Raw genomic sequence first — 72089 nt, 5'->3', positions numbered from 1 at the left:
TATCAACACCTCTTATATATGTACAATTGACCTGCAAAAGAACAACTTCCTATCTTGAAAACTGTAGGAGGAGTTATACATACAATGAGGGTACCCTATATGCAATATTTTGCCAAAAAATGACTAAGTTCAAAAGCTGGTATTTTTTCGATATATTATTAGAAATCAAAATCCTAACAATATGAACATCTCTGATATATGTACAATTAATCTGCAAAAGAACAACTTCCTATCTTGAAAACTGTAGGAGAAGTTATCCGTACAATGAAGGTACCCTATATGCAATATTTTGCCAAAAAATGACTAAGTTCAAAAGCTGGTATTTTTTCGATAAATTATTAGAAATCAAAATCCTAGCAATATGCACACCTCTAATATATGTACAATTGATCTGCAAAAGAACAACTTCCTATCTTGAAAACTGTAGGAGGAGTTATCCATACAATGAAGGTACCCTATATGCAATATTTTGCCAAAAAATGACTAAGTTCAAAAGCTGGTATTTTTTCGATAAATTATCAGAAATCCAAATCCTAGCAATATGCACACCTCTTATATATGTACAATTGATCTGCAAAAGAACAACTTCCTATCTTGAAAACTGTAGGTGGCAGCCGCCCGCCCGCCATTTTCACCATTTTAATAACCGGATTTTTCCGTTGGAAAACCCGGTTAAAAAGTAGTCTAATGTCATCGTTATTTATAGAAACAAGATTCATTATGCAAAGTTCCCGACAATACGGCTCAGTAAAGATGACTTTTGTCATCGATGTTAATAGTAATGGGGCATGCTTTTAAAATAAAGTCATGGTATTGAAGTCTCATATCGTTATTTATTGAAACTTGATCCATGTAGAGGTGCTGACTATACTAAATAGTGGGTTTTCGTAAAACACAAAAGACTCTTAATTTATTATTTATAAATAAAACACAGAAATTATTTCATTATGGATTGTCAAAAGGAACATTTAATTATGGACTGCATAAAAAAAATGATTAAAAATATACGAAAAACGTGGACATTGAATGAATGTCGTTGTTTTGACAATTAGAAATCCTGCATAAAATATTTTTAAAAAGTAACCCGAAACCGCTACGATTTCTCCGACAGCGGGGGAATTACTGAGGACTTAAAACGTCCCACTGATTGCCTGCTATGAAACAAGGTGAATGTAAAACAAACATAGATAATGTTAACACTATGGTTGTTCCATGCGAAGATAGGAAAGATGAATGGATACAATATGCCATTGTTAGTAAGAGCTAATGTTAAGAGGAGCATTCAACAGACGAAAATGATTTGTTACCGATATCAAATGTAAATAAATATATAAAAAACCCATATTTACAAAAGGTCGTAGACGTAAACTACGTAAAAAGTTACAAATGACGATTAAAGTTACAAACATGTGGAATGCTTTTTACATAGCTACTATTAGAAAAAAGTTTCTACGTATTCTTGGATTTCAAAGATGGACTCGAAGAACGAGAGACAGACAAATTTTAGCGAAGGTGGAGGTGTTGGTGAACGCCGTTGCCACAAGCTACAAAATGATAAACTGGAAGTTTTTGCCGTCTCTTACAAATAGTATGAGGACGTTCCATGAAAGTCGATGACACTGAAGTACATGTAGGTCAATTATAAATCATAAAGATAACCATGAAAATATAGATCAGCGATATCATTTTACTGTTTACATTGTTATTTGTTAAAGAGACAGTACGACGCATCTTATCAAAAAACCGACTTGAAAAAAATTTCCGATTGGGTTCGGTATTTCTGTACTACTCATGAATGTATAAACTTTCAGAAAATCATTATAGTTTCGGACACCCTTAACATAGCTGTGTGTGAGGTAATACCTGTGCCCCTTTGCCACTCTCCCCTCTCACCCTACTCCCTTACCCCCACACACGGATTTTTTTTTCTTTTTTCAAATGTAACTAAATTGTAGTTACTAGCACAATACATGAACAATATGTGTTCGATGTTTTAAGCCGGAGAATCTTTGGACGGAAACTTTTCATTTTTCTCTCTATACACACCTCACAGCCTTATTAGCATAATCGGAACCTTTCTGGTTTTTATATTCACGAAAGAATTAAAAAACCCGAGAAAGTCAAAACTTCGTATACCTCGGGATTTTAACGAGACCAGTCTTATACTCGTGAAAATCGAGAGAGGAGTTTAAATGGAAAAAGTAAGTAAAAGTTTTTGTTTCTTATATTGGCAAGCTTTTAAATTATATAGAGTTGCAGAACAATTGTTTATTAATGTGAAGTCAAAGTTTGGGGTGATTAGCCTTATCTCGTTAAATTTTGTTCAGCATGAAACAGTCTGAACAGCAATCCTCGATTTTGTCAACAATCTAAAACGTGCTAAGGAGTAGTCATTCGTCGGTAAGAACATACTTACTTACATTGTTAAACTACTCAAAAACTCTTTTAAAAGCCTACAATGCTTTAAGTCTAGTACACATGTTACAAAAATGTCGATAATTAATGGTCGTTATGAAATGTGACTTGAAAGACATGTTTGAGTTTGAAATGTGTATGCAGGTGTATTATAGTCAGTTTTTACACATATTGTTACGCAGCATACGTTAAAAAAATATTGTATGTTTTTCCTAGAATATTGAGTTTTTGTCAATCATGCTTTCAGTCATTTCCATACAGAATTTCCTCGACACGTACAATGTACACTGTACATGTGGTTTTGATATCTGTATCTCATTCAAACTGTTGACTTTATGTCTTATTTATCTATTAACGATGACAGTGTTTATGAATCAAGGGTCTGCATTTGTTATGTAAATATAACATTATACAATTGAGAGAATGAGAGAGAGAGAGAGAGAGAGAGAGAGTAATTACAATGTGCATGTAATTGTTATTGATTGCCTTGCTTCCATGAACCATATATATATTTCAATAATGCCACATTGCACTAGAAATATTGCTGACAAAGATGTTGAGAGAGATCATGGAGAGAGAGAGAGAGAGAGAGAGAGAGAGAGAGAGAGAGAGAGTGAGAGAGAGAGAGAGAGTATGAAAAGCCATAACAAATTTTATAGTTATAGGTCATTTCCCACTTAATGAGTTGTTATAGCTGTTATCATGGTAATGTTTTGACCATGTCTCAGATACTGCATGTGCCCATAAAAAAGTGTAATCTAGGACACACCCTTTTGTTTTGATAATGACAGCATTTAGCTTTGTAATGATAGCTAGTGTATTTTTTTCTTCTTATCTACAAATTTACATGCGGCTTCCAGATGATCTGAAGATCAGGAATATAGAAAATATTGTCAATTTCATATTGCTAATGACCCAGTCAAGTCTGCTGAAGCCCAGAAGGTACTTCTTTGTCATGTAATAAACTTACAACTTGTCTACCATATGTAGATATATTTGGTTTAAGCTGATTGAAAGCCAAGCAAGTCATCTACATAGCTACAATGTCTTGTGTAAAACGGAAAGGTTTATATGGGCATCTTGTTGCAAATCTGCTTGATTATCTGTATTTTAAGGGGTGGGAACCTCTGAAAGGAATACCAGGAGTTTGAAAATATTATAAACTTTAAGAGATGTGTTTTACACTCTCTGAAAAAATGGGATTTGCAGAAATCCCATGAATTTCTTATGATGTTGATAGTTGAAACTCATACAGACAGTCATATGTTACATAAGTGTTACGTAAGTGTTTATGACTTTGATCTTTGTTCAATACATTTAATATCTTTCTGTCCACTGGATATCTAATTAAAATATCTTGGAAGTTACACCATTGAAGTTACACATTCATTACATTTATCATGTGTGTGCAGAATTGATTGAGCCAGGTTTCCTGATGTTGTCATATTAATAAGTGATACATTGTACTGCTTTAAAAAGTATATATCTCATGTGACTTACTGGTATATTAGTACATATTTCATTTGTAAAATCATTTGACAAATTTAAAGTGTTTTGTAGTGCTGAAATGTTTTTATGGCTTTTAAAATTACTGAAAGTACATGCACATGATGCAACTATCTTTTGACGCTGTATATATAACAAAAAGAAACTGTCAGCTGGGTTTAAAATTAGTGGCAAAATGATGTAATACATGTATGTACAATATTAGAAAAGATTACATTGTTAGTAATTGCACATTCTTGAAATAACTGCATTGAATATATACATGTAAGTATTTGATGAGTGCACAATGTTTGCAAAAATTACATGTAATTCTCTTAACACTTTCTGTTTATTCTATTTTAGTTTCCAGACCATGACATTAATGAATATTTCTTGAATGGAATGCATGAGGATTAAAATGGAACCTTATTCTGCCTTTTTACCAACTCACACCATCTTTTCAAGATTTATGGAGCCAACCACAGAAGAATTTGTTCTATGCACATCATTCATAACATTCTTATTTATGTTGCATAACTTTAAATGTTACTGGATGAATTGTGTTCACATAATGAATACCAGCAAACTTTTTATCGAGTGCACTTATTTTGTATTTTTCCTACCCATCCATCTAACATATGTTTTTATATAACATATTCATATACATGTAACATTTTTGGAAACAGCTATTTTTTTGAAATTGGAATTTAGCCTTACTATTTTATACAAGTTTTATTTAATATACTCTTTTGTATACAAACAGAACAAAAATACTTAGTTACAATGGGAAATGGACATAATATATATAAAAGTGTCTGATAAATGTATAGGTCTTGTTCATGAACAGAAGAAATTGACAGAAAAAATATTCAGTTTTAGCCATGAAATACAAATATTAATATTTTTTAAGAATATTATTTAATCTAAATAAGATATAAAAGTTTTTTCCCCTTTATTCCAATGTTTGGAAACAAATCCAATATATAATTGAAATTGCTGTACAGTATATCCTATTGATTCCTATAATATATCACTTTAGTTTCTTGAACAGCATGTTTATTACTTTTTTTTCTTAAAATGATGTATACAAGGTCATTAATTTATTTTCATTATATTCAACTAGATACAAATAGGCCTTCTGCAACTTTTTCATTGTTTAAATGGTATCGAGTGTTAATTACCTTTCATATGAAAAATGATATCTAAATCTTAAATTGCTGTACATTATATCCTATCCATCTAATGTATCACTTTATTTATGTTGAACTTCGTGTCTATTAGTATTATGATCTTTTTAGAATGATATATGCAATTTCATTAATTTATTTTTCATTTTAAGAAAATTCATTTTAAAAAAGATCTCTTACAACCTGTGTAATTTTTTTTTCAGTTTACATAACACAGTGTATTAATTGAATGTAGCTGTGTAGATTTATACATGTACCTACAAGCAATATACATTTAATATTCACCAGGTACATGTACCAGCCTACTATATTTGATAATTAAATGTACTTCTTTCATGCATTTTACTCATTGTTATATGTATTATTTATAATTAAAATACTTTGAAAACTTTTCTCAATGTATTTATTTTAATAAGATTAAGAAACGGACTATAGTCAATGCACGTTTTCAAGAGTTGTCTCTCTTTGGGACAATAATGAATGCTCCCCAGGGTTCATGACCCTGAATATTGAGTAGGCTGTGAGGTGTGCTATAGCTATAGAGATAAATGGGGATAAAAGCTTCACCAAGAAATTGCAAACTCTAGATTAGTTAGCATCATTTGAAAATAATAACATTTCAAATGTCTTAAATTGAATAATAGTAAGAATATTTTCCTCTGAGAGAACGGATATGGGAAAACAAAATTGAATCAAAGTACTGAAGTACTTTTGGGAGTTGATTTTATTAATTATTATCAATTTTAAAATCAACGAAATGTTATTTTGCCTGGCAAGTAGTTTCTAATATGTATTTGAGGTGGCAGGGGACAGTTTTTTTGATACAATGAAGGGATGCATGTCTTCTGAACTCTGTAACTAGAATTTCCTCATCTTCCATTCAGCACAAATACCTTTAATTCACTCTTTTTAAGGCCAATCACCAATTTCTGAAGAAAATTATAAGTCAAAACCTGTAAAATTCTCTACATACTGGTTTTTATGAGTCTTTGACCCTTTCATATTTTGCTAATTTTTCATGATTTTTCAGCTTTTTAGACCTCTCCCAGCTAATTCCCAGCAGAGGGTTGACCTTCCGTACCGCGTGCATGTTGCACTATCACATCTCAGAAACTTACCGGAGTATAGTTTACAATGTCCCATCCACCTACTTGTCGTGTTATTTTACCTCCCGTCTGTAACTTGCAATTTCACTGTGTAAAGTCAGCACAACAGTCATAGCCGCAGGTTTCGCATTTTACATCTGATTCTCATGTACCTAACATAAGGGGCCTACATATTGCATATCAATTTCAACAACAGACACCCCTCTAACTAATGATAATCAATAAAAATCATTTCATGAATTTTAGCAACACTCATAAGCCTTCAAGTACAGCAACTCTCAATTTTACAAAAATATTGTAAGTACTTTATTCGAAACTGTCCCTTGCTAACTGAATTACGCACAGTTTTATAATATGAATTCTCGAACTTATCGACAAGAATTTCGAGAAAAACCCATATGAATCATGTTGTGTAATGTTTAAAAAATAGAATTAATTCCCTCAAACAGGGTATCAGTAATCGAAATGTTTCTAAAAATTGTACACGTCTGAATCCAAGCAATATTGAACTCTAGTCTCGTTCAACCAGACGCTCGGCTGTCTCCGTTAATCTCCGACTACCAAGAGAGACTCTCTGCTTGTTGGAGATTTACGGAGACAGCCGAGCGTCTGGTTGAACGAGACTATATTGAACTCTGGCGTAGGAATACATACAACTACAAAAAACTATCAAATTGTTCGTACTATATAAAATTTGACTTTTTTCAAGGTATTTATAAATACGTTTCTTTTGAAAAACAATGGTACAGCATACAGTATACCGAATTTATCTACTATTTTCAAGATCTACGTCTTGTCAGCGGTGATGATTTGTCACTTCACTTATTCCTGTTCGCTCGTTGGGGAGCAAAGGGCCGCAGATTTGTCGGTGCACTGGCTTCCTGATGGCTTTCACCTGCACACGTCATGAGCTCATCTTGCAAGCCATTTTCCTGATCTAGGTCTCGCTCTTGACGTGGTATTGTTGCGGTTTCTGTAACACTGTGGGTTTTTTATGAGGTGGAGTTGCTAACCCCACGCCCAACCCCCAGGACCCGGAGGGCTGGTGGTTTTCTGTTAGTGTTTTCCTTCCCTTGATGATTTGTGCTTAGGTCCAAACACTGTTTCACTTTCGGTTTGCCAGAGTCACTGCATAGGAGAATTGATTAAAGTCAACTCCCAAAAATGAACAATATCACACTTTGTTAAGGCCTAGAATATTATCCCTATATTGTAATCACACCAATTACATGTACTTGAAAAGCATTTATTTGATCTTCTTTGTGTTATTACATCAACAAAATACTTTGGTATTTTTTTTTTAGCATTTCTTAGATTTTTGGATCCGATATACTATTATATTATCTAAATTGAAAAACAAAATACTAATAAGAAACTATGGCAATTTATCATTTACTGTTTGTAAAACCTTCAATATTATATGATAAAGAAAGCTAACTCCTGCCGATCAAGCAATATTTATTAAAAACCTACTGTCGAATCATCATTGCTCGTGGGGTCAAGGTTCGTCGCTTTGATGTGTTATCCTTGCCCACAATCTTATATCCCCATGAACGTATTTACTAGCATTCATTGTGTTTAAACTTGTTCAAATAATCCCGAAATTGCTACCAAAGAAATTAATCCCCACGAACCATGAACATTTTGGCAAACCACGAACATTGACCCGGGTCCCGCGAATATGAAATGATTCCACAGTATACAAAAAAGTTCTATTCTGTAAAAAAATAAATGCTGCTACATTAAACAAACATTGACTGGGGTTGAGGGCAACATTGATTATATTAGCCCCCGAGGGACGAAATATTGCCAGCTGCGAAGTGGAGGGCAATATATTCGTCCCAAGGGGGCTAATATAATCAATGTTGCCCGAAAACTCGGTCAACATTTGTTTTGTTATATGAAGGAACAAACCAAAAAAGGAAGAATTTGACAACAGATCGCCGTAATTTTCTGTGCGTCCGTTGTTTACTTGCCTTGACTGATTGCCTATTATGACTATCTATTTATCTAATGTTTTGGAGTCGCGAAGAGTTATTTACGTCACCGTTTACAAATCATCAAAGCAGAAGCTATTGATCGAAACAGAGGAAATATTCTTTAAATACTAGTATTATTCCTAGCCGGTCAATATTATTAGTTAATTTGTTTGTAGTTGACCTAATATGGTTTATACATGGTCAATAAATTCCATATGGAATTTACTGACCATGTAAAGATTATTTCTTACCGACTGTCTTTTTTTAATGATAAAAAATAAATAAAACAATGGAAATCAAGCTTTTATGATAATATTATAAGTTTCATTTTGAGTACGAGTAGGGAATATACATAGTCTCAACGTGACTGCTGTAAGCCAATGATTTTCCTACAATTTAGCAGGAGGTAAGATATTATTACTTATTAGGTTAGTTACTGACTCACTACGGAAATATATTGGGTTGATCAATCTCATAGATGGCGAGGAATATTAAGCGACATATTTATTATTCACAAATAGCGACGATCTACGCAAAGCTCTTTCAAAATCTTTGCTTCACCCAACAATTTACTTACAATGTTTTGTTGCTATTCAATTTTAAATGTTTTCTCCCTTTCCTCTGCAGAGATTTGAGCAAATTTCGACGCTGCCATTTTGTTCTGCTACAGACAAAACAATGTGACGTCAATATTCTAAGGGCAACTACTCTAATTTTAAAGAATTTCAAGGGACAACTACTCCAAATACTTTAAGAACTTACGGCATGCAGTTTATGTATAAAATACTATGAAATGTCGAAATGAGTAAGCGAAGCGTCGAACAATGACGGCCATATTGCCTAATATTATTTCTCACAGAACAAATATAGAGATATGTGAGGCAATCACGTGCTATGTTTAAACCAATGAAAATGTGACATTTCAGTCCAAGGGAAAACAAAAAAAAATATTGACCGATCAATGTTTTTCGGACGAGCTTATATTACAATTATTGACTATTCGTTTATATAGAACTATATAGTGAGAATATACTACTGAATATAAAAATTGATTTTAATATGAATTGACAGTGATTATTTTAATATACATTTCATATTTTTAATTTTATGCTGCAATTATAAAAGTTTGCTTTTACGATTCACGATGTCTAATTTTCCTCATACGAATAAACATATTATAATTCTTTGAAAAATTCTAGCTGTGCTTTGTCACTTCGCTTTTCTTTGATTTGATTCTATTGATATTGACTGATGAAAATCAACATAACGTAATTTTAATAATATTTGGAAAAATTTATGGTATGAGTATATCATTTTTTGCAATGTTCATGTAACACCTCCCCGCATATAAAAATGATTGATACACCCCATGCCTTTTTCACTTCCTTTACTTTATTGATTATTTGTGTTTTTAGGGGGGTTGTAGATTTGTGGATAGCATTTTTGAGATGTTTTCTAATCACAATTGAGAGAATCAGCTGACTATATACCCCGCTCTGCAGGCGCCCTATAGTGATCAGTCTGTCCGTCTTTCCGTCCATCTGTCCGTCCGAGATCTCTTGTCCGGATCATACATGTATCTTCTCTCCCCTTGGCCCAATCTGGCTCATACTTTACCCACAGGGAGCCTTTGGGTAAAGGATGTGCAGTGACCTTGAACCATGCTTCTAGGTTGAAGCTTAAGGCCATAGTAGATTTATATGAAAAATCCACCTTTGGGTAAAGGGTGTGCAGTGAACTTGAACCATGCTTCAAGGTTGAAGCTGAAGGTCATATTAGATTGATGTGAAAAATCCTTGCTCGGAGTATATCTTCTCTCCCATTGGTCCAATCTGGCTTAAACTTCACTCAAAGAGTACCTATGGTCAAAGGGTGTGCAGTGACCTTGAATGAACTTTGTTGGTCAAGGGTCAAGGTTATATTTAATCATGCACAAATTCTATTTTTCAGAGCATATATATTCCTCACTTAACCCTATTTGGCTCATACTTCACATAAAGAGAGCTTTTGAGTAAGGATGTGCAGTCACCTTGAACCAAGTTTCAAGGTCAAATGTGAAGGTCATAGCAGAATTATATGAAAAATCCTTGTCCGGAGCATATTTTTTCTCCCTTTGGTCCAATCTGGCTCATACTTCACTTACAGAAATCATACGATCAGAGGGTATGCAGTGACCTTAGATATTGTTTGTAGGTCAAGTGACAAGGTCGCATTGGATCATGCAATATTCATTTTTTCAGAGCATATATATACTCTTAGTAGATTATTTCCCATTTGCTTAATCTTGCTCAGGTTGAACACAAATGCCTGTAAGTAAGGGGTAAGGAGATTGAATGAAAAGTTTTTTGCCAGCTGGAAAATTTGTTATAGGGCAAGGTCAAAGAAAAATTCTTTGAAATGCTTTTCATTCTATTGTCCCTTATTTAAGCGGGGCCCTTTGACATGGTCACCATCTCAATGTTGTCTAGTTCTTAACTGTTTAGACTGGAGCCCCGGGACAAAATATTGGTCCTAATAAGGGGCCCATGATCAAAGTTTGATATAGGTGTATATGTATATTAACGGTTGTTTAAGATTTTCTTAAGAACTGCAATGTTCAATATGTGATATGACTATAAAATCTTCCTGATACAAGAGAGGCTCAATGTTTTACATAAGAATATCTGGAGAACAATTTGATAATCTGTTTAAATACAAGATACGTACATTGTCCAGATATTTCTTTTATAGAAAACTCCATTAAGTTGATTTCATTATAGCTGTTGTTGCTCAGGTAAGTGACGTGGCCCATGAGCGTCTTGTTTAATATTTTTTTCATAGTGTATGTAAACATTTTTGGATAGCGAGATAAGATTTATCTTCCGTTCATAAGGAAAACGAAAAACTCAATTATTTTGTTAGTACAGCCTATGATCTCAGCGCATAATTGAAATTGGGAAAGAGAAGCTTTCGATCAAAAAGCATTCTAAGGCATCTGGAATGTTCTTCCCATTAAAACTAAAATTGTATATTTACTAGTATTCAATTTTCGTATTTAGCGATTATGTTTGATACAATTTATCTGCATGGTGCATGATGAACTCTTCCTTCACTTTCCGACATTGTGTTTGTCAACCCACGTTCTTGGTTAACCCGTTGTGGAAAAATCTATCCATCAAAACTAAAATCGAGCATTCAAGGAAAGAATTAGCTCATCTTATCAATTCAACATTTGTCAAATCTCTAATTTCCGTGAATATTCTAGTAAATAAGTTCCAAGTAATATATTCACTCTTTACGTTATCATTCAATATTATTTCCCTACAAGTATATAATTTGACGCAAACTTCCTCTAACTTGGATCCGCCAAAGCGTGTCCACCAAGTAGGCTTTTAATTAATTTCACAATAGTTACTTTATAAGGTGAAAATCAATTATAATTTACGGACATTACGGACAAAGATGTAAACAGCTACTCTGATGCAGGCATTTTGAAGTTTATTGACAAAATAACACTATTTATTTTGTTATACTGAATGTCTTAATTTTAAAGAAAACATCACTGCTTTTAGATAGGAATAACGTGAATTCTAAGGCGAACCGTAGGCGCATGATTTTCGCGCATGTAACAATTCGTAATGTTACCCATTGCTTAGTGCGTTGCTAACGCTGAGGGTAATAGAACAGATTATGAACTGTGTCTAATTTTAATAGTTACACTCCCAAACAGGCACTATTTATTTTATTATACTGAATGTCTTAATTTTAAAGAAAAATTTACAGCTTTTATATAGAAATTACGTGAATTCTACGACGAACCGTACACGCATAATTTACGCGCATGTAACAATTCGTCATTTTACCCGTTGCCAAGTGTGTTGCTAACGCTGAGGGTAAAAGAACGGATTATCAATTGCGTCGTAACCAATCAGCTCTCAGTATTTAACATGAAAGTATGATTATACAAAATACTGTATTATGCGAAGTAAAAATATCTCTAGAAAGTTGGCCACTTACAATTTCACAGGTTATGATATGATATTTAAATCCGTTATTTGTAATATCTGGAACGAAACAGATGCCAAAAGAGGAAGCTGTGAAATTGCCATACAATAGTTTCTTTTTAATTAACCAGAGAGTGGGGCCAAAGGAGGAAGTAGTATACTTTTCTGACAGCTTTACCGGGCAACTACGAAACTTACCATTCAGCGCTATTTTACTGTATTTTGTTGCTAATGTAATCTTCCTAAAAAGGTCCTGACCAATTATTATTTCAAACATGGCCACAGTACTCTAAATTGGAAGGAGACAATGTACATAGCACAATAAAATGTTCAGAAAATCAACGCATCTCTGATTGGATGACTGCGATCAAAATGTATAGAGTTAGAGACCAAAATATTAATAGGTAAAAGATTTAGGCAATAACATGCTGTTTAAAGAATGTGCACAGAAGGTAATCAGCAATCATAGAAAGGATATCAATGGGGAAAATGTGCCATGGAACAAAATTCACATTTTTCAATAGAAAAAAGAAAACCCAGACACCATTGACTTCAAGTAAGAGTTCGATTAAGTGTTCATAGCAATGCCCTTACAACAGAGAAAAAGGAAAATTGCATGCTGCATTTGTACCCAAGTGAAACCTCTTTATACCCACCAAATTTCTATTTCTGAGGCAAAATATAATTTCGATTTTCAAACACTGTGTTAAAGAGGTCCACGTGCTCACAAAATTCTTCAAGTTCTTACCACATGAAGGAGATGCTGTTTTGCAAGAACCGCATGGTTCGGATGAATCGGATGTGAAAGTTGACGTGGATATTGTTAAAACTAAAATGGTACAGATCAAGATTTTATTTTCTCGTTAAACAGTATTTTCTTATTTACTTAAAAGTTTGAAAAGCAAAAAAGTCCACATGGGACCTTTTATTACTACGTCGTCGAAGTAATTTATGTACATTGTAATGCTTTACAAGGTACGGGCCTGCCATCAGTGTTTGGATTTACATTTTAGCATTGCATTTTAAGTGGATAAAAAGCTAAAAAACCAAAATATGCATTCTCTATATTTTACCAAAATAGCATGCCATGGTCATATTTAAACTCCACATCTAAAAACACACGTTTTAAATAAAAATTAAAAATAATAAATTTAGTGCAATGTATGTTTGTCTTTATATTTTTGGGATTTGATTTTAATCAACTCTCCTATGCAGTTACTCTGGCAAACCGAAAGTGAAACAGTGTTTGGACCTAAACACAAATCATCACCGCTGACAAGACGTAGATCTTGAAAATAATAGATAAATTCGGTGTACTGTATGCTGTACCATTGTTTTTCAAAAGAAACGTATTTATAAATACCTTGAAAATAGTCAGATTTTATAAAGTACGAACAATTTAATTGTTTTTTGTAGTTGTATGTATTCCTACGCCAGAGTTCAATATAGTCTCGTTCAACCAGACGCTCGGCTGTCTCCGTTAATCTCTGACAAGCAAAGTCTCTGTTGGTAGTCGGAGATTAACGGACACAGTCGAGCGTCTGGTTGAACAAGATTGCTTGGATCCAGACGTGTACAATTTTTAGAAACATTTACTGATTACTGATACACAGATTGAGGGAATTAATTCTATCTTTTAAAATTACACAACATGATTCATATGGGGTTTTCTCGAAATTCTTGTCGGAAAAGTTCGAGAATTCATATTATAAAAATGTGCGTAATTCAAATACAGATTAGAAACTACATGTACTTGCCAGGCAAAATAACATATCGTTGATTTTAAAATTGATAATAATCAATAAAATCAACTCCCGACAGTACTTCAGTACTTTGATTCAAAATGCATGTACATATTTTAACAAACTACAAAAAAAATAAAATCATTACTTTTCATTTAAAACCGACTGAGCACAATAGGTACATGTACATGTACGCTATGAACAGAAATCTGACTTTCAGTGTTTTTAGAATCATCTTATAATTTTTTGATACATGTACGTAATTCATATATTGAAATATTTGCTCCTGAAGCCGATTGTCACTTATTTCAAGCATCAAAGTTTTAAAATTACAATATGAATATTTTGAATTTGCACCATCTTTTGTGACAACATACATGAAGGTGTCAATCGCCCATCCTTATACTTTTGGTGTATTCCACAAACCACGGCTAATGCCGTAATCTCCAACACACCTCGTCTCTACCTTTATTTGTAATGCGGCTGCCTGTTTATCGCAGAAGAAAAAGGTTGAGCATCAATAATAAATTCCTAAAATGGCGATTTTTAAGCAATGTATTGACTCTGCTGTTCTTTATTCGGGAAATCTGAAATTGTTCTCATAAAACGCGATAGACTTTAAATGTTTTGTATGAAGGACAGTACTGTGTATCAATATTCTATACATGAAACATAAGAGGCGTTCTACTTACCTGCTGTCGTGGTTTGAACATCACAATCCCCATGGGGGAAAAAAGAAAAAGCCAATGACAGCCCTTAAAACTCACTTATACAAGACCAAATAAAAAAACCTTAAAAGGAATTAAATTAATGCTTTTGTATTAATAATTTAGGTTGGTTCAATACTTTAATAGCTTTTACAAATGTCCGAGAGAGAAAACAGTTTGTTTTATGTGCTTCTCTTGTTCATTGTTTAAGTAACGGTTACTGTAACCATTATAATTGAATGACTAAATGCTAACAGTTGAAATTGGCACCCCGAGGAAACCATTGTCAACCGACGTCAATTTCAACTGTTATCCTCCCAAACAGGCACTATTTATTTTATCATACTGAATGTCTTTATTTTAGAGAAATTTTTACTGTTTTGTATGGGATTTTACAGCGAACCGTACGCGCATGTAACAATTCGTTGTGTTACCCGTTGCCAAGTGTGTTGCTAACGCTGAGAGTAATAGAACGGATTATCAACTGCGTCTAAACCAATCAGATTTCAGTATTTAACATGAAAGTATAATAAATTAAAATAATAGACTCGAATTTTTGGGCTTTAATACCAATAAATCGGAGGAGAACTGTCTTTTGTTTTATAGATTTTAAACATCATTGGTACTAGAATATTACAAATTTGTTTTTATTTTTACTCAATCAAGCTTCACTAATTAATAATCAACGAAAATTCCTTTTAAAAATCCGGAAATCATATGGATATTTTGGATTTTAGTTATACGCATTACATTCACGCTCAATCACGGGAGGCTCATTAGTTTATGTTTCCAGAATATCACATTTGCATGGATAAACTACAAATACGTGTCAATTTTCATTAAAATCTGCTGTTTATATACTGTTCATCAAAGAACTCTAACTCAGTGCATTTAATATGGAAAATCCCGAGAGTTTCGAATATCCATATGGTGTGTAAATTTGAAGCGAGTAAAAAACGTTGGTGGAAAAGTGTTGAATTCTTCATTAAATAAAATTTATAGATAAAAGGTATTTACAGCCTCAAAATGGTTTGTTATGAATAACTTTACTGTTATTTTCAATGCAATTTATTCCAAAATCGTTTCAGAGCGGTTCTGCAAGTTTTTGCTCAATACGGGTATATGGGAGGTTTTATAACTGTGGTGAAGGCCTGTCCCGAGACACTGTTAGGTTCTAACTAAGCAGAGTGTAGTAAAATTTATAGCATTATGCTTTTTTGTGTAAATGTCAACAATACGGTGTGTCGATGTGTCTATTTCGTAAATTTTTGATATCATATGCAATGTCAACCCGTGCACGCACGTGTCTAGTGATAACTTAACTTGAAAAGCAAGACGAAAAAGAGACCAGAGGCTCGTAACAGAAAGGATACTTAAGCTTAACGTTGGACTTAGTAGTACATTCTTAGACTAAAGTACGTACTACAAGTAGAAGAGTGCTTAGCTAAGACAATATACCCAAAACGTAGGCGGCCGGTATAGGTGACTTATATATGTCTTTAGTATTTTTTACACTTAATTTTTTTTTTTTTTTTTTTTTTTATTTATTATTTTTTCATATGCATACAAACATTTTAATAATATAATTCAAAGCCATTTTTTATTCATCCACTCACACATTCGTGCTCACATTCATCCAGATTTGGCAGTGGTTGCTTATTTAACAAAGGCAAACAGTTAATATTAATAATAAACAAAGAAGAAACAAAAAATAAAAAATTACTGAATTGTATCAAATATATGTTTCCATACATGCCAGTTGTTAGTAAACTTTTGCATTTGAAATTTCTGACAGGAAATATATTTTTCAACTTTGTATTTGTTATATAGATAAAATAGCAGCCCTAGTAGACTAGGCAGTATATCTTTTTTAAGACAGCAAAATAAATATTGTTTTGTGTACAAAATTATAAAGTTTACAACTTTATTGTCTTTTGACAATGGGAGTTCACCCAATAAAATATTGATAACATTGAAACCAATTTGTATAGAAGTATATTGGTAAATATGCATGCTTAGGTTGCTCCAAATTGTTGATATTTTTTCACAGCTTACAAAAACGTGTTGGATTGTCTCAACATCACGTTCACAGAAGGAACAGCAATCAGAAGATACAACATTAATTTTTTTCAAATAGTAATTTACAGGAAGAATTCTATGAAGTAATCTGTATTGTAACCATTGAATAGATGAGTCATTGGTTGTCTTAAAACATACATTAAAAGCATCAGAAACACAAATTTCTACCCCATATTGTACTAATTCTGAATTCCACTTTGGTATTGCAGTTGGGGTTATTTTACAGGCAATTAACTGTTTATATATTGGTTTTGTACATTTATCTTGCAAAAGAAAAGGTTTGTAATATATTGGAATATATGGAGTAAAGGATCTCTTAAATAAACATTTGATATGTACTGGAAGAGAGGATCTTAGATATGTTGATATAGCACTAACTATACTGTTGTATTGCATTGTACAAATATGCAAATCAAATTTTTTTTGAAAACTTACATGTGACAAAAAATTTCCATTATCATCTAGAAAGTCATTGATGACCTTTACACCTTTTTTGTACCAACTTTTTATAAACAATGTTTTCATACCAACTCTAATATGACTATTATACCAAATAGGCATAAATAAAAAATTTTCCTCAATATGATTATCATCAAAAGATTTTATAACATAGAGCATTGATTTAAATACATCTTTCCAAAAATTATTATTTTTCGGAATAACACATTCAGTAATAAATGCATCACCAAAATCCAGTAACAAGTTGACAAAGTCTTCACCATTAATGGCCTTCAATATGGAAGTCCATGAGCTATGTCCAACAATTAATCTTTTAATCCATGAACATTTTAATGACATAATAAACTTGTTAATATCCAACATTTTTAAACCACCTTTTTGATACTCTTGAATAACTACTGCACGTTTTATTTTATCACATTTGGCATTCCAAAAAAATTCAAAAATGTCTTTGTTCAATGTGGTGAATACCTCTTTAGGAGTAGGTAAAGACATAAATAAATGGTTGATTTTTGGAATAACTAGAGATTTTACTACCGTCACACGTCCAATTGGTGTAAGGTTTCTTCTTTTCCATTGTTGAAGCATGCTTTTAATTTTTGGAACTTGTATATAATAGTTTAACTCAATAACTTTTTCAAGTTCGACAGAAAAGTTAATACCCAGTAAACTAAACGTTGTTGAGCCCCAATCTAGTTTCCATCTCGTGTGGTGAAAAACCTGATTTGAGAATTTTTTTGAGCCAATCCATATAATTTTTGTTTTTGAACTATTTATTTTCAACCCAGAAATATTTGAATAAAAGTCTAGAGTATCTAAAGATGCAAATAGTGAAGTAGGTGAACCATCCAAAATGAGAGATGTGTCATCTGCATATTGACTTATTTTATGTTCTTTACTGCCTATTGTAATACCTTTTATTTTACTGTTTTGTTTAAGAAGAATTGAAAGTATTTCAGCACAAAGGAGGAATAAATAGGGTGCAATAGGGTCTCCCTGTCTACAACCTCTTTCAATAGAGAGGTAATTAGATAAAAAGCCACTTTGTAACACTGAAGCCTTAAAATTTGTGTTTAATATTTTAACCCACTGGATTATATAATTACCAAAACCAAAAAAGTTCAAAACTTTATAAATAAATGACCAAGAAATAGAATCAAAAGCTTTTTCAAAATCAATTAGGACCAACAGTCCTGGAATTTTTTTATATTCAGTAAAGTGCATTAAGTCATAAATAAACCTTGTATTTTCTCCAATGAATCTTCCTTTTATGAAACCTGACTGGGTATCAGAGATAAGAATATCCAAAGTAGATCTTACTCTATAACTAAGACAACCTGAAATAAGTTTATAGATAACATTTAATAGTGTAATAGGCCGCCAGTTTTTTAAGTATTGTCTGGGCTTATCTCCTTTTGGAAGACATGAAATAATTCCTAAACGCTGAGAGATAGGAAGTTCTTTCTTGGAGAAAATACATGTTATTGAGTTCAATATAATTTTTTTTAGGTCTACCCAAAAGAACTTAAAAAACTCAGCAGTATATCCATCACTACCAGGTGATTTATTATTTTTCATATTTTTTAAAACAACAAAAATTTCTTTTTCAGTTATCTCTTTGTCTAGCAACTCCGATAAACATTTGTCCAACTTTGGAACTTCATAATTTTGAATAATATCTTGAAGATCCAAATCTAAGAGTTCTAAATCTTTTTCTGTATATAAATTTTCGTAAAATTTTTTAACTTCATCAAGTATGCGTGCCTGGTCATAGATCATACTATTTCCATCAAGTTCTAACTTTTTAATTGTTTTATTTAAATAATTACGGTTTTCTAAATTACAAAAGTATCTAGTGGGTTTCTCCCCTTCTTCTACCCATTTAGCCCTAGACCTAATCATATGTCCTTCCATCTTTTCTTTACGTATATTTTCTAATAGTAACCTTTTTTCCTCAATTAAGGGTAAATTAATTTCTCCCTCAGATTCCAATTTTTCTATTTCTTCAAGTAGTGACTTTTCTCTCAAGTCTCTTTCCTTTTTCCTATGGGAGGAGTAAGAAATAGTGACACCCCTTATTTCCATAAGGAGAACTTCTAAAAATAAACTATCGTCTACTTCATCGGTGTCACCTTGTATATGTTGCGTAGAAAAGTTCCGTATGGTTTCTTTCACTGTCTGTACATATTTTTTATCAAGAAGTAAACTATTATTGAATTTCCAAAGCCCATGTCCCCTTTTAAAAGAATTAAATTTTAATTCTACAATGACAATGGAATGGTCTGATCTATAACCAGGTTTAATTATGTATGACTCTACAGAGTTGGACAAACTTTCTGATATTAAAATATAATCTAAACGCCCTTGTTTTAAGGGGTTTTTCTTCCGCCAAGTATATACCTTTTTGTCAGGATTCAAAGTCCGGAAGTAGTCCAATAGATATAAATCATCCATAATTTCAAGTAATTTTTCTCTTGCCTTGGGGTTGTTTATTGTATTATAGTTTTTTGTATCAATAACAGGATTTAAGGCAAGATTAAAATCTCCAACTAGTATAAAAAAATCATTATCCAGTTCTAAGAAAATCTCACGAACATACTCATAAAACTCAGGACTATCTGTGTTTGGACCATATATGTTAATCAAAGTAACCATATTTCCCTCAATTGCTAAATCCAAGGCTATTAAATTCCCTGCTTTATCCTTTCTTTCTTGATGAACTTTAAATTCGAAGTTATTATTAAAAGATATAGAGACACCTCTTGCATTTGATTTGTAAGAGTTGAAGTAACATTTATAACCCCACATGGCTTCTACACATTGCTCAAATTCGGGAATAAAGTGTGTATCTTGAAAACAGATGATAGAGTAACCCTTGGTTTTATAAAAATTTAAGACATCTTGACGTTTTGATAAAGTGGCCAACCCCTGACAATTAACTGTGGCAATCTTTATAGAATCAACCATTTTCAAAAGGAAAGAAATAAAAAAATGTCATGTAAAAGTGATCAAAAAGGAAAAATTGTAAGCAACCACTTACCACCACCATATGCGTCCAGATATATTGGAGTATAATTGAAAAAGAAAATGAAAAGCACTCTCGCACCCTGTCTCTCACCTTCCATACCAACTGTAAATAAACAAACATCGAACCCGAAGCGTCTATGGTTTTCCGATCCCGATCACACAATACGTACTTGCGACTCCGCATACTCACGCATAAGAAAAGTTAGCGCCGTTGCTTTAATTTCGCGGTTATGTCATCCAGGATGTCGAATTTATGTCTATTTCCCTCGTTGTCCAACGCGAACACTTTCCCATTGTAATACCAGGTTGAATGTATCCTGGAATCATCCTTAAGATCACGGATCAGCTTGGCATTCAGCGGAGTCAATGATCATGCATGATGAAGTGTTTTTTCACTTTTTCGACCGAGCGGTTCTTTATAATCCGGATCTTTGTATCGGTATCGCGGAATTTGGCGATTACTGGTCTGGGTGCGCCTCTACCCCCTCCTGGAACTCGGTGGATGGCTAAAATATCGGCTGGTGATAGGTCGACGTTCACCGTCTCCTTCATGATGCGACACAGCATGTCCCGGAGATTTTCGTTCTGTGTTTCGTTCCATTGTAGAAATTTAATGTTACTCTTCTGCGAGTACTGTTGTGTCTGGTTTGCCAAAGTTAAAGCATTACCTGCCATGTATTGAAGGGAGTTCAAGCTTTCCCTCATCTGTCTTATTGATTGTGCCTGGGCATTGAATTTTTCGCGTAAATTTTCTAGGTCAAGGTTGAAACCATCACATCTTTCTTTGATTTCTTTTTTGCATTCACTTGTTTCATTTTCAATTTTTTGTTCAAATTCATTTTTTACTGCTGTTTTAATGTCATTTGTAGTTTCTTCCTTTATTTCTTTCAGAATTGAATTTTTAACGTCTGTAATGATTTCTTGTCGGAACTCTTTTTTCATTTCTTCTAAGAATGAGGTCATTATAGTCTTTATTTCAGTCTTTTTTACCATGTTTTCTTGTATGTTAGACAGGGTCTCTTGTATTGATTTTAGTTCACCTGATATACCTGGTGTTCCTGGTGGGGCCCCAAGCGGGGAGTCCATGTCTGAACTCTCTGTTCTTTTCTGTTTTTTGGACGCAGCTTTATCCGATACTACGGTGTTTCTCACTGAATCAGGAACTTTGTGCAAGCTTAATTGGACAAGCTTTTTTTTCGGAGTTTTCTTTAGATTTTCAGATAGTTTTTTGTCCAATTTCTTTTCACACCTTTGTTTATTGTCCGCCATTGAGCGAGGACTCACAACCGAGATTCACAATAGAAATTCTGGTGCTTGCAAATATCACAAATAAATGAGTTGGACACAAAATTAAATTGACCAACAATAAGGATAGGTAAATAGGTAAATAGTTAATACCAGATATCACAAAATTTGGCTTCTAATCGTCAGATACAAAGCAAAATCCAACATATATTGCGGAGCTTTTTTTTTACCTGTCCACTACTCCATTGCTTGACCGGATATCCTTTTACACTTAATTTGATGTTTAATTGTAATTCCCTCACATACATTTATGTTCATTTGCGGAATTTGAGAAAGAAAAGGACAATTAAGAGAGGGAAATTGGACGACGATTACTTCATTTTAGGATATATATAGACTTGATAGAGATCTAATACTCGGAGTATGTGAATTATTGAAGTAAGATATTGGAGAAAGACAGAGAAATCACGCATTATGTGTATCCTCACATGTTCTCACAGCATTAGGGTATTACGCCAATGGTAGTTTTTTCAGTCTTTTAGGGTATTCTCAGGACATGTCTAGAATTTCCCGAGTTATTTCTGACATTTCAACAAGCAATGTAGATTATGCAGAAGACTTCGTCAAGTTCCCTGACACTTTGCAAAAAAAGTGTTATGCCATGCCAAATTTTCGGAGTGTTTTGGGTTGTATTGATGAAACTAACATTCCTATTAGAACACCATGCAAGCATGAACATTTATTCATCAATAGTAAGAACTTTCATTTAATCAATGCACAGAGTGTATGCGATTTTTACCTTCGGTTTACAAATTTAGTAGCAAAGTGGCTATGCAGTTCACATGATTTATTCATATGGACAGATTGCAATTTCAACGAAGTTTCGAATTGATTGTGGTATGTTTATTCTATTTTTTGATTACAAAAAAAGTTTTGAAAGCTTTTAGATTCTTGATTTGGTAAAGTTAACGTTTTGATAATAAAAATTCTATAACACCATCATAGTTATTATAAACTTCATAATTCAGTATTAATATTTTGAAAGGCAAAGTGTAAATATGAATTAATTTGACGTTATTGATAATATACACGTACATGAATGTAAGTGAAATATTAGGTGAAAGTTGGCTACCATGAGATTCTGTTTACCCACTTAGACCCTGGATGATGACACCGTACATGTATTTGCAACCATCTAGCCCAAGGGAAATTCGCTACAACGCATATCATGCAAAGGCAAGAAACACTATAAAACGCTGCTTTGGTGTGTGGAAAGGTAGATTTAGGTGTTTGGATAAAACTGGTGGGCCTCTATTATTCGATCCAAAGAAGGCATGCACTTTATAATCATCATCAACATGCAACATACATTTTTGGGTCATTTTGTTTCAATATCTGTTGGGTAGTGTAGGTCAGCAATATCTATGGTGTATGTACTTCTAATCTTTCTTTCTCTAGTTGCAGGAGAGTTTGCTCTCCGTTTGGGATTGCGGATTTCTTTCGTTTCCTATTCCTGCATGGACCAGCAGATGTACATGTTTGCGTAAATTCACTGAATTCATATCCAACTTGAGGTTGCACACCATTCTTAACGAAATTCAGTAATGTCTACACAATTTGTTTTTACTGCAAGCGTATACCAGGCAAATATTTTAATGATGTTAAATATAATAATTGTCTTCGAATATTGAATCAGATTCTGTTTACCCACTTAGACCCTGGATGATGACACCGTACATGTATTTGCAACCATCTAGCCCAAGGGAAATTCGCTACAACGCATATCATGCAAAGGCAAGAAACACTATAAAACGCTGCTTTGGTGTGTGGAAAGGTAGATTTAGGTGTTTGGATAAAACTGGTGGGCCTCTATTATTCGATCCAAAGAAGGCATGCACTTTATAATCATCATCAACATGCAACATACATTTTTGGGTCATTTTGTTTCAATATCTGTTGGGTAGTGTAGGTCAGCAATATCTATGGTGTATGTACTTCTAATCTTTCTTTCTCTAGTTGCAGGAGAGTTTGCTCTCCGTTTGGGATTGCGGATTTCTTTCGTTTCCTATTCCTGCATGGACCAGCAGATGTACATGTTTGCGTAAATTCACTGAATTCATATCCAACTTGAGGTTGCACACCATTCTTAACGAAATTCAGTAATGTCTACACAATTTGTTTTTACTGCAAGCGTATACCAGGCAAATATTTTAATGATGTTAAATATAATAATTGTCTTCGAATATTGAATCAGCAAATGGTCACAAATCAAATGAACGGTTACTAGTAATCAAGTTTTTTTTAAATTTTAAACCCCTTATGTAATTATACCCCTACGCAACAATGTTCGGATGGATATACATGTAATAATTTTGAACCGTCAGTCCACAGGGACCAAGCCCGTTTTAACATTAATGCAACTCCTCTAAAACAGTTGCATGGAATTAAGGGAAACTTTCTAGGTATTTAGAACATACATGTAATGTGCATATTGCTAAGACATTTTAATTTCATTTTTTTTTTAATTCTGACCCTTTTATAACTGCTCAGTCCGATTTTTAGCTATAACAGTATCTTATAATTAATTTTCTATCAAAACCCGTTATCTAAAAAAGTTTAGCATTCACCTATGTACACCAGCAGAATCGGTCTCCTTTTAAAGATAGAAATCGTCAAAGTAAAACAAAAAATATCTCTAAATTGGAACACCAAAAAGCATCATGGGGATCTTAAGAAAAAGGAACCGATTTGTTGGGTTTATTCATCCAGAATTTTAAAGGGCCCCGCACTGCGGGCGCCCTATAATGCGTCTGTCCGTCCGTCTGTCCTTTCATCCAGCTCTCATACAGAGATCGCTTGTCCGCTTGACCCAATCTGGCTCATACTTCACCTAGAGAGTGCTTAGGGGTTAAGGGTGTGCAGTAACTTTAAAGCATGTTTCTATTTTAAAGATAAGGTAATAACAGAATTATACATACAATCCTTGTCCAGGGCATATCTTATTTCCCCTTGGTCCAATCTGTCAAAGGGTCTGCAGTGACTTTGAATGAAGTTTTTGGGTCAAGGATCAAGGTAACATCGTACCACACTAAAATCTTTTTTTCAGAGCATTTATACTTTTCACTAAGCTCTATTTGACCCACACTTCACATAAACAGAACTTCTGAGCAAATGGTGTGTTATTACCAATTTTCAAAGTAAATTGTAAAGGTCGTAGTGGAACTTTATTGGCAAATCCTTGTCCAGAGCATATCTTCTCTCCCTTTCCTCCATTCTGGCTCATATTACACCAACAAGGGTGTGCAGTGACCCTGAATGATGTTTGTAAGTCAAGTGCCAAGGTCATATTAGATCACACAATAATCCTTTTTAAAAGCATATATAAATTTTCAACTTAGCCCTGTTGGGCGAATATTTTAATGAAACAGTTTTTTGATTAATGTTGTGCTGTGGCCTTGAACCAAGTCAATGTGAAGGTCAGAGTGGATCTCTTTATTATCAGTTTTAGACCGTAGATTATTTTATATTTGCTTAAACTTGCTCAGATTTAACAAGTATACCTTTATGTAAGAGGTTGAGATTGAATTTGAAGTTCTATGCCAGTTGTAATAATTCTAAGTTATAGGTCTAGTTGAAGCAAAAATCTCAGAATTTTTTTCATCTTTGTTACCATTATTTAAGAGAGGCCATTCAATTTGAGATGGTCACCATCTCAATTTTGTCTAGTTATCGGTTTTCAACAAAATAAACTTTTAGAAATATTTGTAAAAAAAATGTTCACTTTTTTTAGATGGGGGCGAGTCCCGAAACCAAAGCCCAGAGGTCATGATTTTCACAATTAAGGTAAATGTAGATAGTTTTAAAATAACCATAACCATGCATTGATTTCGATTTCCCCGCTTATTTCGTCAGATATCCATAGCATGTAAGTTTTGGCGACAAAAAATTCATAATCAAAGAGAGTAAGTAACCCTAACATACATGTACAAAACACAAGCCACAATTAACAGTATGAGATAAAAACATTGTCTCCGAATATGCACAATGATTACATACCTGGTATAATCCAACAATAATGCTCTAAACTGGATTAATATAGAAACTTTTAAATTTGATTTCACCAAACAGAGTCCAACTATAAATGTTTGTATTTTTTGTGAAACGGGAAATCTGTTTTGATTTTTTATAGCCTAAAATTTGGCCTTATTTAAAATATGAACCGATCCAATTTTTAAAAAAAACCTGATCCGTTCAGAATTACTAGTATCTTCAAATTAAATTTTACAAAGATATTGCAGTTTACTCTACAATTGATATGCATTATAAGATCGATCATTGAACCTACCATTTTAAAGGTAAACAGTCTATAATTTTTGCCTAATTGTGATAATATTCGGACCTAATAACATTTTATTCGAGATCAATTTTACTAAAGCCAGGGTTGGTTAGAATTCAAGATTTTCCTATTTTGCCTGAATTTCACAATATTTATCAACTGTTTTTATGATATCATTACGAATCAATTTTGAACCCGAAAACCTAATAACTTTATAAAGCATGAGTGACACAAAATGGGCGTCTTATTGCAAAACCGAAATACAGTGTTGGCTGCGCCACAAAATAATACATAGCATGTGCTACGTAAATAATAGTGGTTTGAAAATAATGTTGGTTTAACGTGAAAAAATTTGAAATAATATAAATACAAGTAATAAGGAATCATTCTTTGAATATTTATGAGGTGATAATTTCGGTCGGAACGTGGTCAAATCTATCATAAAGCCCTTCGGTCTTTCAATGAATTTGACCACACCCCGAACGTAATTATCACCTCAAAAAACTCAAAGAATGGTTCCTTCTTCTTTAAATAAGGTTCCTTACTCCTAAAATAATTTCATTTCAATTTCTTGTGAAATTATGCTTGTCTAGCAATTGTTTAATGAGTGGCAGTTATGAAGCTTTTATCCATGTTTTATATTTTACTATGATGTTACTGGTTTTCATTTCTATAATTTTTTTTCATTAGAAAAATTTAAAAGCTTCGTTAGCAGTCTTTGACAGGTACTTGTGTTTAAAGGAAATTAGCTCTAATACTTTATAAGAAATAATTTTCGCTGCTGTTCTGATATTTATGAACAAAAAGTAGAGATTAAGGTAGTATTAGGTCTTTTTGTTTGAAGCATATATATAAAGATAGATGTATACATTATTTGCAACTAAATAATTTACCACTTCCAATTTTAAAGGAAAGTATCAAGTAATTGTAAACTTGAATAAAGAAGAAAAATGAAACCTTTGAAATTTCACGTTAACACTACTGTTTACAGAATTGAGTATTCTCGACCAATGCATATACACACGCACTTTATTTCAGGATGCAATATGTGTATTTTTAGGAGTTTTGAACAGCTTTTAAGATAATTGTATGAGAATAAATGTGCCTTCTTCATACAATGCCATGTAAAATCAACCAATATCCAACCTTCTCTGGACTGAGAAAATTTTCTTTAAAGGACGGTCTCTACAGTAGAGATATTAAAGAACATTTTAGAGTAAGAGTTATTAAGGATACCCCTATTGTACGGATAACTCCTCCTACAGTTTTCAAGTTGTTAGTTTTTGTTTTGCAGATCAATTGTGCAAATAGTTTACATAGATGTACATAATCACTTCCAGTTTTCATAATTAAGGCAAAATATACCAGACGTTGAGCTTAAGTCATTTTTTTTCAAAATAATTTTAAAAAATTAACGCACTTTTTGAATAGGTAATGTTTATAAATTTAGGGTAGATAATTTTATTGTTGATACCATTCATACAAATGTTGTCTAGTTTAATTCATTGCTTTACGTACAATAAATCATGGATCATTTTATATTTGACATTGTAATGAATGAATAAATACATGCATTAGAAAATGTTCTTGCAACCGATTACGTCCACACAGGTGAGATCACTACAGTACAGTACTGCCGACTGTAAATATTGCCTGACTTCACTGCGTCAGACATATTTACGGTTTAAAAGTTTCATGCGGAGAAACAGTTTTTGCATATAATTTTACATTATATACACACAGTCATTTCGTTATAATTGCAGTACAACATGCAAATGCCGAAATATTGTTAACGCCATAGCTGTTACATGGTCGAATTCCCATAATAAGGGATGGTTTACACCTAATGATATATGATAAGAATATTTTTACAAATTAGACATAATATTACACAGGTCTAAGATCACAGGAGAAAGATCATCGCCAGAAAAATGCATCAGGCAGGCTTTATTAATGTTTGTCAATGTACCAATTTGTTTATCTGCTATGAAATCTCAAAAGATTTTATGATTTGCACGATATGAATACATGTACAATCAAAGAACTGACGGGAGTTGATTTTATCGATTATCAACGATATGTGATTTTGCATGGCAAGTATTATCAGTAATCGAATCATTCTGAGAAATTTTATGGAGCCAGGCAAAATTGAACTCTTGTCTTGTTCAACCAAACGCTCAGCTGTCTCCGTTTATCTCCGACAAGCAAGAGAGACTGTTTTGTCGGATATTAACGGAGACAGCCAAGCATCTGGTTGAACGAGATTATATTAAACCCTAGCGTAGGAATACATACGACTTTAAAAAATATCTAAACTGTTTGTACAATTTAAAATCTTATTATTTTCATGGTATTAATAAATACGTTTTCTTGAAAAGCAATGCTTCAGAATACATAGCATCGAATTTATCTATTATTTTCAAGGACTAAGTGTTGTCAGCGGTATTGATTTGTGCTTAGGTCCAAACACTGTTTCACTTTCGCTTTGCCCGAGTAAGTGCATAGGAGAGTTGATTAAAATTAACTCCCAAAAATCACAATGTACCAAAGACGAATCTTCTTTAAAATTAATAACGAGAACAATTGAAGAGTGCGATTTGAAATTAGTGTGCATTTTGATCTTTGTCATTGTTATCAAACCATTGAAAAAAGTTACTAGAAAATACCTGAATAAGCGTTAATAAGAAGAATTTATTGAACATGTAAATTTCACATCAGTTTATTAATAAAAACAGGTTTATTACTGAACAGTAACGGATAATATTTGATTTGTTTCATAAACAATTTCGAAAAGAATTGAATCATTTTTTACGGTTTTAACAAATAAAATTTCATTCTTTTATCATTCCCAGTAACAGAATTGCTCCTCCTGCGAATGCCATTATCATCGCAAGGATGCTGAAGGCAAACGCGAAATGAAAAGTGAATGTTAAATTAGACAGCAGGTCGTTCAAATCCGCGGCGTAGACTGTTATTGCTATGAAAATTAAGAAACCTACAAAAAATAGGGAAATGGATATTAGACAGTAATATCTTGGTTTACTATCACAACTATTTCAACTCTGTTTTTTTTGGCTGATAGAATGGCTGGTTAAATCTGATTTGTATACAGGTATAATATTTCTTTGTTTAGAATTTCAATTAACTATACTTCCGATGTTTGAAATTTCAATCCATTCTTACCGCCGGCAAATGATGTTCCTATACCGGCAAACAGGACTGGTTTCTTGTCTTTCATGACAAACAGTTTAAGAACGGTCATGACAACAGCAACAATCAACAAAAGAAGCCCCAGAATGCTAAATGCTCGCACAAGTTCAAACCAACCTGTAATAAAAAGTAGTTCTGATTATATTTCTTGGAGTTGAAAAATTTCAACATCAACATTGAAACAAACTTGTAAACTTGTTTATATGGTTTAAACGAAACATATTATTTCAAAGTATATCTGAGGCTACAAGGACATTTTATTTTTTTGTGAGCCCTTTGGCTAGTTTATATATAATGATGATTTTTTTATTTATCATATGTGACTGAATTGATTCATTTTCAGTTATATTGTATGCGCTCTAAATGCAATATGTCTTGAACTATGATTTTATTATGAAGCTTATGTACTTCAATTCATTTATGGTGATTTTTGTTTTGAATTAAAAGTCCTTGTTTGTTTGGTTATGGTAAGCACGAGTCTTTTAGCATTATGTGTACCCATCTGACAACAATGATAAGCTATTAACAAGCAATAAAACTATATCTTTACTCATACATGTATGATCTCCGTCGTATATTAATATTTTCGTTTTAAGTTCCTTGCCGTATATCGCCAAATAATGTGCTTCAAAATTACCGATATTTATTTCATAATCGATTTCCACCTATCTCGGCTTTCCCTGGATCTAATGTAAATAAACTGGCTGTTAAATATACCTAGTCATGATACATGTAGCGGTCACTTGATCATTCATCATTATCAGCGTAGGCGATTTCATTTAAAACACTTTAAATTGTTTCTCAAAGGAACGACGCTTTACATAATTTCTCATATCAAATAAGATACTTTTTTAGATACATGTCCGATATTTAATTCAATTTATTAATTAGAATTCAATTTCAAAAACGTTCAAAATTACACCTGACAAATGCCATGACATGGGTATTTTATACAAATAACTAAATTACTGCAGTCAAAATTGCCATCAAGCAAAACTTAACGTTTTTATAATTTACATAGATAATGTTTGGATGACCTGCTTTTATCAATTGAAAAGAAATTTCAAGCGACTGGGTAAACAATAGCTTTGAAGTACTATTTCTATATTATTAATATTTACAGATTAAGAAACACAATCTTGACATGTATCATATTAATACCTTCAGTATACGCTACGTCGGAGCATGATGTTGTTCCCAGGACTTCCGTACATTGCGTCCACAAACCGGAATACACCTTGGAAGTACCGAATTCAATGTAAGCCCAATATGGTGGCGCTACGCCAATAATTTGGAAGACCAATGCACATATATTTAGGACTAGTGCAATCATAAACAACTTAGAGGAATCCATGTCTTTTGTTGCAGTTCAAATCTATTTAAGACAATAAAAAGATTTTGGTTTTTTAAAGAGACCTAACGGTATATACATTAAAAAATGTTATACTATGAATTTATTTATCATATCTCATGCACATTGTACTAAAATGGTGGACTCGATTTATTGCGCTTTAATACCTATAAAGTATTTCGAATATATATATATCTATCGATTACGTTATAGCGATCGGCGAAAGTAGCAACACCTTCTTTAAGAATGTGAACAAATGTTTATAATGTAGCTGTTCCTTTTTATAGATTTTTAAGTAGTTTAGTAGTAGCTTTAGATTTTGTTTTCTTTGTTTTGTACTCATGCAATTTATTTTTTGGTCCTGAAGAAGGGACTGGTTGTCCTGAAAATTTGACAATTTCTATTGTTCGTGTCGTTAGCCATTTTTAGTGCATTATATATATATTTGTTTTGCCTCGGACTAGAATGTCTCGACGTCATTGGATGAATCGCGTCACAAGATTGCCTTATAAATTTCTTTACACGGCAGGCGTCAAAATTTATACGGCAACATGGCGGACGTAACGTTATTTGAGCTTTTTTTTAACACAAACGTTCAACCATACCTATAATTTTTAAGCCCCAAAATATTTAGAGTGACTCCCCCTTTGCCCGTGACGTAATAAAACGATCCTATATACAATGGCAAACAGGTTTACACAGATGACTGACGAGAAAGGTACAAAATTAGATAATAAGCTTTTGAATTTAATTGGTATATATTATCTTTTGTTGTTTACATATAAAATTTGGGGTCCTCGACAAAACAAAACACTTATTAGGTTTGTTACTTACTGCTCCACCTCGCCTTCTATGGACTTTACAGACCCCACAAATTTCTGTAAACAGTCAGGAACAAACCTAATAAGTAATAATATATATATATATATATATATATATATATATATATATATATATATATATATATATATATATATATATATATATATATATATATATAAAAGAAAATGCACATTTCCAAAGTTTCTATTCACTCGCGCTTTTTGGATATTAGCATCCGTCTTCAGGTGAACATTCATATTCATAAGATGTTATGTATCTTAATATATCTGATGTTTGTTAACCTGAATACAGATGTTAAAATCCAGAAAGCGCGAGTGAATAGAAACTTTGGAAAATAATGTGCATTTTCTTTTCTTCTTTTATTTTCGATACTGTGTGGTATCACCTCTCACTCTTCTTGGATTATATATACTAGACTTTGACCCGTGGGTGTATGGGTTGACATTGCATATCGGACATTTACGAAATAGATACATCGACACACTGTATTATTTACATTTACATAACAAAGCTATAAGCCTACACTAATGCTATTAGTTTCATTACACTTTCCTTAGTTTGAATAATATAACCGTGTCTCGGGAAAGGCAATCACCAAAGTTAGAATGTCTCACTTATACGCGTAATGTAGCAGAAAATTGCAGAATCGCTCCGGAACGATTTTGGAAAAAAAATTAATGAAGTTGCCTTGAAAACAGTCAAAGTCATTAAAATAAACCTTTTTGAGACTGTAAATACCTTCATCTAAAAGTTTTAATCCAGATAATGGAAAAATTCAACACTTTTTTATTACGTGCACGTATTCTTCTTAAATAAACAAAAATCCTTTCACAAGTTTGTTGACTATATATTCATAAGCTACTTTTAGATTATATTTCTTTCTATTTGTAAGTTAATAACAGTGTATTAGATTCTAATTTTATAACGTTTTTATATATTTTATTTAGCAATCTATGTTTAAAGAAATCCACACATTAACTTTATTTGTCAATTGAATAAAGGAGAGTCATTTCAATTTCAAATCGGTTACATGACTTTAAAACACATGCTATCTTGAGGATAAAACCCTGATTGTAAAAATAATCGACTAAAATCACAAAAATAATATTGCATACATATTGTTAAATTTACCTTCCTCCAAGTCCGTTATCACAATAACGTATGTTTATTGTCAAGACAGGTGATCATCGGAATACATTGTATAAATTGCTATCGTTATAGAAACCTTCAAAATATTTGAAGAATACTCAGTATATTTAACTAAATATTTAGTCTAATAACTTTTGAAATGCCTTTTTTTAGCACTACGAATAGAATACTAGGTTTAAACTGATTTAAATACAAAAACAAATATTTTATTGGCACAAACACAATTGCAAAGACCCAATTAATGTACAGGAACATAATTGTATGTTTACAATAACTGCATGTGTGTGTGTGTGTATATATATATATATATATATATATATATATATATATATATATATATATATATATATATATATATAAAATCCACAGTGGTCGGCGAGTTTAGATATTAAGTAAAAAAGAAAACACGAAAAACGTTCAGTATAGCTTAAGCGCTTTCATTTTAAAATCTTCAGAAGCATATAGCTTATAGTTATATATAACATTTCCTTAGAATAATTGACTTTTGTGCTCAAAGCAATCATTAATGAAATTCACAGTAATTTTTAAAATAGTATGTATATCACCTATCTATTTAAACATAAATGTAAAACGTATCTTTTTTTTGTCCAAGTTATTGGCAATATTTATTTTAATTATATTGTAAAAATTACTAAAATAGTTTTTCCTAAGTTAAGAATAGGCCTTACATTTAAAAGGAAAATGATTTTCATCTTCAATTGCACCAGTTTTACAAGCATTACAATATCTTTCATTCCTAAATGTGGCATTATATCTACCACTTTCTATTGCACGTTTATGGGCACTTAATCGTATTCTACTAATAGAGGATCTCTATAAATTATCTAGAGTGCTTATTAAAAGACAGAAATAGTACGAAATGCACAAATTATTAGTCAGATGAGATTTAATTTTTCCCCATTACAGACTGATTGCAAAGTCTGACAGCATAACTTATGCTCCGTTTAAAGACCAATATTCTAAGTACATGTACATCAATCAAATGACCCCAATTGCATTTACACTGTGATGTATTACATTATAAAAAGTTAAAGGTTTATATTTCAGTTTACTGAAAGACTTCCATTTATGGCTTCTAATGTATGTATCAAATAAATAACAAGCGCTAAACGTGAAATGATTCAAAGTGCCGCGATTTCCATTTTCTTGATAGATTGACCGATAAACTGATTCAACTGTGTTCATAAATAATATTATCATCAAAAAGCACAATTTCTTTGAAACTCCACAATACAACGTATATGTAATCAATAACCGTTTGGTTTCGTCCCCTGAATGCTTGGATTTATTCAACCCGCATGTTATGGATTGACTGTAAACAAAACAGACATTTAGAAATATTAGTGAACAAAATGTACACAGGTGTATCTTTTATTTGCCAAATTATTAAACCTTGATATATAGCGATGTCTAAGTCGTATTACAATCACAGCTGCCTGGACATCGGGGGCGAATTTTGATGTGAGGCGAAATAATGCGGTATCTCTTAATGTAGTTGGTTTTGTTAAAAAAATCATCATTTTTTTTCTCATTAAAATATGACTTAGTTGATAAGGAAAACTACTGCAAATATTTTATTATGCACATACTTAGCATAACCATCGTTTGAAAGCGTTCACAAAATTATATAGAAAATCGGAAAAGCAGTAAAAATATCCATATTTACCATTCTACACTAAAGAGAGATACTAAAAACAGGAACACTAAATTTGACTTTTTTTAACTGAATTCGTATTTAAGTTCCTTTAACATATATTTGTAAGTAAAATTCGCTTCATCCTATTAACTATTTATGCGGGGCCCTTTGAGAGGGTAACCATCTCAATGTTGTCTAGTTTGGCCTATGATAATAACACATTTTCATTACAGTGTATAGAGAACTATGCAGAACTATTAGTGATGACATCACCCTAGTAAGCACTAAGGACCCTTCTTAGGTATTTTAAATATCTCTGTAAAACCAATGGCGTAGCTGCCGTTAGGCACTTAAGGCACGTGCCTACACATGATTTCAAAACCAAAAATTAAAAGTGTTAAAATGTAACATTTAAATTAATTTAAAAAATATATATACCACACAGCAAATATCTGTCTTTTCTCTATTTCAAGACTGATTGTTTGGCGTCACAAATATGTGATGTCATATAGGTATTGCGTAGCATCAATCGCTTAGTGAATGCACATGTGAGTGACGTCAATAATGCTAGTTATTGCGTAATCAGTCAATGAAAAACAATAACGGGCAATGACCCAAAAGTAAGAACCTTGGATGAAATGTTTAAATTCATGAGGCAAAGCGCAGATACTCACGGTAATTCTAGCAATGAAAAAAACATCAGAAGAGTTGTGTTACAGAATTTTATGCTCCGTGTATATATTTTGTTTATATTTTTATATATCACTTACCCTGTATATTTTGTGTATATTTTATTCATATCAACTGCTATTTTGATAATGTTATGTTCTTAATTTGTAGATAAATTATTTTGTATATACGTTTTTAAAACAGAAAAAAAGAAAAAAAAAGGAATATTCAAATGTCACAATAATGATTTTACTTAATAATTAGTTAATATTATTTTTATGTCGAAATCTTTAATTACTTATTTCTTTAATTTTCAAATTAACGTCAATTGTTAAATAAGCCTCACAGGACCGCTTAGTATTTTAATTACATAATTCAACCTGTTTTGACATCTTACCTTGCACCTGTGAGCGTCTTAATTACATAATTTGAACAGTGGTTATTAACACTAATTATAATGATTGTTACCTGTTCGTTTCATTTTTATCCACGCCCATAAGTAATTAAATATCCAATTATATTTTATATTTCGGGATTAACTTTATGGGCGTGACTTTGTAATTATCGTCGAAATAAAACCAAAAGCCAAACGCAAATTGTCACCTTTGACATTTGCGATCTAAATTAATAAACTTTATATTTTGGCCTTATTTCAATATTTTGTTTTTTTTTCGAAGGTAAATATATTTTCATTTTATGTTATTTTTAACTGTCAATTTTAAGAACTGTTTATAGTGTGAGTTTAACTTTTGACATTTGCGATCTAAATTAATAAACTTTATATTTTGGCCTTATTTCAATATTTGGTTTTATTTCGAAGTCCCCGAAGATCCTTTATTCCCCGGTACCTCAGCAAAGCGAGTACACAGGAAAAACCCTGGTAACAGTTGCCTGCTAAAAATTCTGATGAACAGGACAATATATCTACTTCAACAAGCTCTTGTTCTGAGACTTGCAATATTCTGCCTAATCCTTCTTATCCTGATATTGCCAAATAACTACAACAATGGATGATTCAGTGCAACAAGTGGTTTTGAGTAAAAATTGGGGCGATGCAAATTTGTTTACATTTCCCAGGAGATAAGTCAAATTAAACAAACTTCAGTCTTGTTCATAGAAAATAACCCCCCCCCTTTTTTTTTAAATTTAAAAACAAAATAAGTACTGTAGAATGATCTTCTTGGAATTGTTTAGTTGAAATAAGGAAGTTTTATAGCTATTCGTTTTTAATAAATAAACTACGGATAAAGGCTATAATAAACAGAAATTTTCAATAACCCAGTGAATGGCTCATGAATGCAATAAACTAAGAATTTTTAAAATTCATCACTCATTCCGCCATTCCTCATAATTGCAATAAGGTTATTATCCATACGTCACAAAACAACGTCTGACGTAATTCACGCGTTATTACGTATTTTCCGTGCCCGATCAAATCGAGACCTAACGCTAAAAGGTGTACATGTGTTTCAAACCAAAAAAATCAAGCTGGCCTAAAACTTAATTCAAAACAAATATATATAAAATCCTGAAAATGCAATCAATTAGCCTATTACTCAGCGAAATGAAAAATTGACTGGGTTGTGTCGTTTGAGTACTCGTTTTGAAAATATACTGTAGACCGCTTACTTTTGTCCTGCATAAACATCAATTCAATACAAGGTTGAACTTAATCCGATTCTTTGAACATTAATCCATGAAAGTCCAGAAACATTCAAAATGAAATCCTGACAGAGATCTATATTCCAATGCATAAGGGAGATAAATACACAAGGGGAAATGATTTGACTTATTTCATCTTTATCCTATGTTTGCTTAGCAACGAGCATAGATATATTTTCCACACAAAAAATGTTTTTAGAATTAAAATCATGTGCTGAAGAAAAGTTATTTCATTTTAAGAACAGTCTTCAAAACCAGTAGAAAAAAAAGGTTGAATAGAAATTTTGTCTTAAAGGCATATCAGGTAGTTAGTATTATCCACGCGTGTGACTGCAATTTCTAAATACCGATCTCGATCCATAATAGTTACCGATATCCAAAGATACAAATCTTGCTATTTGAATAATGAAGATTTATCAACAGTTTGTTTAATTCATGTTTTCTATTTAACAATTATCTTAACATATTTTTTAGAGTCTTGAAATAATAAACCTATGCACAATTTAATTTTTACGGATCTTTTTTCAAAATATATATTTTAATGATTTTTACCCAAAATACGCCCATTGTGATCCTGAAAACGCCGGTCCCTTGGGTAATTTTATTTCAAATTGATTAAAGGCTTAAAAGGGGCATGGTCACGATTTCGGTCAATTTTTTTTCTCTGTTTTTATTATTTACAATTGCAATGCTTTGGGAATGTATTTCTAATGATCAAATGAAATTTGGGTGCCAGTCGATGAGTTTTAGGCAAGATACAGGGCTCACAATTCCTCGTCATGTAATGGTATGATTAAGTGTTTGATGATACATTTTGTACAGTATCACCAATCCTTCTTTTCTTGAAAATGTTTTGTCTCTTTACATTTGATAACTACAAGTATGAACAATGTTGTTTTTTTTTTTAGAAACAGCAGACGGGTATTTGCACCTAAAAGAAGACAGTGATTATTACCATCAAATTCAAGGGCAGCTGTACATCACCAAGAAGAAATGTTGCGATTTAATAGTATGGACACCGACAGATCTGGCTATCATTCGCATGGTAAAGAACATAAATTGGTCAGCGAACATAGAGAAACTCATCGATTTTTATTTTGAAAAGTTCATACCAGAGGTCAACAAGAAATAAATTGTACAGTTTGATACCCATCTGCTGACTGTTTCTGGTGAACGTACTAGTAAGAGTCGTGGTCAGCTTTAACATTTGTATCATGAACAAAATATTTCATCATATTACTGAAATTACATGTTGTTTCTCTAATAATATTCTTTAAACAAGTATGCCAAACATTAAACTGATTTAATTAAACTTATAATACATGTACTTGTTATTTTTTGTACTTATTTGTTTCTTTAAAAACACAACCGAGTTAGTATGAGACATATGTATGAAGTACTGTATACAGGGTTATTTTTGCCCCTAGTTATATTGACCTTTGATACTTGCAAAAGGTTTCGCCAAGTTTTGAATTTGCCCAAAAGCAGTTTTGTCATAAGTGTTAATAGTTTTATTTTTATTCATTCAGTTTTAAATTCGCCTACGGACAATATGGGCATAAATAAAACGGGGGCAATTATTTCTCTGTATACAGTATTTTCAAGAAAAATAAATGAAATCGCAGGCACAGATCTTTTTTATATTTAAATATTATAGATTAAAGAAAAATCTAGGCACATTTGTTTAAACAATGTGTCAGTTAAAGTGCATAGTGATATACATCTCTTATCAAAACTGTTTACATAGCTAGCAAATATCATAACCATGACTGCTACACCTTTACAAAATGAAAAATATACTGCTGACATAAAATAAGTATTAAATAATTTTTTCATAGAGATCATCATGGAAAAACCTAATTAATGTTTTTCTTTCAATATGAAAACAACTTACAAAAAGTTCTAAGCAATCTCTTTGAGCAAAGGTGCTTGAAGGTTTACCAAACATGCACACAGCTGCATTATCTTTGTAGACAGTGGACGGTAGTTAGCTGGTATGTGGTTCAAAATTTGGTAGTTCTTGAATCGTTCATTCACTCTCTCAACATGAATTCGGTTTCTAGCAATCTTATAACAAAGTTCGGCTTCTTTACTTGTAAACCGAGTCTTGTTTATCAAAAATGGAGGAATATTGAGTTGCACACCTGATGGCATTTGGTCATGGATATTAAAGCCTTTGTCAGCTAGGATAAGATCTCCTGGTACAAGGTTTTCCAAAAAATGTGAATGTTTAACAATGTTGGCATCAGACACAGATCCGGGATACAACGGTGAAACATATACACATGAACCGTTGGGTGCTACAGCTGTAAGCGCTTTCACAGTATGCCGACTTTTATAATTGCTATATGATGCACTTTGTCGATTAAAGTCCGAAGGAACGTCCTGTGTTATTTCTGTACAGTCAATTGATGCTCTAGCAGAACCGAAATCTTCAAACGATTTTGGCATGGAGCCCTTACATTTTAACTGACTGGGCATGCCTACTCTAACCATAATGCCCTTATAAAAAATCTCATGCAAAGCACAAATAATAGTGTTAACTATGTTAGGGATTGTAGCTCTACTCGTGGAAAACCTGTCTGCTAGGTCAAGATCCCGTAGATTGAGTCGCAGTTTCATCAAGGTTATGAGAACTTGATCTTCCAAACTCATATTTGTGACATTCCATCCTGAATAATAATTCAGCGGTTCAAATCTCTGCAAAGTGGCAACAATGATCTTGAAAATGTCATATGTAAAGGATGTGTACAACAGCATCTACAAAGATGAAATAATATATTAATTTAATTAACAGTAAACATATATATACACCTTTGATTCCCTAAATTCAATTTCAACCTGTTACACTTTTAATATCATGATAATCAGATATCATTTTTGAAATGTAAATTTAAAAAAATCACATTATAACAAGCTGGAAAATATTTTTTTAATTCATGAACATGTAAAAGATTATTACATTTCATGTATTTCTTACCTTTTCTTGGTTATTTTTCATGGCATCAACAGACATTACAGGCCTTGAGTTCTTCAGTCTCTCAATATCAATTTCTAATGTCCTTATCTCCATTTCCAGTTCTTTTATCTTAGCTATCAAAACAAATAAAAGAGTGAAATAAAGAAATATTCGGATTGTACAAGGATTATCAAATTATCACCAACAAGTTGTGTTATAAACATGTATAACATGACATTAGTAAATTAACAGCAAATACAAACCCTACATGTACCGATTGTACATGTACTCTCCACTGTAGGCACATTTTCAATTTCTGCAAACTTCTTCCTGTAATTTTGTCGTTATTTCTCAGTTTAAATTTGTCCCGTAACAAAATAATGTGACGGTTTCATTTTGTGGTTTTAAATTAATAGTCATTCATTTTGATCAAAGACCCCTATAAACATGATATTAAATAAAATAATATATACCCAGTAATATGTTATATTTCTCTGAATTTCATTCATATATAATTTATTTAAAACAGTATCTATTGCAAACATAATAATTCAGCAGAAAGAAAGAAATATATTCACCTTTTTCGAATGTCAGCAACGTGTGGAAATTTTGGTTTAGAATAAACAAATATGCTGGGGCCTTTGTCCTTGCAGCCTTCTTCGAAATGACAGCTACATATGCGGTCCCCTTCGTTCCAATCTCTGTCAGCACGTCTAAATTGACACAAATGAAATTTTAAACGAAATATGTGCACTCTCGAAGCATCAGGATGGTTTCAGGTCGTTACTTTCAGTGTCAGTTCGAATTTTCTTGAAATTTAATATAATGAAATTTTCAATGTTTTTCAAAAGCAAGCCCCTAAAACGTACCTGCAGAGCTCTATCCACTTTTTTCTTAATTTTACATTGGTTGGAAAACGAAAGAGATGGCACTGTGTGTCGTTCTTACTATGTCGATCACTCCTGTGGTTGCACCCAAAACCAAAACAAAACACCATGGTTCTCGGAAGTGCTCTCTTGGAAAGGAGGCGCGCGAGACTTACACAGCCTATTCTTAGTCATGTAAACAAGGCTTCTTTTTCAGGCTGATTTGTCTATCTTTTTATTCATTTTTAGCATAAATAAACAGTTCCTTATGATTAACACATTCATTTGGGGTTTAAAACTGGAATTTTCACTTCAACATTCAAAATATAAACAAAAGCTTTGTTTACATCGCAAAGAATTGTAAGCTCTGCAACTCGCTTATATCTCAACAAATGACACTCAAAAAATGCCTTACTGAAGCATTGTAAACAATAAAATCGAAAAAATAATTTTTGACCAAAATCGTGACCATGCCCCTTTAAGGTTTAGATAATATCAAAATGTTAGAGAATTCTGTACGTAAATAAAATTATAAGAGCTTGAATTCTCTTTGAAAATTTATTTCATTTTATCTCATTTGTATACAGATTTATCTATTTTTGATAAATAATCAAGTGTAACATAAAATTTTTGTTTTGAAATAATAATTCCTTTTTTTTACATAGGATATCAGTCAAAAAATGATTTTGTGAAATTCAAATTTCAGGCTTAGGCTTATATATATATTTTTTTTTTAATTATTTTCCGCAATCGGTTCTATTTTTAGCAACGACCCTAGCTTTTATAATATCGAGGGACCACGCAACAGGGTAAATTTGATAAGAACATATCCTCAGATATATATTTGAAAAATACGAAAAAATTCTGTACGCATTTTATTTATCTAGTGGGGTATGGACCATTACCTTAAGTAGGATTTTTATACCCCCCGCAAACAAAGTTTGGGGGGGTATATAGGAATCACCTTGTCCGTCCGTCCGTCCGTCCGTCTGTCTGTCTGTCTGTCTGTCTGTCTGTCTGTCTGTCTGTCTGTCTGTCTGTCTGTCTGTCTGTCCGTCTGTCTGTGCAATCGTGTCCGGTCCATATCTTTCTTATGGAGAAACATTGGAAGTTCTTACTTCACACAAAGATTGCTTATGACCTAAGGGTGTGTCATGACCTTGACCCAAGGTCATTCAGGCAAGGTCAAGGTCACTGGCAGAAAAAGTGCAAAATTCGTGCCCAGTCCATATCTTTCTTATGAGGAAACATAAGTGGTTCTTACTTCATACAATAATTGCTTATGACATAAGGGTGTGTCATGACCTTGACCCAAGGTCATTTGGGCAAGGTCAAGGTCCCTGGCAGAAAAAGTGCAAAATTCGTGTCCGGTCCATATCTTTCTTATGGGGAAACATTGGAAGTTCTTACTTCACACAAAGATTACTTATGACCTAAGGGTGTGTCATGACCTTGACCCAAGGTCATTCGGGCAAGGTCAAGGTCCCTGGCAGAAAAAATGCAAAAATCGTGTCCGGTCTATATCTTTCTTATGGGGAAACATTGGAAGTTCTTACTTCACACAAAGATTACTTATGACCTAAGGGTGTGTCATGACCTTGACCCAAGGTCATTTGGGCAAGGTCAAGGTCACTGGCAAAAAAAAGCAAAATTCGTGTCCGGTCTATATCTTTCTTATGGGGAAACATTGGAAGTTCTTACTTCACACAAAGATTACTTATGACCTAAGGGTGTGTCATGACCTTGACCCAAGGTCAATTGAGAAAGTTCAAGGTTATTGTTTCAAAAAAGCTAAATTCTGTCTGTGTCATGTCTTGTATTAATGGAAATATTAGAAGCTAAAAATTAACAGTTTTCAAAAATAAAGCAGTTGTTATTTATAGAAAATGGACAGTGAAATAGATTCATCCAATATTTAAGGCGTCGAGCTAATGCTCGGCAGCCTTCTAGCGATCGTCTGGATTGGCAATCGTCCAAAAATTCACGCGCTGCACCGCCTTTTAAATGCGCATAAGAAATAAGTTCCTAAAAGTATTAAACGTATTACAAAATTTTTTATTCCATTTATTCAACTAAATTGTGTACAAAAAAACCAACTTTGCCTCCCTGGTGATTGACAACTCATTGCATAAGAATAAATTTGCTTAATCAAGAAATGGCGGATGAATACAATCAGGCCTAAGTGTAAAGATTCACTAGATATTATTTTAGTTTATCGCTTACATTTTTTATGGATACCTGATAGATACACCTCCTTAATAAGCAACGTAACACCGATCTGAGGAATAGAAGAGGTCATTTATTGATATAAATAAATGACAAATATAAAACAATCCAAATGCATAGAATAACTACTGCAAAATAAACAAATTAAGTCATGGCACAATTTATAAACAATTATGCAAAAATCAGAGATCCTGTGTTACGTAAAAAGAACAATTATATACAACTTTTTTGACTAGCAAATTACATACAATATCAAGGTATATATAAGTAACACAAAATTGTGTAAAAAGATGGGGCACATTTGCCTATACAACACAAAATTGTGGAAAAAGATGGGGCACATTTGCCCCAAAAAATATCAAAACATATAGAAAACTACAAAATATAATAGAAAGCACACATTCGTTAACAAAAAGTGAGCAAACTTGATACGTTTTATACAGCAAAGGATAGTAATGGTGTAATAAAAAGAGCAATAAAGGAGGTGGGGTGGGTGGTGGTTACTTAATTTTTCCAAATGCTTCTTCAGTAAATCAAAACAAAATGGCGAGTGACGCTAAGATATAGCGCATGCGCATCTAACATAAACAGACAGGCTATCTTTAGATATGGCGCCAGATACGAACATCAAAACAGGGACAGTATCCATAAATGTTCTATTGACATAAACATGTTTTATGGATACCTGATAGATACACCTCCTTAATAAGCAACGTAACACCGATCTGAGGAATAGAAGAGGTCATTTATTGATATAAATAAATGACAAATATAAAACAATCCAAATGCATAGAATAACTACTGCAAAATAAACAAATTAAGTCATGGCACAATTTATAAACAATTATGCAAAAATCAGAGATCCTGTGTTACGTAAAAAGAACAATTATATACAACTTTTTTGACTAGCAAATTACATACAATATCAAGGTATATATAAGTAACACAAAATTGTGTAAAAAGATGGGGCACATTTGCCAACGATCATAAACAGTTTACTGTTTTTGATCTGCCCCATCATCAACCTGAAGGATTCAATAGAAACAAGAAAATAAAATGAAACGTGTTAAAAACAGAAAACCAATAAATGTTTTACAAATAATGATAAAGAGCTCCTGAGTCTATTGGTCATTACACAACAAAATACATGTATTATACGAAATTTAGGATCAAAAGCTCCTGACTTTATGATCCATCAAGGCAGGACGGAAGTAACTGAGAGCTCCTGACTCTACAGCTCTAATAAAATTGTAGGGCGGTATATTTAGGGCACATTACAATTGAAGATTGAGAATTGGGATGCGTATGTATTTCTTGAAAGCTGCTGACTTCCAACGGCCCATACTTTGGATCTGAATGTCTGAGGCACCAGATTCCGCTGCGGAAGTTGCAGCCCCGATGCGAAAGCTGTGTGCTTGATAACGCTGCATTGGGAGTCCGCAAGCAGATATCGCCCTTTGAAGATGTTCCGTGAAAAATTTCCTTGACACTGGTGCTCCGTCCATAAAGGAGAATAAGGGTTCTTCAGGCGACTTGTGATATCGCAGAGATAAAAATTCTTTGCACGCTACATAAGGGCAAAGCCGTAGATTTTGATTCTTTGGTATCTGTAAGGTAACAGATTTATGGGAGTGTTTACTATGAGGAATTGTTAATTGAAGGTTTTCATCTTGCTTGTCTTCCGATACGATTTTTAAGTGTTTGACAAGGATGAAATGTTGTTTCATGCTGCCAGTATTAGTCATCTCTCCAACTCGAAGGAAAGCATAGAATGCTAATAAAAACATTGCCCGCAGCATTGATGTAATGAATGCTGAGTTTGAAATATGAGGCAATACGGCGATTAACTTGGTCAAAATAGATGGAGTTATTGGTAGTCTAGAATCTGATGATGGATTAAGCTTGGTGAATCCTTGGAGTTGCTTCTTTATTAGGAAATGCTGAGTTATATCTTCGAATCCCCCTAATTGGAAGGTGAAGCTTAATGCCGAAATATGAGTTCTGGTGGTACTGGCAGCTAGTCCTTGGGTATAGCAATAAGCTATGTATAAAACCATATGGTTTAACGATGGTGGAAGTGGACTGTGTAGAGGATGAACATACTGTTTCACAAAGTCTTTATATCTTGAAAAGATATGTTTGTAAGAATACAAAGAATCTTCTGACAGAGAATTGCTGATCAGGAAGTCCGCAGTTTTGGTTAGAGATGAAGAGATGCTGGTGGAATTTTGGTGCAGTCTTTGTCCATGCCTGGGAACTGGACTTTGAATTGCTGGACCTGTAAGCGAGACAAAAGGTCAGCGGCATTGTTAAGTAGTCCTGGAATATGTTCAGCATGAAAACTTATATTGTACTTAAGAGATGTAACAATGAGGCTTCTCATAAGTTTCATTAGGTTTGAGTCTTTAGAAGTTAGTTTATTAATCACATACACCACTGCTATATTATCTGAATGGAGCACAATAGATGTATTTGTCAGTAATGAACCCCAAATTTCTACAGCTAGAATAATTGGAAAAAATTCACGCACAGAGATGTGGTATTCCAGCCAACTGGTGTCAAAAGAGCCAAAGAACCACTTAGTACCGAACACACAACCAAAACCTACATTACTAGCATCGGTGAATAAGTGTAGGGTTTTTGAAGTGAATGACAGTCCAGATGGGAAAAAGGCTTTGCCATTAAAATGTTCTATAAAAAGGGACCAGGCGGCCAGATCAGCACGAGCATCCTTATCAAGGTTGCGGTGATGATGAGGTTTTTGGATGCTTTTGGTAAGGTCAATGATTCTTCTTAGGAAAGTTCTGCCTGGGGGAACAACGGCACAAGCGAAATTTAACAATCCAATGAGCGATTGCAATTCACGAAGTGTGGCTGTCCGTTTACCCTTAAATGCGCTAATTGTTTGTCTCAACTTGATTAATTTGTCTTCGGGAAGACGTATTTCAAAGTTCAGTGAGTCAATTTCCAATCCCATGAATGTTAAGGTAGTAGTAGGTAACACAGTTTTTTCAGACTTGATAGGGAGATTGATATCTTGAGCTAGAACATGGAATGATGCTAATGCATCGTGACATTCATTGGTTCCTGGCTTCCCAAGAAAAAGAAAATCATCAAGAATATGTACACAATGTTTGACAGAAAACTTGTTTTGGAGAATCCAGTGAAGGGAAGAACTAAATTTTTCAAAGAGGTTACATGCATAACTCAAAACGAATGGTAAAGTTTTGTCAAAGTAAAACTTTTCATTGACACGAAAGCACAGCAGCTCAAAATCATCACTATGGATAGGAATTTGCTTGTATGCATTTTCCAAGTCAGTTTTTGCAATAAGGGCACCAACTCCTATTTCTTTAAGGGCTATGATTGCATCCTGGATTGACTGGTATTTGACAGTGCAAAAATCATGTGGAATTTTATCATTGATTGAAGATCCTTGTGGATAAGACAAATGGTGGATGAGACGAAATTCATTAGGTTGTTTTTTAGGTACTAGTCCTAGAGGTGATACCTGTAAGTTTTTGAAAGGGGGGTCATCATAGGGGCCAGCAACCCGACCTGCTTTTATTTCTTGCTCAATTTTTTGTTGCAGAATGTCTTTCTTGCCAAGGAGGGAAGGAAGATTTCTAGATAGACGAAACTGCCGATCACCTTGAAAGGGGATTCTAAAACCCACTTGAAAGCCTTGGATTAGGAAATGGTAAAGTGTTGAATTGTAACCTTGAAGGTATTTCGCATAAGTGTGTACGATGACTGGAGTTCGGATGGTTTTAGTCTGATTTAGTAGGTTGATTTCTTCTTGTGTTGTCGGGAATTTTTGGTCTGTGGTCCTGTCCTGGTTTTGGTTTGGAGCAAGTGAGTCTAGAGTGTTTACCTGCGCAATATTGGCAGACATGTAGGTATGAGCAGGTGTTACCTCTTGCGCAGGATCCCTTGTTGTTGAAGGTGAAACAGTACTTTTGTTTCTGTGAAGTGAGACGAAAGGGCTGTTTCTTTGGTTTTAACTTATACTCTAATCCTGACACCATAGCATCCTGGAAGAGCTCAGTATTTTTTTGATTCCAGGGACAGGAAGTTGGGGATGTTTCACGCCATTGTCGGAACTTTTGGTCATAATCAATGGCAGCATCATCGCCACAAGATTTAGCTATACCCTGGACAATTTGGGCATAAGTCATGAGGTCCGCGACTTCTGAAGGGTGGATAGAGCAATAAATAGATACAAAAACGTGGAAGGCCTCCATCCATTTGTAGATAGATTTGATCTTGGGGCCTTCATTATTTTTCACAAAAACCAGTTGACCATCTTTCTCCACGGTATGAAATTTTTCGTCAAGTTCCTGAGATTTAGGGAGAAGGGATGAGAATTTCACATATTCATCAGCCAGAATTTTGGATTTAATTTTTGGCTCAACTCCCAACCCGACAGGCTTTGCAATGCCAGGTATGGTACACGTACCTGATGCAGGATAATCTGATGTTATGATTGAGAGAGCAGATGGCTGCGAAGGACTGCTAGCAGATGGCTGCGAAGGACTGTTAACAGTTTGCTCAGGTGGTGTTGTGGAGGTCTGCGCATTATGTATTACAGAAGTAATTGTGTCCTTAATTTTCGGTAGAAGAGCAGTCATGCAGGCTTCGACTAAATGGTTGATGTCAGGGGTTGGAGGGTCCGTAGTTGTTACTGGAGCTAGAGAGGAGGCTGGGGTGGATGTTCTCTTCCTCTTGGATCTCGATGCCATCCTAAAACATTAATGCAAATTTATAAATCCAGTACACATTTTACAAACTAGTAAAGCCTTGTAGCATAAACAACACATATTACAACGAACGTGCAATATTTTTATTTTGGGGTGTTGTTCAAGGTACGATCCATATTTATATTTATCACAGATAATCCTATTAAAATCAGAGGTTGTGATAGAAGCAACCAGAGCTATTATTACCTAAAGCCAGAGCAATTGTAAATTTTTGTAGCCAGTGCTATGAAAACAAATCAAGGTCAGAACCAAGATTCAAGCATCACATTGCAGTAGTGAAATGAATTCTAAATAAATAGCCAGTGCTATTTTTAACTAACTCATTGCCAGTGCAAATGATATTGAAAGTTAACTGTTTAAGCATTACATTGAAGTGGAAGCTCAGGTCCAAATATACCCAGAGGTATACAGGACTGTAACTAAAAATAATGACTTAATACAGATACCGCCAGTGCGATTACTGTACGTAATGTCCAAATATGGAGCCAATAGTATAACAGTACCATATACCACAAAGCAATGCCAGTGCAATGATATCTATGAGGTATAAGCACATCTCTGTTCAATATAAAATTTTAGTACATGTATACAGAATGATTATGATACCTTGTTGACTTGTCAAAACTTCCGATACCTTGTTGACCTGTCAACCTTTTCAATGTCGGAACAAACGTTAATACAAAAGGATCACAGCAAAGCTATAAAATAGAGAAAAACCTGGTTAGTACATAAATAAAATATAATCATACATATACGAAAGATAAATACAAGCAATATTGTTGGGACAAAAGTTAAACAATATCTACCAATTATTAAGTAAATAATAATCATTTAATAATTCAATTATAGCCAGAAGCACCTGACATCATGGCTATATAAACAATCAAAAGGTGTGTGAAAGTAAAATTCCTCTCAGTTGTCGGAAATATTTGTTCATTCCAACAGAATTGAGGTGAACACCATCAGCGAAAATGTTTGTTCCACTGTTTGTGAAGCCGCGCATTCTCCAATACACTAAACCCGTCAATGCACACTGATCTTTCAGAAAGGTATTCGCGGCTATGACACGCTGATTATAAAAAACTGGATCAACATGTCTTGTCTGCTCTCTTGGTAAAAGTTTCACAACGGTCACCTTATGTATGGTAAAACGTACTTTAACAGTTTGAAGAAATGCGATAAGTTTTAAAACAACTAATTGTGTATTGTCTTCGTCGCTGTCAAGATCATTGCCACCTAAATGCACTACGAGAAATTTCGGTCTATGATGCTGGACCGCTGCCAAGAATGACTCTAAATGTCGAGGATTTGTTACAGTTCCACCACTGAGCCCAAAAAATCGAACAGGGGGAAGTCCGTCTATATTAAACAGCTCCGCTGAAGTCCCTCTATTTCCTAAATACGACGAAAACCTTTTCACGTGCGAACTTCCTATAAATAATGTTGTCATTGTTTTGGTCACGTGACCCGTTAAATGTAAACAAGCACTGCACTACTATTACAAATGTTAAACAATCAGTGTATTTAAGTCCATAAAATCTTATCAAATATACAAATACGTTTCACTGACGGCCATAATAACTGACTGTTTATACACATCTTCGGAAATGAACTGCCTCGGACTCGTCCATGACCAGTCTACTGACCAACGTATTCACTGGCCGAAATGAAATATCACATTTGTCAAAATGCATATACCAGTAAATGTACACGTTCACGAATACAGTCACTCCGAAACAAAATAAGGTTATCCTTGTGGTTTCTACGTGTTTTATATGAATAAAACACCGCAAAACTTACTTAATTTTTCCAAATGCTTCTTCAGTAAATCAAAACAAAATGGCGAGTGACGCTAAGATATAGCGCATGCGCATCTAACATAAACAGACAGGCTATCTTTAGATATGGCGCCAGATACGAACATCAAAACAGGGACAGTATCCATGAATGTTTTATTGACATAAACATGTTAATTGGAGACCGTGCCCGATAGAAATAACATTTTAGATGTAAATTTATTTGTTATCGGGCACGGTCTCCAAAATAAATGTAAGCGATAAACGTATCTAGTAATTTCGTTGCAAAAAATAAACTCGATAATGCAGTTAGTTTGGTCGAGCATTTTAGATAGCACGTGTTGTGGATTTGTTTGTAAACAACCATACCATAGGAAATCTTGTTTCAAACGGGAATTGAAATAAATAAATGTAGGTTTTATTATTATAATTAGGGACACACTGTTAATGTATTCAAATTATGAACCTGTAAAAGTTGTTCAAAGACTGTTTGAAGCAGAAAGAAACAAATTATTTTTGAACTTTGGAATTTCTTCGATTTTTGCAATTATGATGAGTTATTGTATTAAAAAAGCACTACTACCTATTTTATAATAAAATATACTGATTTTTGTTTTTAAAGCAGCAGAAAACATAATTCATATACTTTCTATTCTAAGTCTAATATCATTTGATATGACTATTAATACAGAAATTCAAATTATTGGTATCATTCTATATAAAAGAAAAAAATGTCAGCTCGACGCCTTTGTGGCCGTTCCGGCCTTTGATTTCTATAATAGCAAAAATACACGCGTTATGATTTTTTTCTTAGCGGGGGGTATCATTTGTGAGCTTGCTCACAGTACCTCTAGTTTTAAATACTTTTTCCCTTTAGAAAGTTGGGTAAAAAGCATATGAAACTGCAAAGTTCTTCGATCCTAACTTATCCGTGGATGAGATATTCCTTTTCAACGGATGATCTGCATTGTGCGCATTGCGTTCCGTTTTCTTGCAAAGAAAAATCCTTTAAAAATTTTAAAAACTCCAATTTGCAATTTGAAGAACCTTCCCTCATTCGCCAAACGACACGAAAATTCGGCCTAACATCAAGGGTGTTTTTTGAGCAGAAACGAGTTTATTCGCATTAAGGAGGGAAAAAAATGTTCTTTAATCGCAAGTTTTATATCTTCCGGACACAAAAAAAAGTGTCAACAGATCGACATGTCTTGAAAAAATAATAGAAGTCATTTTGTTGTGTGGGCGCCAGAATATTCCATTACGTGGTCATAATGAAGAAAGAAGCAATATCATTGCTATATTACATGAAAAAGCTAAAACTGAAATATTTAAGCCGACCATGTTCCTTTTAGGGCTAATTCTAGAACCAAATATACATCGTCTGATATTCAGAATGAGCTGATTGAATTATGCGGAAAAGAGATCTTGCAGCAAGTAATCGATGCATGAAAAAATGCTATGTGTTTTGCTATTATTGCTGACGAATGCGCAGATAAAGCAACAAAGGAACAAACGTCTTTGTGCTTGAGGTTTTTGGACTATGATTAGTAACAACACAATTATAATTAGAGAATAATTTGTAGGATTCAAACATGCCGAATTTGTAAAGGGGGTTGCTGTCACCAATATCATTGTAAATCTTTTGGCTGAGCTTGGACATCATATTGGCAAAATCAGAGCCCAGTGCTATGATAGGGCTGCAAATATGACAGGCAACTACAGTGGTGTACAAGCCAGAATTCTCCAGCTGAACCTAGAAGCACACTATATTTACTGCAAATTAAATCACATGCTCTGAATCTGGCTTTTATATATATCAGTAAAGATGTTTCTGTTCGAAATGTGATTTCAACTGTGCCAGAAATTGCATTTTTAACCGGGTTTTCCAACGGAAAAATCCGGTTATTAAAATGGCGGGCGGGCGGGTGGGCGGCTGCCAAAAAGGTACCCTCATTGTACGGATAACTCCTCCAACAGTTTTCAAGATAGAAAGTCGTTCTTTTGCAGATCAATTGTACATATATCAGAGGTGTGCATATTGCTAAGATTTTGATTTCCGATGATTTATTAAAAAAAATACCACCTTTTGAACTCGTCATTTTTTTGCAAAATATTGCATATAGGGTACCCTCTTTGTACGAATAACTCCTCCTACAGTTCTCAAGGTAGGAAATTGTTATTTAACAGATCTGTTGTATATATATCAGAGATGTGCATATTGCTAGGATTTTGATTCTGATAATTTATGAAAAAAATACCAGCTTTTGAACTTAGTCATTTTTGGCAAAATATTGCATATAGGGTACCCTCATTGTACGGATAACTCCTCCTACAGTTTTCAAGATAAGAAGTTGTTCTTTTACAAATCAATTGTACTTATATTAGAGGTGTGCATATTGCTAGGATTTTGATATCCAATAATTAATGATAAAAAAACTCAGCTTTTGAACTTATATAGGGTACTCCATTTCAGTGGATACGGGTTGACATGGGTTATGGATACAGTTCACATAAATGAAAACCCAGTTTGCTGTCACATTGACAGCTTTTCACTTGTCATTTGATTACTCTGCAAAGAGACTTCTTTCTTTCTTTGAAAAGTTATCTCAAAATGAAACGGCAAAAGAAATCAAAGTACTGACGGGAGTTGATTTTATCGATTAATATTTGGATGCAATTCTCAAATTTGATATCATCCTTGCTATGGTGGTGGCTGAGCACCCCATCAGTAACACGGTAGCACTTCCTAATTATTTCCAAAAGCCCAAATTAGATTTGTTGGAAGCGGTACAAGAAGCCAAAATTGTTGTGAAAAGATAAAACAATGAATGCAGTGACCAATATGTATGGGCAGCACTTTTTGAAAAGGCGGAAAAGATTGGCGAGGAATTTGAGATTATTCCGAGAATTTCCCGATTAGCTGGGCGACAAAGGCATCGATTGAATCACCCAGTTCGTGACTCATCTGAATACTCGAGTGTCTCTTTAACGGATGTTTCTAGATCATTTAGTCACAGAAATTTCAACCAGGGTAATTAAGAATGAAGGAAGGTTCACCGCAGAGAATCTGATTCCTTCAAATCTTCAAACAGATGAGCAAAAAGCAAACGCTGTATTTGAAGTTTTAGCAATGATATTGGAGACAGACAAGTGTTCTTAGATGAGGTTGCCCGTTGGAAAGTAAAGTGGTCAATGGCTGTAGGTCAGCGAACACAACATCTACGAGACACCTTAAACGCAACAAAGAAAGATTCGTATCAAAATATATTGACAATACTAACAGTGTTGCTGACAATGCCCCTTTCGTCTGCTTCCAGTTAACACTCATTCAGCGCAAGACAGTATCAAGAATTATTTAAGGGTAACGATGGTGGATGAAAGATTGTCAAACCTTTCCCAGATGCATATTCATAGATCGAGGCATGTTGCGATCTCAACTATCATTTTGCAGCTAATAAAAATAGACGCCTTTACTTTGTGTAAAATCATGTGTGTAACATCGTGTACGACTATGTAATTACAAAAAAACAAGCAATATTTCTATTTTCTTATTTAAAATTTAATATTACCATTGCAACTGTTTTTGAATTGTGACAATTTTAATTACAATGTCTTAAATGTTTTTCCTTTAATAGTAAAGTAAAATACGGAGACAGGTAATAGCTTGAGTATGATTTTTCCGTCATTTACTTTGATTTCGCTAAAAAAGGACTGCTGGTGAAAACAAATGGGATTATATTAATAATGTTTTTGCCTTTTTACCACGTAAAAAAAGGCAAAATTTAACCTACGAAAAGTGCCTTAAAATTGTTTCTGGCCGATATTTAAAACATGAAACCCGATGAGCGGCCCCAGACCCCTAGCTGTTGTTGGTGCCTATACTTCATTTTAGTTCTATACTCTGTTTTTGCTTCCACCACTTTTTGCTTGATATTTCAAAATAGTAAATACCTTTGTGCTCAAACTACGTTCATCCACTAATATAAAAAATGTGAAAAAAAAGCAATCATTTTATTTTCAATGTTCACAGAATGTAATTGCATAGCCTTTATAAGTATATTAATATAACTTTTGATCACATTTCATTATTTATAAATTAACATACGTTTAAATTTATTTCAAATTCGAGCTCTCCTCTACCTGAATCCGATAACATTTAAAGAGTGCATTCATTTTGTCATTTATCTTGATCAATGGCTAGGAGTATTTGTCAAATAGATACAAATAAACAAGTATTAGAATTTTTTGGGATATTCTGAATTTACGGATAGACAAAATGTATCGGTATGATAATGGTACATTGAGCATTGATTGGTTTCCCGTGTCACAAAAATTTTGATTTGAATTCGAATTTGTTTTTCATATTAGTATATATATATATATATATATATATATATATATATATATATATATATATATATATATATATATATATATATATTATAAATCTGCAAACATAAATATCTTACATCCTGCTATATTATAAGGAAATCAAATGCTACAACATTTACGTGGAGACCATATATATTCCATTAACCCTCGGTACGAAATATACCTTTCCTCGAGCATTATGACGTCACTGTTAGGGCATTATGACGTCCGGTTTTGCAACCATATTGAAACTTGTAACATTGTTTTAAAACGCTTACTTTTCATTGTTTTATTGGCTTTTTGTCAATAACCTGAGGGCATTCGGTTAGAGATATATAATAGTTGACTTATTTCAGTAATATGGTTTTTACGTTTATTCGTGATCAGTAAATCTCCCTCTTGCCCCAAATTTACTGACCATGTATACACCATATGAAGTCAACTTTGACATATGTAACTGATGAAAGAAAAAATGAGCAAGCTAACATACTCCACGCTCTCTATATCTATACTTCTATATTAAAATAATAGACTCGATTCTTTGAGCTTTAATACCGAGAAATCGGATTAGTACTGTCTTTTGTTTTATATATTTTAAAACATCATTGATACTTGAAGATTACCAATTTGTTTTTATTTTTTCTCAATCAAGCTTTGTTAATAAGTTCTCAAAGAAAATTCCTTTAAAAAATCCGGAAATCATCTGAATTTTTTGGATTATGCGGAAGGCTCTTTAGTTTATGTTTCATATATGTATAATATGACAATTGCATGGATAAACTCAGAAACGATATTACAAATACGTGTAAATTTTCATTGAAACCGAAAATTTGTCATATATTCATCAAAGGAAATACGGGAGATAACTCTAACTCAGTGCATTTAATATGAAAAATCCCGAGAGTTCCGAATGTCAACACGGTGTGTAAATTCAAAGCGAGGAAAAAAGTTGGTGAAAAGTGTTGAATTCTTCTTTAGTATGAATTAAATTCTTAGATGAAAGATACTTACAGCCTCAAACATTTTTTGGTGAATAATTTGACTGTTAATTATTTACAATGCAGCTTCATTAATTTTCTCCAAAATCGTTCCGGAGCGATTCTGCAACTTTTTTGCTACGTTAATATGGGTGTACATATGGGAGGCGTTTTAACTGTGGTGAAGGCCCGTCCCAATGTTTTTCAGTTAGATTTTTCTAAGCAGAGTGTAGTGAAATTTATAGCATAATTGTAGGCTTAAAGCTTGGTTATGTCAACCCGTGCACGCACGGGTCAAAGTCTAGTGTCATATATACTTACGAAATTTTACTATATTCCATGCAGCGGCCGAAGTGGAGTTGTTCATTACTCTATTCAATATACCGGTATAGCTTGATTTCAAGTTAACCATTTATGTGCCACAATGCCGATTTCGGCCGACTTTTTGATATCTGCGTGCAGTGCCATAGTGCTGATTTGGGCCGATTGAAAAAGTATATGATTTGGATTTTAAATCCATTTGCTGTACTTGTGTTGTTTAGAAAGCATAACACGTTAGCTGCAATTTGAAATTATGATAAATATCAAAGTGATTAAAAACTAAAACTTTATAGGGTTGCTAAAATGACATCACAATTCACGTCATTACTTCACAAGGCGCCACTTAGGTGTACCAATAATCCCGGGGAATTTATTACGTTGTTTTTTGAACCTGCAAATCATAATTAACGAGGTCAGGTCGAATTTGTTCTGCCCTAGATTTTTGAATGAAATTTTTTACATGAATTTTTACTGATATAATTATCATTTTAGGATAAAAAAAAAAACTGTTTGTTTAAGGGTTCATCTCAAAATGTGTTAATCTTTTATATAGGACCCTATGGGATTTTGCTTGAAATGTATCAATTTTGCACATTTCTTTTTAAACTTCTTTTTTTTTCTTTTTCTGTTCTACATATTAAAGTTATTACTAAAAGGCATCAAACGGTCCAAAAAAAAAACTTTTACCTCCTGGTTTGTTCCAGGAGTCTTATCAAAGTTATTTTATGTATGCACAATTTCCCAAATTTGTCAGATAAAAGCTATTTTTTATTTGACAAAGGCGGAAATTGTTATCTTTATATTATTATTCAAACATTCAGACATATTTAAGTAACAAATAAATATATAACATCACATATTAAGGGTCATTGATATAAAATACATGGTCATTGTCTTGAAAAATTGTAAATTAAGCTATATTTAGGCGGGCTAAGAAAACGTGACAGAGGGCTAGGCTTGCTGAATCCTCTTCACGTTTTCGATCATAATATACATTGTAGCTTATACTTCGAGACTTTTATGTTTATTCCACAATATAATATCAATTTTACGCATCAAACAAGTTATTTTCAACAAATTTCGCTGAATATCTGCAGGTAAAACAATCACGCCATGGCGTCAAATAAGCAAAAAGATGGCGTCACAATACAAATGAAACGCTGCGGGAAAGCGTGCGTACTCGATCTGTACTCGGACTCGTTAAACAGAAAATCCATTCAATTTCCAGTGCCTCAGCGACCTGAGGGTCAGTCCACAATGTTGTAAGATATATCTTAAGCAATGTCAAGTTATTTTAGGATTTGACATATGAATGACAACTATAAGATATGCCATTAATTTTATTTTAATGTTAGTGGGGAGAGAAGGAGAGAGAGATAAAATGAATCTAAATTGCTATTCTATGCAGTCGATTAAAAATGCATGTACTACTTGTGATAAAATAGAATTTTTGTGTAAAGGTAACATACCAATACAAATTCAAGAATTAAATCTATTTGTTTTAATGTACGTAGATGACATTGTAATTTTCTCCGAAACTGCACACGAGCTTCAAGAAATGTTAAATACATTATATTCTTATACATCTGTCTGGGATCTTACTGTAAATGTACAAAAAATAAAATTATTATTTTTAGAAATGGTGGTAAAATTCACAATAGTGAAAGGTGGCATTTAAATGGCGAGCCAATTGATGTTGTCGATAGCTCTACATACCTGGACACATATGGTGTGAGCAGGAATATATACATTGTGCAACCTATTTTTCTTTAATTAAGCAAAGAATCATTGATCACTTTACTCAACAACTTGTAGAACAGATTAATTCATCATCTCGATGTTATTTTTACAAGCATATAATAGATCAGTCATTACAATATTATTTAACAAAATCAATACCTTCTACATATAAGAAACAAATTGCAAGAATTAGATTGTCATCTCATAGACTTGCAATTGAAAGTGGACGACACACTAATGTACCAAAGGAAAGACACTTATGTAAATTTTGTTCAGATATTGAAGATGAATTCCATTTTGTTTTGAAATGTTGACAGTATAGAGAAATCTGAGTAAAATATATTAAGAAATATTATTGGAAAAAACCTTCTGTTTCCAAATTTATACAATTATTAAGTGTTCAAAATTTTAAAGAACTGTGTAATTTAGGGAAGTATCTCCATCTAGCTTTCAATATTCATGATAATTAAGAAAAAATCTGTGGGGTTTTTTTTTTGCCTGTTAGTAAAATTTTATCGCATATACATTGTCAATGTTCTTTACATGTACATGTACCATACCATTATTACATTATTGCTATTAATTATATGTAATAACCTAAACCTTAAGATGTATGTCTTGTGCAAATTAAGAATGTAATTCAAAATAGCTTCTTAGCATTTTCGTGTAGGAGATTTTAATCTGTAGCTAAGTTACGAGAATATTCATCTCTTAATTAAACCTATGTAAATGCTAACATTCGTCTTCAAAAACGTATTATATTCATTCGAATCAAAGAAAGAAAACTTTTGCAGCATAAAATTAAAAGGATTGAGATCTGTGCTTTTTGCGAATTTGTGAATATTGTTGATAATGTTTGTGCTTTAGTGCACAAACTCCACAAACCAGAATAAATCTTTGTAGAACCAGCATCTATGAAGATCCAATATGTTGGTGCCATGCCAGTAATCTTAAAGACCACTGCACAAATCGTCATTGCGAGAGCTAGTCGCAAAAGGACAGAAGTTCCTATGTCTTCATCAGCTGTTGAAGATTTGAAGTATACGGAGGTGTATACGGGGAATCAGGATGGAGCTAAATTACGCTTTTGTCATTACTCGTTGATAAGATGTGCAAGTATATCATTACTGTATATAGGAAAATATTCGCCCCGATTTATTTTCGCTCTTTTCGCCCTCGTTGTGAGCGGACGAATTTAAAACTGACCGAATTTCAATATCTCAAATTATCTCTCTTAAAACACAACTGTGTCTGGGCAAATTCAAGACGGGGCGAAACTGTTTGCAAGTGAAAGGAGGGCGAAAATTACGAGGGTTTTCAAACTACATGCATTCACACAAATTAAAAAACCAAATATGTTTTTAAGCCCCTCCGTCTCCTCTAAATATAAGTAGAGGACAGAGGCGTACAATGCCTGTCAAATCCCATGCACCAATTATGATTAAACGACAAACAAACAGGTCTTACAAAGAAATCGTACATTGAAATGTGTGCATCCGTACATCTATAACAAAATACTACATTCTCCGATATACAATGTTTAAACAAAAATACATTATGCTTTTCTTCTTTGTTTCATCTCTTGGGATGCCAACAAGGGACATTACATTTATGCTGACTTTTTTCTTTGTTTCATCCCTTAACGTGGCAACAAGGCACATTTAATGCATATACAATATTGTTAAAGTATCATATTTTGTATTGAATAGTTTTCAGATGATAACACAGGGTTTCTTTGAGTTTTTGAAAAGAATGAAAACAAGCATGTTAAATTTTCATAACTTTAAATATAAATTTATTCATATTTATATACCTGAATAGTTTTCAGGTCATGAAAATGTCAACGATTTCTGTTGATACATTTAATGAGGTGTGTGAATAGCTCTTCAGTTGAGTTTCATCAAATATTAAAATAAGAAAAGGTACGTGTGCATTTTATTATCTGGTTATTGAAGGTTGTCATGATTTTCATTTTGATAATTTTAATACGGTACCTGTAGCACATTTGTGATTCTGAAATTTAAAAAGACGTATGTTACCTTGATCTGTCTTTTCACATTAATCGATGTATAGAACTTACTATCCTTAATTCTCGTTTTGAAAATGTCAATCTAAAAACGTCCATTAAAGGCTTGTTATATTTGATAAAAAGGCATGTGTAATTTCAAACGTTGCGATATATTTTGTTCGGCAAGGCTTTGTGCAAATAACAATGAAATTAGCATCATGTCTTTTCACATGTGTAACAATTCGTTTTGACTCAACACCCTAAATGATGCTATAGTCTAAAAAATGGAAATATCTTAGATCTCTTAGAGTCTCTATGATCAGAGAGTATATCACTTACTATCGGAGGTATTTGGATATCTTAATCAGGTAAAAAAAATTCAATAATCTCCGCCTTACCAGATTAGATCTATGCACATGTAGTAATCACACGTTCATCATTTAATTCAATTAGATCGCATATTTCTCTAATTCAGAAAAACAATATCACACGTAACTCTGTGTGTTTCTCTGCGCATGGGTTAATAAGGTTTACGGTCTGAACCCTTCCTAGGAATCACATACATTTATATTTAATAATTTTAAATATTAGGAATTATTTAACACTACATATCCTTTGGAAAACACAGACATATTTTGCAAGTTGGCAAAATGGTATATATATGTTCAAGGTAAATTCAAAAAATGAGGTCTCTCTCTCTCTCTCTCTCTCTCTCTCTCTCAATAATTAGATTATAAGAACATTCTATACCACATGATTGTCTCTAGGGATTATTCATTTGGCACCAACTAAGATATTTTATTTTTCACATTTTGTCCTTCTATTTCAGACCACTTTAACTGTCCACAAAGTATCTATACTACTATATTAAATAATAGACTCGAATATTTGGTCTTTAATACCGAGAAATGGGAAGAATACTGTCTTTTGTTTTATATATTTTAAAGATCATTGATACTTGAAGATTACCAATTTTGTTTTTATTTTTTCTCAGTTAAGCTTCGCTAATTAATAATCAACAAAAATTCCCAAAAAATCCCGGAAACCACGTGGATTTTTTTGGATTTTACAATCTTGCGCTTGCGCAATACATTCACGCTAACGGGATCTTTAGTGTATGTTTCCACAATATCACATCTGCATGAATAAACTTAGAAATTATAATACAAATACGGGTAAATTTTCATTTGCTATACATTCTGTTCATAAATATATATTTTAATGATTTCTTATGAGAGAAAGTTTAAAAAAACCAAATATACATTTCAACTAAGTACTTACTTTTGTCATCGTGGTGACAAATAATATTTGATTACATGCAAAAAAGTTACATTATATTTTAGGAGAGTGAAGATAGAATATGTTTAATCGTAAAAATGAATAATGTCCTACGAACCCAGTTTTACAAGGTAAATACTTGTACGTTAGTGAAAAGGTGTTGAATTCTTCCATTCTATGGATTTAAAAATTCTTTAGTTGAGAGGTATTTGCAGTCTCAAAAAGGTTTGTTGTGATAAATTTGACTGTTATTTTCAAGGCAACTTCATTAACTTTCTCCAAAATCGTTCCGGAGCGATTCTGCAATTTTCTGCTACATTACGGGTATAAGGGAGACATTCTAACTGTAGTGAGGGCCTTTCTCTAAACACAATTAGATTATTCCAACTAAGGAAAGTGTAGTTATATTAATAGCATTATTGTAGGCTTATAGTTTTGTTATGTAAATTTAAATAATAAGATGTGTCTATGTACCTTTTTCGTAAATGTCCGATATGCAATGTCAACCCGTGTACGCACGGGTCAAAGTCTAGTCCTTTATATTTAAATGAGTCTGAATATTTTGTGTAGTAAATAGTATTTTAATTTATTTTATTTTTTCCCTTTCAACAGATTAATCAAGTTTATTTAAAAATGAAAGAAGAGTTCAGGTATATCAAATTATATACATGATATACATTCATGCCATTTTCCCTTGGGTCTAAGATAGGAAAAGTAATTTAATTTGGCTCAAATATGGTTCTTTCTTAAATTGAAATTTGTGCTGGAACACTCCAAATTTGTAATTAAACACCCACCCGTAACACATCTTCTACTCATCTTTGTTTACAGTGATAATCAGATGGCAATACTTAGTTTGCAAAGCAATAGAGACTGCCTCTGCAATGGGACACGATTGTGGTGTCACACAGCTGATAACGGTGGAAGCAGCCGAGCGTCAGGTTACTCTCGGTGAGGTTTGGCATTTTAATTAATTCCAGCTAAATTATCAATCCTACAAAGTTCGGGGGGGGGGGGGGTTTGGGACCGTGTTTTAAATGATCAGATGAGTATTTAAACGAAATAAGAATATTTGTCTGGATGTACCCTTCAAGACAAAATTTCGATAAACAAAACATTGACCTGCAAATCTTTTAAATTTTAATTTATAAGATTGTTGTTTTGTGTGTTTAGAACAATCAGTAAAGACCTAGTAAGTTGTCAAAACCTGTGTACGAAACATTTGTTTATGTATCTTATATATATGTATACAATAAAATATGTTCAAATCAAATCAACAATCTTAAACGTAAGATATATAAACTTTTACAAATTGGTTTTTTAGCTCAGACCCTGAATTAAATTTAAACTTAGTTTTCCGTGAAAAAAAAAATTTCCAAAAGCTCTTGAGTGTTTGCAATGATGTTACCTAAAGACCACTTGTGAATAAAAAGACCGTATTGGTTTTAGATCATCTAACGGCTAGGTTTTATATATCATACTTTGTATTGAATGTTTTTCAGAAGATAACACAGGGTTTCTTTGAGTTTTTGAAAAGAATGAAAACATGCATGCCAAATTTTCATAATTTTAAATATACAGGAATAGTTTTTAGGTCATAAAAAATGTCAAAAATTTGAGTTGATACGTTAAATAAGGTGTGTGAATAGCTTTCAGTTGAGTTTTATCACATTTGTGAGTGAGAATAGGTACGATGATTTTCAATACCTGGTTATTGAAGGTTGTCTTGATTTTCATTTTGAAAATTTTGATACGGTACCTGTAGCATATTTGTGTTTCTGAAGACGCATGTTACCTTGATCTGTCTTTTTCATATGATCGTTCTAGGCAATATATCATCCTAAATTCTCGTTTTGAAATTGTCAATTCAAAAATTTCCATTAAAGGCATCTTACATTTAAAAAGGATGGCAAATGTCTTTATAACGTCTTGATTTATTTGTTCGGTAAATGGATCATCAATTTTTCAAGATTAATTATGCATAGAAGACTTTTATCATCGATATTTATAGCACTGCGGTATGCGTGGAAAAAAATTTAAAGTTTAGAAGTCTTCATATCATCGATATTTATAGAAACAAGATCCTTATAGAAATGCCGACGCTGCAAAATAATTAGCATGCGATGCTGACTATGGGGTTCTGTACTGAGGACTTTTATCATCGATATTAATAGTATTGGAGCATGCGTAGAAAAATGTACTATATAAAAACTGAGCGTACGAAGAAAAAGGACGATTAGTTTCATCATTTATAAAAGAAAGTGGGCGCTTAAGATGTACATTCGGCAGGAATCTGGGCGCACAAGGAGAGTGAAAATTTCATCAATTAATTTTAAACATTTTTCGAATTATAACCGTTATTTGGTTTCTGTTGGATGTGGAATGAGTGGAAAAATATTTGTAATGCAAAAGGTTTTATCATAATATGGGTCTAAATATAACAACACGATGCAATTCATGCAAAATCCTACTTATTTACAACTGTTTTTAAATGATTTTGTTGTCTCTGGGTCTTCTCTCCACAAATTTGAAACGTGTAAAGAATGGCGTGGTAAAAAGTCATTGTTAACGCACGAAGATGACGAGGACAAGTATAATATAATGTATAACGATTCAAATTAAATTTCAATCATACAATCAATTGCAAACTTAAATATTTTACATGGCACATGTGGTTATGAAATTAACCTTGCATATTCTTTTGGGATTTTTTGTACACTGGGTATAGATTAAAACTAACTCAATATTCCATTAAACATCGACAAAGGTTATTATTCATACAGAGAAGATGCCATAAAGGTTGCCATATCAGGTTGCCATAAACCTACTGCAGGGTCTCCTTCATACCAAAAGACAAAACAAGAAAAATAAAAAACAAAAACAAGAGGCCCAGGGGCCACATCGCTCACATGAGCAACAATTACCTTAACTCTGATCAAATTAGCATTACAGTATCAAAATCAAAATATCTTGACAACTAGGTACAGTAGAACTTGCTAAAAAAAAATGAAAATCTGCCCATTTTTATCCACATCTTTTTTCTTTTTATAAATACCAAGCCCCTTTTGTTGTTGTACCTCTAAGAAGCTTTTTCTCTAATCCTATATACCCCCCTCCCATTTTGTGGAGCCACTTTTCTCTAGGGGATCATGGTTTCATTAAACTTAAATCTCCATAACCTGAGCTTTCACAGAAAGTTTTGAGTTTTGGACTGAAAACTTTCCAAGAATATTTTCAAAGATTTTCTCTATATATTCCTATGTAAAAATTTAACCCGCCATTGCGGCCCCGCCCTACCCCCAGGGTCTATGATTTTGCAAACTTGATTTTACACTACCCGAGTATGCCTCTAAACAAGTTCAAGCTTTTCTGGCCCAATAGTTTTTAAAAAGAAGATTTTTAAAGATTTTCTCAATATATTCCTATGTAAAAATTCACCCCCCCCCCCATTGTGGCCTCACCGTACCCTGGGATTTAAACAAATTTGAATCTATACGATCTGGGGATGCTTCCACTCAAATTTGGGCTTTCCTAGCCAAATAGTTTTGAGAAGGAGATTTTTAAAGATTTTCTTATATATAAAAATTTATCCCCCATTGTTGCACCGCCCTACCCCCAGGGACCATGATTTAAACAAACTTGAATCTATACTATCTAAGGATGCTTACGCGCCAATTTGAGCTTTCCTTGCCTAATAGTTTTAAAAAAATTAAAAGATTTTCTATATATAGTCCTGTATAAAAATTCATACCCCAATTGTGGCCCTACCCTACCCCCGGGGACCATGATTTGAACAAACTTGAATGTACACTATCTGAGTATGATTCCAGTCAAATTTGAGCTTTTCTGACCCAATAGTTTTTGAGAAAAAGATTTGTAAAAATTTTTCTCGATATATTCCTATGTATAAATCCATTCCCCCATTGTGGCCTCACCATACCCCCGGGGACCATGATTTGAACAAACTTGAATCTTTTCTATCTGAGGATGCTTCCACTCATATTTGAGCTTTCCTGGCTTAATAGTTTTTGAGAAGATTTTTAAAGATATTTTCTCTATATATCCCTATGTAAAAATCTATTCCCCCATTGTGGCCCCGCCATACCCCCAGGGACTATGATTTGAACAAACTTGAATCTACACTACCTCAGGATGCTTTCATTTTGATTTGAGCTTTTGTGGCCTAAAAGTTTTTGAGAAGACGATTTTTAAAGATTTTTTCTATATATTCCTATCCCCCTGTTGTGGCCCCACCTTACACCCGGGGACCATGATTTGAACAAATTTGAATTTACCTGAGGATGCTTCCATTTTAATTTGAGTTTTTCTGGCCAAATAGTTTTTTGAAAGAAGATTTTTATAGATTTTCTCTATATATTCCTATGTAAAACTTAATCCCACTATTGTGGCCCCACCCTACCCCCAGGGACCATGATTTGTACATACTTGAATCTACACTACCTGAGGATGCCTCCACACAAGTTTAAGCTTTTCTGGCCAAATAGTTTTTGAGAAGAAGATTTTTGAAAAATACCAACAAATCTTCAATAATTCTCAATTATCTCCCCTTTAAAGAGGGCGTGGCCCTTCATTTGAACAAACGTAAATCCCCTTTACCCATTAATGCTTTGAGCCAAATATGGTTGAAATCTGGCCAGTGGTTCTGGAGAAGAAGAAGAAAATGTGAAAAGTTTACAACGACAACGCCAACGTCAACGCCAATGCCGACGACAGACAACGGACAAATTTTGATCAGAAAAGCTCACTTGAATTTTCAGCTCAGGTGAGCAAAACAAAACCAGGAGACAGCTTGTTTTAATTTAAAGCTAATAATTGAGTCGCATTAGTAGTTTTAAATGTAAACGAAGAGAAAAAATGAATTAAAATATAGTTGAGTGATTGTTTTATACATTGAGGTATTACAGAATTTATAGACAGCTCTGTTCGTGTGGGCGTCAGGGACCCGGTTCATAAGGAGGCATAAGCTTTGGCCCTAACTTAAGTCTAGCCCAAGGACTTACTCCAAACTTAGTCAAGCATAAAGCGGCGTAACAAGCTGCGTAAACGTAAGGCTATGCCTATAGTATAACGTAGGTAGTGGCCACAATTGCAATCGCCGATCGAAAAAAAAACCATGTATTTACATGAATTTTTTGCGAGTCTTCATTGCCTAATATTATGTTGATATTATGAATGAACAACATTGGCCTGTACTTGTTCGTCGTTTTCCAAGTACTACTTTTAATTTTCGAGACAACGCCCGCACTTGCTGATTTTGCTTTCATAACTGATTCAAAATGGCAAAAGTTAAAAAATATTGTTACATTCCAAATTTTGACCGATCCTGATTAAAAAGAAACGGATCCCGATCTTAATTTAAAAGTACAAAAAGTGAAAAATCAATATTTTTCTTCAATTGCAGCCAAAAATTCAGTTAAATTTAATTGTTCAATTAATTTGCAAATCATATTATAACGGAACCTTCCAGTTTTTTGGTAAAATTGTTGTATATTCAAATTTAAAATCATTCGAGTCGGAATCAGCCTAATTTCGATCGGATATGGATCAATTTTTAAAACTAGTATTTTTTCCTCTAAATTTAATATTCCAAAATATATCGATAGAAATATCAAAATATTGTTTAAAAATGGGTTTTTTTCAGAACAGCATGAATTAGCGTAATACACAAACTGTCTGGAAGTTTAGTTCGGGCTAAAATCAGAAGACTAAAGTTACAGTACTTTAAAACTATTGCTTTATGAAAAATTTTCATTCTTCTTTTAAACCTTCCGCCACAAAAAAATCCCTTACTAATATATATTCTTATAATATATAATATTCTTTTAACAATTTCATTTAGCATAGTTTATTTGGAATTGTAAAATATAAATATAAATATATAAATAGAATCAATATATGATGCAAAAATTTTAGATAACAGGTGACATAAAATAGTTACCGAAAAAGTGAGGAGCGAACTTCTTTTAACAACTTTTGAATTATAGGGCAAATAATGAAGGAAACTGAACCGTCTTCTTTCAATGATTACTACATGATATGGCACATCACTGTAGAATAATATAAAAGGTGTGTAAAAATTTACATACTAACAAATAAGCTCCTTGACCAATAAATGTGCTCTATGACATCATGCTTTACATGTAAGTCCCTAAGGTAAATATTCATGTAAAAGAAGAGAAAACATGATATGGATATATTAGAGTAACACACATTTACACACAATTCACAATAATTAAAGGTGTTCAAAATCTCTTGAAAAGAATCCTCCACATGTGAAACGCATCGGATGTCCGTACAGGCAACTCACTCTTTCATCATGCCAAATAGCATCACACCTCCTGCGGCGAATGCCGTTATCATCGCAATGATACTGAACGCAAACGCAAAATGGTAGTCAAAATCATTAACACCAGAAGCAGCTAAAACATCTTTATTTTTTGCTGCAAACACTGCCACTGCTATCAGGATAAAGATACCTGAAATGCATGAATAATTTTCCTTACATTATATATCAATTAATATTTATTGATCTTAGATATTTCAAGATATCCAGTAAACACATTTTAAGCCGAAATGTAAATCTTACCTCCGGCAAATGATGTTCCTATACCGGCAAAAAGAACCGGTTTCTTGTCTTTCATGACGAATAGTTTTAGAACAGTCATGACAACAGCGACAATCAACACTAGAAACCCAAGAATGCTCATAGCTCGTACAGCTCTCTCCCAATCTGCATTAAAGATGTTAGTAAACTGTATGCCTTTTAATATAAATAACAACACAGACATAATCTAAATTTATCATTTTACATACAATTAGTCCTTTCCTTGGACATTAAATTATGTTGCATTTTCTATCATTGCAACTCGTATAGACAAACAAAGCTACAAATAAAGCAAATCTTACTTAATATTCACATCTTATATATTTTAACTATTCACATAATTTAGTTATTGGTTCTTAAAATAATTTAATATTAACCACTCTGATACATGCAATTAATCATTCTCCCATGAAATGAAATACATCATGAATACTAAAATTAGTATTCAAAAACGTATAATATCCATCTTGAAACAAAGAGATAACTCTTGCAACGGGAAATTAAAACGATCGAGATAGATACTTTTTGAAAAATCGTTAAATTTATAACACTGTTGAACAAAAAACGACTAACGGTACCTTCTTTAGCGTCTTCACTTGTACATGTTGTAGCTGTCTGTGATTTAATGCACGTAGTCCACAAACCGTACCACGTATCAAATAAACTACCATCTATGAAGACCCAATATGGTGCTGCCAAGCCAATAATCTGGAAGACCACTGCACATATCGTAAGCACGAGGGCTACTATAAAAAGTACTGAGGTTCCCATGTCTTCAACAGCTGTTCCAAAAATACACATATACTATGATGATCAAATCTAGCGATGAAACTTGGAAATAGCAAAGTGATTGATAAATTCATAAATAACACACACATACACAATAAAAAGGGGGAAAGTATAGCAAGGTCTAAAAATGTATCATATATTTCATTCGTTCATTTGATCAAATATTTTTGCATATTATGAAAACCTTTTATTCATTTATTTGGTAAAAACAAGAATCCAACATGGCCATATGTTTTTGCATTTATAAAAATATTTTTTGTTTATTTACCTGAAAAACATTACTCAAAAGCATGTCCTTATTTAAATCCTCATTTACTCATGAGCATTATGTAGTTTTAGTCCTTCTCTTTATTTGGTGTATGGTTTTAAATAGTTTTCAAAATAATTCGGTTATATATAAATAAATAAAAATTAGCAAAAAATCGTGTTTTACTAAAAAGGAAGTAGAAGCAAACAATGAAAAAAAAAGACCTTCTTGATTCTCTACCGAATAGATTTGTCTTCTTCTCACCACTTAAAACTATGCAGACGTCATAAACAAATGGTAAATTTCATAATAGTTTGACAATTATCTGAGGTAAGAATTTGGACTCAAACTGGGTCTAGGCTGTATTACTATAAATCAATATTACTGATTATATAATGATTGAAAACTTCTCCTTCAGATTAAAGTATTTTTGGAATGGAATCTAGACCCATTCGTATTTAAAATTTGCTATTTAGCACAGTATAGTGTATACAAACCAAAATAAAACAATTATAACTACTTTTCAAAAAGTTCGTCCTTATTTCTCCAAGAACAAAAACAATATATGCCCTCCTCCTATCGATAAAACCTAGTTTACTCTTTGGTAAGGATGAGCTAAAATATAATTCACCAATTCAGATAATAATAATTGCCTTAAGGTTACATATTAGTAACAATTTACACAAAATCAATATCCACATTTTTAACAACTTTAAACTGCATGCTGGTTGAAACAAAAGAGGATTGTAAATTATTTTTAAGATTTTTTTTTTAAATTACCTTTACGTGTTATGTTCCAACAGTATGTTGTGTTTACTGCAGGCGCGCTGCTTTTATAGTCTTTGTGTTTCAATCGTTATAGAAATTATCAAATATTTCAAATCGGTACGATATCTTTTTAATTGTTATTGAAATAAATGGTGCATTCCTTTTTTTAAACCGTATAATGAAATAGTTGTGTAAGCAATCTGTTATTTTAAATAACAAACGTTGAATGATGTGGAATTTTGAATCCCCCCCAAAAAAGGAATGGCAAATTCATCTAACAAACAGTTGAAACATGACAAAACGTGTTAAACTAGACTCTAGTACATAATTTTGTCTCAATGAGACTGAACATAAAGCATGTAATTTGTATTTTACTTAATTATGTATCCATTGTTGTACCAATCAGACTCCCCAAACTTCCTGCTCAATGACAATTGTTTATTTTTAGAAATTTTCAATCATACATTATTATACAAATATATTTCGTCAAAGATTTCTCTGCAACTATTAACTGCAGATGCTTTATTTTACCACACTCTTTGTTAAGCTCTTCCATATGGTGGAAATTAATTTTCAACCAAAATTGATGTCAATTTTCCGTTAAATGTTGACTTTACTTATTTTGTATATTCATATAACAATGGGGGCATTCCAAGTAAGTATTGAATAACAGATACCTTGTTTTAATATTGTTTAATGAAATGATTTGAAACTTTCTGTGTTGATTCAATATAATAAACTACTTATCAATTATGAATTTTGTTACATTTTTATGAGGTTAGTAAACAATTTTCAAACGGGACACGTATTTACGATTTGTTAAACTTAGTGCTCCACTCAGTTAATGTTTCACTCCAGGTGGAAAAAGAGAAATTAGGAAGTTATCATACATATCCAACTGTACTATCCTGTCCAACACAGCAGTTATATATAACATATTATTTTTTTTTTTTTAAATTTGACATTTGTTACTTATTACAATGTGTTAAAGTTATTCATTTCTAAAATTTTCTCGTATTTATTGATCGGGTATAGGCTATGCTTAATCAGTGTTTCAATTAAAGTCCGAGGTCGGTAAAACCCTCGTGTACATTATCATCAAGGGCAACAATTCATCAGCACTATTTCGGCATCAGAATTTTTTTGTGGCTTTTATACTACAGGAACTTAAAACAAGTGGTGTTGTGCTTTACTTTATATCTATAAGGCATGTAAAACAAATTTAAAGAGTGACTAAGGACATGCATTGCTTGTACAATATTCTCTTAATGTTTGTTTTACTATGAAACGTTTAAATATTAAAGTTCAAAATTAAAACCAATGCCAACTTTCTTCTGTCATTTTTTTGTATTCTATCACCTGTTTTCTGACATAATTTTTACCCAAAGCAAATGGCTAAAAGAAAACATAACCGTTGATTATATACAATACCTTAAATTGTCATCTGTCTCTCGAGATGAAATTGTATTAGGTTAATGTTTAAATTCATATGATATGCTTGAAGTAATATTTTAGTTTCGTTATGGACAAGGTCATATTTAAAAGGATGGCTTTTTCGGGGGCTGCTCTCTTCAAACTGCAGAATAAATAAAAGGTTGCCGATTCGTAGGATGTTCTGAAAAAAATCGGACCCAAAGCAATTTGGGTTCACGTTTTTCTTTTGTGCAATTAAAAGAAAGAAGACTGAATGGATTTACTTTTTTATTTTCAAATAGCGTTTCGGCCAGGAATTACAAATTTATACATCAAATTTTACAACATTTTATAATTTTGGGCTAAAAGTTATTTTAAAAACATAATAACTAAACTTTTGCAATAATATTGCTGCATAAAAAGTTTTCAATACATGTTCTTTTCGTCGTTGCTTATCTTCCCGTAAACATCAAATAAACAAATCAGATATGACAATTGTACGACATTGTTGTTTTGTGTGCTTAGAACAGATGATTTTAGAGTTTGTTTTTAATTCAACTAGGACCCTGAATAAAGGTAATTCTAAAGTTTCCGTGTAATAATATCTGGAAAGCTCTTGAGTTTTTGCATTGAATTGTTTTTGTTGCTACATTATTACCTCTTCAGTTGAGTACATATGAAAGGGAGAATAGGTACGAGGATTTCTTTATGGCTTGGGGTAAAATGCTGACGATGGACCCTCCACTTTGGAGGGTCCATAGTGGAGGGGGTGGAGCTTGGTATGTCAGTCTTAATTCAGAGTCCGTTTGATCTGTCATTCCAATTAAGTTATCAGCAACAAAATGGGGCACATTGTTTTATTTATATGACTTTTAAACACAAGCACATAAAACTTCTCTCCCCTAATTGACGATGACAAATGGTGGCACTTTCATTTTGGTGCTGGGTTTATTGTTCATTAATTCTACCTAAGATGTATATACCCGGTAGTAAAAATATTACAGTTGCATTATTGCTGAAATGGACAAAATTTTTAAAATTTATAACAGCTTATGAATTTTATTCTACAAAAGTGTAAGTCTTGTAAAAATAATTAATTTATTTTATATTACTTTTCCTTTAAATGTCCCTATGTTCTGAAGATAATTGTGCTGAAATGTCTAAATGCACTATGACATGGCGAGACATTTCAAACAACGGACATTGTCTCCGACAACAATCCGCATTGTTAATACATATTTTGCAACGAAGCTGACACTCTTGGTGACTTGGAATTCGGACTCGGATATTTCCGATAATCATACTGTTTGAGAACAAGATCATTTGGTGGTTTTCTAAAATTTTCTGTGAATAATTGTCCACATCCATAGCATTTTTTTTACTATTAATATATTAACATTTGTTACTCGGAGAAAAAAGATAAATCTCTCCCAACGTTGAGGTGAGTTAACTTCCTGTTCACAGTCTCACTGGACTTAAAATAATTGTTACACAGTAATTTATGTATCCTGATAAAGTTCATTAAATGTAAGGACCTCCCTCTCCTTTTTTTCAATTTCTAATAAACAACCCATATGTTTTAGCTATTAGGTGCATGATGAAATTGGAATGACAGATCAAACAGATTCTAAATTAAGATTGACACACAAAGCTCCACCCCCTCCACTATGGACCCTCCAAAGTGAAGGGTCCATCGTCAGCATTTTACCCCAAGCCTTTCTTTATCTGATTATACGGTACCGGTACGGTAGGACATTGTGGTTCTGAATTTAAAAAAGACGCGTTTTACGTTGGTCTGTCTTTTCACATTAATCAGTCAGTAGAACATACTATCCCAAATTCCAAAATTTCCGTTAAAGGATTGTTATGTTTGCAAAATAAGTGATATATGGAATTTCAAGCGTTGCGATTTGTATTGTTCGGTAACTAAAGGCTTTCAATTTCAATTGAATCATCATTGTGTTAGTTTAGTTATATAGAGAGGACGTTTATCATCGCTATTTATAGAATTGATGTTTAGTATCATCGTTATTAATAGAAAGAAGTGCGCTGCCGACTATGGAAATCCGTATAAAGTCCTTTATATCATCGATATTTATAGAACTGGATGCACGCGCAAAAAAACATTATAGCATAGAGGCCCCCATAACGAAACGGGATCAATATAGTGGTGCTTACTATACAAAATAGTGAGCATGCGCAGAAAAAAGAGAAGTCGTTTCATCATTAATAAAAAAAAAAACCGGTCATTCCATTATGAATTGTCAAAAATACTTAAAAATGGAAATTTTAAGCATGTAGTACATTAATTTTTTGACACGGTACCGATTGCACATTTGTGTTTCTGAAATTAAAAAAATACACGTGAAACCTTGGTCTGTCTTTTCACATTATTTGTTCAAAAGAAATATATTTTCCTTAATTCTCCTTTTGAAAATGCCAATTCAAGAATTCTCATTAAAGGATTAGTGTGTTTGAAAAAAGATATCAAATGGAATTTCAACCGTTGTGATTTATTTGGTTCGGTAAGGTTTTTCAAGTTATTAATATAAATCATCGAGGTTTTTTTTGTTCAGTGTACATTTAATTAAAATTAATGTTTAAGATATGACTCAACATATAATTTATTGTTCAATGGCTACAATTTATCAATT

The 72089-nt window shown here is 32.9% G+C and overlaps 4 protein-coding genes and 1 long non-coding RNA gene across 11 annotated transcripts; 1 reads left to right on the top strand and 4 right to left on the bottom strand.

Annotated features, from left to right (window-relative positions):
* Positions 1-2848: 2848 nt before the first annotated feature.
* Positions 2849-5478, top strand: LOC128179259 (uncharacterized). Its single transcript, XR_008243054.1, has 2 exons — positions 2849-3357; positions 4264-5478. It is a non-coding gene; the product is annotated as an uncharacterized LOC128179259 (long non-coding RNA).
* A 22936-nt stretch (positions 5479-28414) lies between these two features.
* Positions 28415-32337, bottom strand: LOC128179163 (uncharacterized). Of its 2 annotated transcripts, none has more exons than XM_052846611.1 (4): positions 32286-32337; positions 30122-30335; positions 28934-29077; positions 28415-28745 (listed from the first exon to the last, which is right to left on the bottom strand). In XM_052846611.1, exons 2-4 carry the CDS (start codon positions 30312-30314, stop codon positions 28582-28584), a joined length of 501 nt encoding a protein of 166 aa, XP_052702571.1. In that variant the 5' UTR covers positions 30315-30335; positions 32286-32337; the 3' UTR covers positions 28415-28581. The 2 variants fall into 2 exon arrangements, with proteins under 2 accessions (XP_052702571.1, XP_052702572.1); XM_052846612.1 differs by having other exon boundaries at positions 32270-32292.
* A 5027-nt stretch (positions 32338-37364) lies between these two features.
* Positions 37365-42024, bottom strand: LOC128179046 (uncharacterized). 2 transcript variants are annotated; one of them, XM_052846541.1, is made up of 6 exons: positions 41022-42024; positions 40120-40212; positions 39829-39963; positions 39514-39580; positions 39272-39384; positions 37365-39051 (listed from the first exon to the last, which is right to left on the bottom strand). In XM_052846541.1, exons 5-6 carry the CDS (start codon positions 39362-39364, stop codon positions 38194-38196), a joined length of 951 nt encoding a protein of 316 aa, XP_052702501.1. In that variant the 5' UTR covers positions 39365-39384; positions 39514-39580; positions 39829-39963; positions 40120-40212; positions 41022-42024; the 3' UTR covers positions 37365-38193. The 2 variants fall into 2 exon arrangements, with proteins under 2 accessions (XP_052702501.1, XP_052702493.1); XM_052846533.1 differs by lacking the exon at positions 41022-42024 and having other exon boundaries at positions 39272-39580; positions 40120-40696.
* Positions 42025-43450: 1426 nt separating this feature from the next.
* Positions 43451-49646, bottom strand: LOC128178985 (uncharacterized). 5 transcript variants are annotated; one of them, XM_052846452.1, is made up of 4 exons: positions 47962-49628; positions 47709-47800; positions 46802-47085; positions 43451-44620 (listed from the first exon to the last, which is right to left on the bottom strand). In XM_052846452.1, exons 3-4 carry the CDS (start codon positions 47082-47084, stop codon positions 43617-43619), a joined length of 1287 nt encoding a protein of 428 aa, XP_052702412.1. In that variant the 5' UTR covers position 47085; positions 47709-47800; positions 47962-49628; the 3' UTR covers positions 43451-43616. The 5 variants fall into 5 exon arrangements, with proteins under 5 accessions (XP_052702412.1, XP_052702422.1, XP_052702397.1 ...); XM_052846462.1 differs by having other exon boundaries at positions 48903-49628; XM_052846437.1 differs by having other exon boundaries at positions 43451-47085.
* Positions 49647-65431: 15785 nt separating this feature from the next.
* Positions 65432-68107, bottom strand: LOC128179106 (uncharacterized). The gene is made up of 4 exons (XM_052846607.1): positions 68035-68107; positions 66797-67000; positions 66201-66344; positions 65432-66090 (listed from the first exon to the last, which is right to left on the bottom strand). The coding sequence occupies exons 2-4, from the start codon at positions 66987-66989 to the stop codon at positions 65918-65920; spliced, it is 510 nt and encodes a 169-aa protein (XP_052702567.1). The 5' UTR covers positions 66990-67000; positions 68035-68107; the 3' UTR covers positions 65432-65917.
* Positions 68108-72089: the final 3982 nt, after the last annotated feature.

The sequence above is a fragment of the Crassostrea angulata genome, chromosome 1 (genome assembly GCF_025612915.1).
Source record: "Crassostrea angulata isolate pt1a10 chromosome 1, ASM2561291v2, whole genome shotgun sequence".
In the NCBI taxonomy this organism is placed as follows: domain Eukaryota; kingdom Metazoa; phylum Mollusca; class Bivalvia; order Ostreida; family Ostreidae; genus Magallana; species Magallana angulata.
Note: the sequence above shows the minus strand (reverse complement) of the source record. Positions and strands in the feature narration are given on the sequence as shown.

Bases quoted from the DNA above. Each gene is read 5' to 3' on its own strand.
- LOC128179163 (XM_052846611.1), bottom strand. From the start codon at position 30,314: ATGGATTCCTCTAAGTTGTTTATGATTGCACTAGTCCTAAATATATGT. The intron at 29,078-30,121 runs GTATTAATATGA...TTTTTATTACAG, and splicing joins CGACGTAGCGTATACTGAAG to GTTGGTTTGAACTTGTGCGA. The intron at 28,746-28,933 runs GTAAGAATGGAT...TATTTTTTGTAG, and splicing joins AGGAACATCATTTGCCGGCG to GTTTCTTAATTTTCATAGCA.
- LOC128179046 (XM_052846541.1), bottom strand. From the start codon at position 39,364: ATGGAGATAAGGACATTAGAAATTGATATTGAGAGACTGAAGAACTCA. The intron at 39,052-39,271 runs GTAAGAAATACA...TCATCTTTGTAG, and splicing joins TGAAAAATAACCAAGAAAAG to ATGCTGTTGTACACATCCTT.
- LOC128178985 (XM_052846437.1), bottom strand. From the start codon at position 46,237: ATGTCTGCCAATATTGCGCAGGTAAACACTCTAGACTCACTTGCTCCA.
- LOC128179106 (XM_052846607.1), bottom strand. From the start codon at position 66,989: ATGGGAACCTCAGTACTTTTTATAGTAGCCCTCGTGCTTACGATATGT. The intron at 66,345-66,796 runs GTACCGTTAGTC...TCTTTAATGCAG, and splicing joins AAGTGAAGACGCTAAAGAAG to ATTGGGAGAGAGCTGTACGA. The intron at 66,091-66,200 runs GTAAGATTTACA...CATGCATTTCAG, and splicing joins AGGAACATCATTTGCCGGAG to GTATCTTTATCCTGATAGCA.